Raw genomic sequence first — 69,414 nt, forward strand, 5'->3', positions numbered from 1 at the left:
CAGGGGGTGGCAATTCAGGGAGCCATGGGCCTGAGAAGGTGTCGTTTTGCCTTCCCTGCAGATTAGGAGAACGTTGGAGGGCAATCTCCACTGGAGGCAGGGGGCAGGCATCAATTATCCATCCTAGGCCAGGGCCAGGGGAGAGGGCCCTGGGGAGGGGACAGGGGTGGTAGCCCTTAAAAGCCCTGGGACGTTAGGAGTGCAGCCCTTAGATCTCATGGCTAGCTGCCCATCGCAGAGGCAATGGAATCAGACAGAGACAGTAGCGTGTTGCTCAAGGTCACACAGCGCAACAGAAAGACTTGTTGAGCCTGTCTGTGCCGGATGCTGTCCAAAGCGCTTCATTAAATCCTCACCACCAAACCCACGTGGCGATGACTATTATTAACCCCATTTTACAGATAAAGAGACAAAGGCACAGAGAGGTCAACAGCCAGGAAGTCCCACAGCTGGGATGTGAACCCAGTCACCCTGGCTGGCCCCTGCAGGGTAGTGGTGCTAAGGAGCTCTCAGACCCAGGCTTCCCCTGGCCACAGGGGCTGACAGTGCCTCTCTCCCTCCATTCCCCTCTCTGCAGGGATGCCGGTTTGTTTGGTGCCCCCGGCAGGGTTGGGAGGTGAGACTTAAGTATAAATAAATAAATAGGGAGCAGATGGTGGTGGGGGGGGGTAGGCCAGGGAGGGGCAGGGCCAGGGCCTCCTATTTGTCCCTGGGAAAACATTGCAGGCCGGAGCAAATGGATTCCAGACTCGGGGCCCAGGAGCTGCCAGGCCTGCTCCGCTGTCTGCTGGTGCGGACGTGGCCCAGCCCTTGGAGAAGTGGTGCACTGGGGCCCCGAGTCCTAGGTTCTGCCTGTCTCTCACTTCCTTCTCTCCTTCCGGTAAAGCAGCCTTGAGCAAGTCGCTTTACCGCTGTGTGCCTCCCTTTCCCCACCCGTCGAATGAGAGGAAAAAGAGTGAGTGGAAGGCCATGGTCAAGGGCCGCCTCCTCAGGGAAGCCTTCCCTCCAGCCTTTGTTAGAGAACTGCTCAGTGTATCGAGGAGGACATGGTCATTTGTGTCTTTCATTTCACAGCAACCCATTCAACAGAGATCTGCTCAGAGCCCATTCTGTGCCAGGCACTCTGCCGCCTCAAGTCTGGCACAGTAACCAGAGTGCGGTGTTTCTCTGTCACTGCAGCAGCTGGTCCAGAGTGACTATTAGTAAACACTTGTCACGTGAATGAATGGGCCGGTAGGCGGATGTTAGAGGACGTGAGGTGCTGCTATTTGAACCCGAACCATCGGGGTGAGGGGAGAAGGGGACAAAAGCTAATGTGGGTGAATAGCGACAAGGAACAGGCAGCCGTCTACATTCATGGGTCCTGCATCCACAGATTTAACCAAATGCAGATTATAAAAACTCCCAACCCTGGCTAGTGTGGCTCCGTGGCTTGAGTACCGGCCTGTGGATCAAAGGGTTGGTGGTTCATTCCCAGTCAGGGCACATGCCTGGGTTTTGGGCCAGGTCCCCGGTGGGGGCCATGTGAGAGGCAACCACACATTGGTGTTTCTCTCCCTCTCTTTCTCCCTTCCTTCCCCTCTAAAAATCAATAAATAAAATCTTAAAGAAAAAACTTTGGAAAGTTGATCCCTAAACAGTACAGTATAGGAACTATTTATATAGCATTGACATTGTGTTAGGTGTCATAAGCAACCTAGAGGTGATTGAAAGTATATGGGAGGGTATATGTAGGTTGTATGCAAATACGACACCATGCTATTTAAGGGACTTGAGCATCAGAGGATTGTGGTACACTCGGGGGTCCTGGAACAAATCGCGGATGCTGAGGGAGGACTGTATTAAACAGCAATAAGTCCAAAGTGAGAAAGTCATTGTTTTCCAATATTTCCCAGTCCTTCTGATAGGCCAAGGAGAAAGTCCCCAAGGATGCCTGTGACCCCTTCCTAATACCAGTGGGGTTCTCTTTCTCTTTCTTTCCCCTTTTAAAACAGTTTATGTTTCGATTACAGTTTACATTCAATATTACTTTGGATGAGTTTCAGCTGTACAGCGTAGTGGTTCGACAATCATATACTTTACAAAGTGTCCCCCCAATATTGAATCAATTTCCTTCTTTAAAAAGTTGAATTTATTGGGCTGACGTTTGTTTGCAAAACCACACGGGTTTCAAGTGTACAACTCAAGAAAACATCATCCTCAGAGGGCAGCACGTGCCCATCCCCCCAGGCAAAATCTCTTTTCATTCCCATTTTTGCCCCTTGCCCCACCCGCCTTCCATCTGGCTGTCACCACACTGCTGTCTGTCTATGTGATGTGTATATACACTTTTTGGCTAATCCCTTCTTTCATCCAGCCCCAACCACCCTCCCCTCTGACAGTTGTCAGTCTGTTCCATGTGTCCACACCTCTGTGTCTATTTTGTTAATCAGTTGACTCTGTTTATTAGATTCCACATATAAGAGAGATCATATGGTATTTGTATTTCTCTGACTGGCTTATTTCACTTAGCATAATACTCTCTAGGTCCATCCATGTTGTCACAAAAGGTAAGAGTTTCTTTTTTACAGCTGTGTAGTATTCCATTGTGTAAACATCACAGTTTTCATCCACTCATCTGCTGATGGGCGCTGATCTGAAGAGAGCTGGTTTTGGACTCAGAGCTCCTACAGACAATGGTATCCAGATTGAATTTGAGGATGTTATTTTGTTTCCACTTTATTTGTGTTGGTCAATCACTTTTTAGTTGAGGTAAGGAATTCTGATTTTTCTTGTATGTTCAGACATTGCTGGTGGGAGGCAAACTGGTCTTGGAGAAACTCTGGAGGTGTGTTTGGCACTTCCTCATGCAGTGGTTGTTGGCACCAGGGCAGCAACGGGGGCCCGACTGGAAAAGGGGCAGGAGGAAGTTCATGGCGGTGATGGATGCTCTGTGTGTAAACTGAGGTGGTGGTTACGTGTGTGTGTGTGTGTGTGTTGTCAAAATGTGCTGCGCTGTACACTTTCAGTGGGCATACTTTATTGTATGTAAATTAAACTTCAGTAAAGTTCATGCAAAAAGCATGTATTTAAATCTGCCTCTCAAGGCTGACTTAAGATGTTATACACATGTGTACTATGTGCTTAACATATTAAGTACAGATGCTGTGTGGGTGTGACTGGAACCATGAGCCTGTCCATGACATGGAGAATTTGGGAAGCACCGAGTCCGTAAATAAATGGACAGGTAGGAGGCAGAGTGAATGAACAAATGGGTGATTGAGCAAGTCAGTGCATCTCTACCCCACCCATGGTAACCGGTCTGTTCTAGACAGCCCCAGCACATTGGGTGGCCCTGATCGGGGGTCGTCTCAGCTTCCATGACACCTGTGATGGGGTCCTCACTCCCTCAAGACATAGTCCTCTCCATTGCCTGCTCACTAGCACTGTGTGAAAGACTTTTCCTCATATTAAGTTGGTCTTCCTGGCGACCCCCTGCCCTTTGTGGCTCCACAGGCATCTCTGCTTCCCCAGCTGGAGACAGCCCTTCTGGGGGCCCTTCCCCCCAGAGCTTAGCTGCTCTGTCTGCCAGCTCCTGCTTGCCCAGGCCTTACATCATGCTGAGGCAGCAGGACAAAGACAAGTACACAGGCAGATAAGCAGTATAGTTACAAGCCATGAAGGAGAAAACAGGGTAAGAACAGTGGGAAGACCATGGGAGGGGTGAAGAGGCAGGAGAAGCCTACGGAGCTGACATTGAACTGAGTCCTGAAGGAGCCGGAAGAAGCAGAGGAAGGGCATTCTGGCAGAGGCAAGAGCACGTGCAAAGGCCCTGAGGTCAGAGAGCATCTGAGAACTGTGAGGCAGCCATCCTGGCTAGAGTGGGAAGAGCTGGGGAAGAGCAGGCCATTCAGGGCATTGATGGTGAGGAGCCTGGCACTGCTTTCTTTAAATATAAAGTATTATTATTTATTTTTAATCCTCACCCAGGAATATATTTATCGATTTTAGAGAGAGAGGGAAGGAGAGAGAGAATGAGAGAGAAAAACATCAATTGACTGCTTCCCATACACACCCTGACTGGAGATTGAACCTGCAACCTAGGTATGTGCCCTGACCAGGGATCAAACCCCCGACCCTTTCAATGTACAGGATGATGCTCCAACCAACGGAGCCACCCAGCCAGGGCTGGAATCATTTTCTAAATTTGATCCTTAAACACTTTTAAGCAAGGGGTGATATGATATGACTTTAGTAGAAACTCAGCAAATACTTAACGGAATTAAAGTGAATTGAAGGCCCTTCTTGTTCCGACAGTTTGGCACGTCCAAAGTGAAAGTGATAGGCTTGACTGGGTTTGGATTCTGGGTCTGCTTCATGCCTGCTGTGTGACTGCGGGTGAGAGATTTCGCCTTCCTGAGCCTCGGTTTCTGCATCTGCAAAGTGGGGGTAAGAACCTCCTGGGGTTGTTGTAAGGATCAAATGACTTTATGTTTGGAAAGCATTTACATACTCTCATAACTGCTTTGTGTTGGTTCAATACAGTATGAAAGGGCGAGGATGCAGAGAACCAGTCGGTCCTAAGCCCTGTAAGGGGAGAGTCCCGAACTGGCGGGGGTGGGTTTCTCACACTCGCTAAATACAAGGAGAGAGCCCCGTCAGCCAGATCTGGAGGAAATTCAGAACAGTGTTATGCTTACATTGTTTATATCGTCAGCCACACTTATTTATGTCACATGATACTAATTTTCCACTTAGGCCGCCTATCTCGTTTCCTTAAAAAAATGTTAATTTATGTAAAACCAAAGCAGATAGATTTAATGATTCAAAACCCATGGTCCCTGAAGTGGATGCCAAGCCGTCCTGTACCAAAAAGTGTCCCAAACTGTGAAGGAGGCTCGTGATGGGATTTTTAGAAACCTTTTTCGAAGCTCACTTCCTTTTCCGGCTCTTGAGGAACTGGGGCCCTCCTACGAAGGTTCTGGTGGACCCCCGAATCTGGGGGCCATTGGGGTCCTCCCTCTATATCGCCACCCAGACCCAGTTTCATCCACTGGAACATCCCGGAGCTCCCTCTTCAAATGATATCTGGGTTCTGATCGCTTCTCAGCACTCTGGCCCAATCCACCAACCGTCAGCTGGGGCCCCGTGCCAGTGACAGCCTCTCCCTTCACCCCCTTCCTATCCCTCTCCACTCAGCAGCCTCACATGTCTCCCGGGCCACTTGGAGGAAGAGGGGACGTCCTCACCACCTACGAGGCCCCTGCCAAGGACACGATGCCCACCTGTCCCGCCTGGTCCCCTGCCCGCCCCAGCCCTTGCCCCACCACGCTGGCCTCTTTGCTGTTTCTGGGACACTGCAAGCGGGCTCCCACCTCAGGGCTCTTGCATGTGCTGTTCCTTCTGCTCAAAACACACTTCCTTCTGAAATCAGGCCTCCTTTCCTCTCTGTCAAGGTCAATGCTCCCTCCTCAGAGAGGTCCAACCACCTTAAAGAAACCAATATTTCCTAGGTCATTCTTTCTCTTTCACCTGCTTTTCCCTCATAGCACATATCATGGGATATTGCATTTTATACTTTATTCATATTTTGTGTGTGTGTTCCTTGCTCGCCTCACTGAGAAGAAGAAGGAGTTTCCATCTGTCCTGTACCCTGATGGCCCCAATGCCTGGTACCAATTTGCAGAGTGAACATCCAGGGAGGTGTGTGAAGGGCGGGAGGGGTAGACACTCCTGCCAGTCCTCTCTGTGGCCCCTTGGTCCCCTCTCTGGGCGTGGCTTCTCTCTCCTCCTACCCCACCCCATCAACCCTTATGGGCACAATGGGCTAGTGAAGCCTGTCTCTCAGGGAGAGGTTTCAAGCTTCGGGCAGACCCTCCCCCTCCTCTGTCCCCCCTTGCAGGTCTGGTGGGAGCCTTGGCGGCAGAGCCTGGCTGTGCATGGGGAGTTCTCAACAGACCAGGGCCCTGGGGGCAGACCCATGCTGGGTGTCCCGGAGTCTTCACCCGGAAAGACCTGAGACTAACGGGAGTGACCAGCCCTTGGGAAGTCACTATGCTTGTCTCTACTTACAGACAAGGAAACTGAGGCTGTACAGGTGACAGAGGTGACAGAGCTGACAGAGGTGAATCTGTCTCCGGGACAGCTGAAGCCACAATGCTTTCCTCGGTAAAATGAGGACAACCCCTCCCTCCTAAGGTGGTCCTGAGGATTAAATGAGTTCAATAAAGTCTTTGAGAAGCACTTAGTAGGGCCTGGCACACAGTGGGTGCTCAGGAAATGTTGGGTACTATAGCTGTTGCTCCGAGTGGTGCACTTACTTACAAAGGTCCCCCCCCCCGCCCCCCCGCCGGCCAGTAGGTGGTAAAGCCAAGATTCCAACCCAGCTCTGGACCCAAGCACCTAACTGCCCCTCACTTCCACAAGATAACAATAATAGTACCAACAATAACAACAAGGACAACGGTAACTGTAACAGCGCTGCCCGCAACAGTATTTTCCACCCCATTTAGTAGCTCTCGGGGTTAGCACGAGGTTACCAGGTGGCCGCACCTGCCCTGCGCCGCAGCCGGGACCACAAGCACGGTTCCCCGGGCCCTGCGGCTTCCTCGGCGGGGACAGGTGGGCAGCCCGCACCTCCTCCTGTTGGGGCGCCCCAGTCTCGCCGCCCTGGGGGCCAAGCGGGGGCCCGAGGGGCGCGGACAGCCCCCCGGGGCAGGCGAGCGTGGCTCCGGGCTCTGGAAGGCGCTGCGCGGCCTGGAAGACATTACACGGCTGTCGGCCGAGGGGCGTCGCTCGGAGTTCCGGAGGGGGTCCCGGCGGCGGCCGCGCCGGGCGAGGGGACGGCCCCGCCACAAAGCGCGCTTTGTTCTGCGCTCCCCCCGGGAGCTGGAACCAATGGATTGGCGGCAGCTGAGGTCATCCGTCAGGCAGAGCCGGGGGTCAGGCCCGCGGAAGGGGCCGCGAGGGCGGGCGGTCGGTGTGTGCGGGCCTATTAACCAGGCTGCCCTCGCCGGGGGCTCTGCGGCAGGTCGCTGCTGCTCCAGAGGCCTCGTTTCATCCATCTGTCCCGCAGGAAAGGTCATTTCTGTCCACCTCTCTAGACTACTGTGCCAAGGACGAAGGGATGACGATGGTGGCGGTGGCGGTGGCAGTGGGGAGAGAACCTCTGCAGTGAGCGCTCCCCGCCTTCCTGCTCTGTGGAAGTGCTGGGTCGGGATTGGGACCCCCGAGGCTGGCAGCAAACACAGCACTCTTGTCTGGTCCAGGGAGTCAGAGCCTGGGCCTGGTCCCCTGCTTTGACCCCGGACGCCAGATTGGTCTGCCTTTTGCCGGGGTTGCTCGTTGGAGCTGCCAAACCTGAGTCCTGGGACCCCTTGAAGACCATCTAGGTGGGGAGTCTGTTCCAGCTAGAACCCCTTCCCCTGCTGCCCGCCTAGATGCTTCTTCTGACTGGAGGTACATCCGGTCTGAATACTTTCCTCCACCTCCCACAAGACTAGATTCCACTTACTCCTTCATTCACAATCCTCAGTCTGTGCCTGGGTGTTCCCATCCATGTCATGAGACGATTAGGCTTCTAAATACTCCCCACAGGGTCCCAGGTGGGGGCACGGCAATCAAGGAGCCCCAGCAATTGCCCAAAATATTTGTGCGTGTATATTTTTGGAGAAAGGGCTTATGGCTTTCTTGGGATTCTCAGCTGTCTTCATGACCCAAAAATGGTTAAGGAGAAGCACTGGTTGGGTGTAGAGAGGGCAAGAAGCCCCCCACACTCTGCCACTCTGGACAACAATGTGCCAGTACCTTAGAAGTTGCAGATTGAACCCTGGGCTGGCGTGGCTCAGCGGACTGAGTGCTGGCCTGCGAACCAAAATGTCACCAGTTCGATTCCCAGTCAGGGCACATGCCTGGGTTGCGGACCAGGCCCCCAGTAGGGGACACATGAGAGGCAACCACACATTGATGTTTCTCTCCCTCCCCTCCTCTCTCTCTGAAAAGAAAATTAAAAAAAGATAAGTTACAAATTGAGCTGTGTATTTGGCCAGGCTGTCCTAGGTGCACAGTTCAGAGAACTGAATCCTAGGTGCACAGTTCAGAGAACACAGAGAGTGATGGGTGAAGGTGTCATGGCAGCAAAATAACCACGAACCCTCAAATGTCCATCAACAGGAGAGTGACTAATAAATGGTTATATTCAGACCATGGAACAACATGCAGCAAGGAAAAGAATAAGCTCAACCTGTATGGAACTCATTCATTCAACAGGTATTTATCGAACACTTTCTACATACCATTCATTGGTACTGGGCCTGGAGTGATAAACAAGACAGACCAAGTCCTGTCTCAAGAAGTTAGATTTTAGTGGGCGAGAGAGTTGTCAGCAGACATAGAAGATGATTTCGTGAAGTGTGATCAAGGCCAGGAAGAAAGTCTAGCTGAGTAAGGTGACTCATGGGGATGGGGCTGTTTTAGACAGTGAGGTCAAGGGAGGGCCCTCTGAGGAAGTGGCCGGAATGAGAGACTTTGGGAGAACAGAGGCGTTCATGAGGCAGATGGCCAGGGCACAGTGACAGGGAAGAAATGCAGTCTGCAAAATAATATATAAAAGGAAAGCATTCTTTACTTGCCCACACTAACACTACCAGAAAAACTTCTGGAAGGAGATTTGCCAAATGAGTGAAGGTGATTGTCCCAACCAGGGAGGCAAAGGGACAACTAAGACTAGGACTCATGGTGAACTTCAGCTTGCCTCTAATATTTTAATTTTAAATGTTTAATTACTTAGCATTGTACTGTTGTAATGTTTTAAAGGTGAATATTCACATATAACTTGTAAAATTCAAAAAGCATATAAATCTACCACGGTGGAGAGGGTTGGTTGCCGGGAAGTGAGGGGACGAGGGGGTCCCTACACATTGCCTTGCACTGGACCCAAGCTCCTGGGGGCAGTGGTTTGTTTGGGGAGGGGACACACCGTTGGATCAGGGGAGCCAGCAAGAGACATGTGGCTCAGCCTAGAGGATCAGGACGCTGTTTGGAGGAGGTGCCGGCTTTGCCGAGCCTGAGACTGGCTGGCTCAGCACCCTCAGACTACAAGAGAGGCCTGGAGAAGTCACGACGTGTCCACCGGCACAGCGCGAGAGTGGTTATAACACGGAGAACTTGAGACTATAAACTCCCAGTTCAGTCTCCTCATGCCTGGACTCCCTGCTTCTCTGGCTAACTGATGGGTCCTCTCTCAGCCCGGCCCCTCTACCCACCCGCTTCCCATGGCCCCAGGGGCTATAGGTCCAGCCCCTCTTCAGCAGGCCGGGTAGCATCGCCACCTGCTGGCTAAAGAAGGAAACGCAGCTCTCAGCCTCCACTGAGAGCAACTAGGTTTCACCTTTCAAAACGCCCCTCCTCTTCCTTCTGAATGACCAACATCTCTCAGTCCAATGCTCTTCTGCACCCCCCAGACAGTGTCTAGCAGGGCCCCTAGTGTTGCCTTCTGGAGTCTTATCTGCAAGAAGGAAAAACCCTTTCAGGAAGGGGCAACCATTGAGTTGCTAGCCAATCATGAGCTGGTGGCACCTCCGGACAGCATAATCTACAAACCCTGTCCTCAGATTCCTCACCCCTGCTACCAACCTTGGGGATAGACAGTCTATTCGGCAGCTTGGAAAAAGCCCCCAGGGAGGGTTTGTCTGATGTCACAGTGGAACGTGTACGAGCTGGCCCTAGAACACAGATCTGCTGGGGGCCAGCCTAGTGAGGCTGGTGACGCAGTCTAGATCAGTAAGTCCCAGCTTATGGCTCCTGGCCAGCAGCAGCAACGGTGTCTGGGAACTTGTTAGAAAAGCAAATTCTCTTCCCCCACGGGTGTGGCTCAGGGTTGGTTGGGCGTCGTCCCACAAAGCTACAGGTCACCGGTTTGATTCTGGGTTAGGGCATGTCTTGGGGGCTGGAGGGTATATGAGGCAACCGATCAATGTGTCTCTCCATCTTTCTCCACCCTCTCTCTAAAACTAAATAAATAAAATCTCTTTTTAAAGCAATTTCTCAGGTCCCACCCAGACCTGCTGAACTAGAAACTCTGGGGGTCCCGGGGCCCAGCCACCCATTTTAAGAAACCAGTCTGAGAACCTGAACCACTGGTCTAAAGCAATCACACCCCTCTTTTTACTAAACAATCTTTTATTGCGGAATGATTTTCAATGCACAGAAAAGCTGCCGAGATGGTCCGGAGAATTCCCAGCCTGACCCCACGTCAACACCTTAGGTGGAACTAAGTCGTCAAAGCCAAGAGATTATCATTTTGGTCGTGTCACTGAAATCCAGGCCTATTCCAAGTTCCAGTTTTTCCACGAATGTCCTTTTTTGGTTCTAAGGACCCAATCCAGGATATCACACTGCATTGAGGACTGCATTCCTTTTAAATTCTATTGGTCACCTCAGCCAGCTTTCCCTGGGACAGAGAATGGCTGGGAGAGCTGCTGTCTTCATTGCTGAACCGCGGAGACCAAGGCTTGCAAATGCCAAGTGACCAAGATCCCTTACCAGGGCAGGGCAAACAAGGCCCGCCCCACTCTGTGCCCTTCCTCTAAGTCTCCCCCCCCCCCCGCCGCCCCGGGGACTCCTGGACCCTTTGGAATGTCCCACCTGACCTACCCCATCTCACCAGTGCAGATAATGAGGTGCTCCTCCTGGAGTGGGCCCAGCCCTGGGAGAAACCCACCCCTTGGCCAATCAACTCTTCCCCTAGATTTGAGGCTGGAACAATGTCTGGTGACTTCAGCCTGGGCAGAGAGAGGCCTGCCCTGTGCAAGAGCGAGAGAAACACTGCTATTTGCCTATGCAAATAATGTAGGAAAGATGAAAAAGGCCACATTATTTTCAGTTTCTCTAAGAGGAATAGTCTTGTTTCCCCACCCCCTGGATCTGGACCAGCCTTTTGATGTGCTCTGACCAAAAGAACTTAGCAGAAGTGACGATATAGCAATTCTGGGCCTAGAACTCAAGAAGCTCACGGCTTCTACTCTCGTCCTCTTGGAATCCTGAGGCCGTCATGTGACTAAGCCTGAGCTAGCTTGCTGGAGAAGCCACGTGGAGAACTAGTCATCCAGCCAACAGCCCGCCAACTGCCAGACGAGTGAGTTAGAACATCCTGGACACATCTGAGGTGACAGCTGATTGCATGCAGTTCCAGGAGTCCACCTTGGGTGACATCAGAAACTGTCTAGATGAACCCAGCAGTCCAAACTGCCAACCCACAGAACTGTGGGCAAATAAATGACTTGTTTTGAGCTGCTAAGTTTGGGGATGGTATGTTACACAGCAAAGGCTAACTGATAACAATTATTCATTTCTCTCTCGGTAGTGGGATTCCAATTTTGTTTCTGGAGGCAGTGCGCCAGTCCCAGGAGTTGGGATACAACTGGTCCACTCAACTGTGACAATTCTGTTCCCTGCTGTCTTAGCTTTCTTTGCATGGAGGGGAGACAATGGTGGCTGGTTTGGGCCAAGGAAACCTAAGTGGAAATAGGCAGGGGAGAGAGCAGGAAAAAGCCCTCTGAGAAAGGTTTGACTTTATGGTAGAAGTTGACAGGTCCAGCTGGCTCAGCCCTTCCCTCTCCCCTACCACTTGCTTCCTGGAACATGGCCATGATTCTTGGAGGTACAGCAGCCATCTTGTGACCATGAAGCAACGAGTAATGAGGGAAAGCCTGAAAGGACCACAGAGACGTGCGCCGCACCTTCGCCGAGTTGTTAAGCCAATGTTGGTAGTTGCCTGCCTCTAGAATTGACTCTGTACGGAAACACAAATTTCTCCTTGTTAAACTAGGTTTTCCTTTGCTTAGAGCTCAACGTGTTCCACATAACTGGATATACAAAGACTGGATATACAAAAATGCGGAAGGATCCCTGCCCTTGGTACTCTGGAGCCTGCAGCTTGTGGTTCTCCAAACCCATCTCCCTTCTCATTTCATCCTCTCAATAACCCCTCAAAAGCGAAGACACGACCCATTTTCACAGGGGTGGGAACTGGGCCTCCCACACTGTTCAGCAGTGAGTCCAAGGTCTTGCAGCTAGCAAAGAGGGCGCTTGGTGCCAGACCCTCCACCTTCCAGGCACAAAGAGAACGCCCCCTGCTACATCTTTTGCATGGCCCCGCCCACTGGAGGCCAGGTGTGTCTTTTGGGCTTTCCGGAGTGTTGGCAGGCGGCAAGGAGCCTGCTATTGCAAGTCTGGTGTGGAAGCACCCAGGTACACCCTTAGGTCCGAGATGGTGGACTGAACAAGCTTGGCAGGGATGGTCTCTCGCTGCAGCTGCTGGTAGGCTGCGTAACGGTGACAGCCCCCGAAGGAGTAGAAGTAGTCACCACCCTGGGCTCCTTTGATCCAGAGGACATCGATGGGGGGCACGCTGTCTGGGTCCTCCTGGAGAGAAGAGGGTGCAGGGTACGTGAGTACGGAACAATGCCTGACAGTTCGCACCGCAGACTTTGCTAGCCTGTGTTGAGCTCCCACAGGGGAGCACAGTGGCTCATGCCAGCTCGTGGGAACCACTGTCAGATATTCAGGAATTCTGTGAGTTGGTTGACATCGCCTTGGTAGCTTGAAATTCAGCCATGGTGAGAGTATTTACACCAGGGAAATGGGAAGGCGCTACAAATCTGGGCTTTTCCTCCCTGGAAACCAGCTCATTAAACATTTATCAACATACCACATGCGTAGATATCTGCACACATGTACACACACACCATACATCTCTCTGGCACCATCCTAGACTCCGGGCATACGGTACAGCCAGGATGAGACAGACAGAGCCCCTGCCTTCCTGGGCTTCAGTCTAGCGGGCCAAATGGAAGGAAGAAGTGAGTGTTAAAGAGAGAAATGCTAGGAAGACAATGACGCGGGTTGCCATGCCACGGGTGGGGGTCCACAGGCCTCTCCGAGGTGACAATGGAGCAGAGAACTGAACACAGAGAAGCCCACTTGGAAGGACAGAGTCGGAGTAGTTTAGAATAAGGGCCTGACACTCATGTTCAAATCTCAGCTCTGCTACTTAACAGCTAGGCGACCTTGGACAATTAATCTCTTTGTGCCTAAGTTGCCCCATCTATCGATGGCACAAGCAAAGTGCTCGAGGACAGATGTGAGGGAAGATCATTCCGGGCAGAGGGGACAACAAGGGCAAAAGGCCCGAGGCAGGAACAAGTTGACTGTAGTGGAGGTGTCGAAAAAATGCCAGCCGACCAGAGGGCACTCAAGGGGGACTGCGGAGAAGAAGTCAGAAACGTCGGCAGGAGCCAGCCCACTCGGGCTTGTTTCTAAGAGCCATGGCTGGGCCCTGGAGCATTTTAAACAGGGGAGGGTGACAGGATCTAATGAACATTTTGTGAAGTTGTCACAGGAAAGCAGGCTCCGTGGGGTGGACAAGGGCAAAAGCAGGCAGGGCAGAGATGAGGCCTCAGCAGGTGTTCAGTGGAAGACACTGGCCTGGGGGAGGGGTGGTGGGAAAAGGGAGAGGCGGACAAGTTTGGGGCATGTTTAGGGGGCAGACCTCACTCGACTGGGGGAAGGGGTGAATGTGAGGAGAAGAGAAGGAGAATCTAAGTTGACTACCTACTATGGGCCTACAGCCTGCTGGAGAGTGGGTGGTCCTCTAAGTAGGGAAAACCAGAGGCAGGGCTGGGTGGGGGTCACCGCATGCACGCCGGGGAGACCTCAAGTGGGAGCTGCTTGGAAGTCCTCCCTCCACTGGCCCATGGGCTCTCCTTTATTATGCTGCTTTGATGGATCCATTTATCCACGTATTCCAGAAATGATTATTAAGCAGTTATGAGCAGTCAGGAGCCAGGGCTCCGGAACCAGGCAAACCTGAGTTTGAATCTCAACTCCTCCAAAGAGCAGCAGGGAGACCCTGAGCATCATCCCTAACTGGTACCATGGGAATAAGATGCCCTATAGGGCTGCTGGTGAAGGGTTCAGAAGCTGGTGCAGGGAGGCCCAGAGTGCGGCCTGCCAGGCAGTAGAGCACTGACTAGGGGCATCTGTGCTGGGTGCTGGTGGCGTGGTGGGCGGTGGATGGACAGAATAACAGCTCCCCAAAACAGCCACATCCTGCTCCCTGGAGCCTGTGAATATGCTACTTACACGGCATAGGGGACTTGGCAGATGCAATTAAGGATCTTGACAAGGGAGATGCTGCTGGCTTTGAAGACAGAGCAGAGATGCTGTGAGCCAAGGCATGTGGTGGCTTCTAGAAGCTGGGTAAGGCAAGGAAACGGATTCTCCCCAAGAGACTCTGGAAAGGAATGCACCCCTGCTGACAACTTGATGTCAGCGTGGTGAGACCCAGTTTGCACTTCCGACTAGAGAATAACAAGATGTATTGTTTTAAGCCACTAAGTTTCTGGTACTTTGTTACAATAGGCATAGAAAACTAACTGGCTCCCATCCACATAGAGCGTGTAGTTCTAGCATGGAAGGCAGGTGTTTTAACAACTCATTAAAACCCAGAGTGACCAGAACTATGCTGGTGGGCGTGTGGGAGGCTAGGAGCCCACAGAAGGCCCCTAACCCAGGATGGGCCGTCAGGGAAGACACTGACCCTGAGACAGGAAGACCGAGGGGTTTGAACTAATAAAGAAGGGATGGAAGAGTGTTCCCGACAGGGTAAGAAGCCCCTGCCAAGGCCCAGGGTGGGAGACAGCGTGCAAGACCAGATCCTCCACGGACAGCCAGGCACTGTGCTAGTGCTGAGGAAACAGCCAGGATACGACTTCACATGAGGTGGGGCAGACAAGGAAACACCAACAGATAAATGTGTCATGTAATTCCATGTGGACACAAGTGCTTCATGGGGAGATACCTCAGGTTAAGAGGACAGAGAGAGAGGCCAGGGCTCCATGAGGCCCGATGGACAGGGAGGCGGAGAGCGAACCAAGTGCGGGCACAGGCCCCGTGGCCGCCTGGGGAAGCAGTTCCAGGCAGTGGAACCGCAGAGCAAACCCTAGGACTGAGAAGCATTGGGGGGAGCTGTAGAGGTGTTTGGCACAGCCTTGGGTCTCATATGGTCACTTTCCAAGGGTCTGAGGGAAGGGGACAAGATGCCTCGCAGGCCTAACCTGACACATCGGGCCCCTCCCCAAGTCCCTGCCAGGATCCCCACCTGCATTCTCGAACATCTTCCTTCATTGATGGGGCTGAGCCCATCCTCGCCCTGTTCCAATTCAAACAAGGCCCTCCCAGCGGACAGGACCTGCCGGTTTCTTTGCCACTCCCATGCACAGCCAGAGGTGACAGCACAGCTTATCTCCAGGTAGTATGGTGGCCATGATGCTGGGCACTGGGGCCAGGTTGTGCCACTTTCTAAGTGACCTTGAAAAAGTTGCTTAAATCCTCCCATGCCTCAGTTTCCTCTTCTGTAAGAGAGGAGCAATAGTAGTATCTACCTCATAGTGTTGGCATGAAGAAACCAAGGCACTTAAAACTGCTACTGGGCGTTGCAAGTGCTATCTTTATGTTAGCGATCCTTATTTTAACTATCCGGTCAATCCCCTGCTTGCTCAAGTGAGGCAAAAGAGGCCCAGAGAGGCCCAGCCACTTGCTCAAGGTCACACAGCAAATAGAGTGCTCCGGCGGAGCCAGGAACCAGCCCCCTCTAGCGTCCCGTGCGACCTGCCTCCTCCGGCACCCTCCCTCCGACGGGCGTCCCCGGGGCCTCACCCGGATTGTGTCCACGAGGCTTTGCACTTTGGCTGGGTCCAGCACAGACGGCAGCGGCCGGATCAGCACGCTCAGTGGCACGTTGTGCACCGCGGCGATGCAGCCCGAGTGGATGCTGCCACCCTGCGCGCCACCGCTGGGCCCGGGTCCCTCGGGTGCCCCCCGGCCCACCTCGGCCCTACTCAGTGCTCCTCCTGCGCGTAGTCCCATTGCGCCGCCGCCGATGGCCGTGCCGCCTCCTCCCTCACCCTCCCTGCCGGGACTTTAACCCGGCCGGGACGTACCATTTCTCGAAGGCCGGCGGGGGCCCGGGTCAGGGTGCCTTTCTCCCTATACCCGGCGGTGGTCCGGTCCCATCCAGGCACCCCACAACCCGACGTCGGCTCGGCTTGCTGGGCGCTGCGGAAGCCGTGCGGGGCTCGGGCTCTCCGCTGGGGGGCGCCTCGTCCTCTCCCCTCTGCCGCGTGGAGTCCCGGGAGTGGAAGCGCCCGGACCGGCTGACTCAGGGTGAGTCTGCAAGTCGTGGGCCTAGAGAGCGCGGGTGACTCACAGTCCGGGGTGACTCAGGCCCGCGGGGTCGGGGCGGGGACAGGGGGCGGTGACCGAATCTGTGGAGCGAGGATGAGTCGGCAAAACCCACAGTACTTGGCCGCGGGGCAGTCAAAACTCTTCGGATAATAGCCCTGGAGGTGATAATAATAAGGACAACAGTGACTGTATGGATCTGCTGCTGAGTCAGACACTGTCCTAAACACTTAGGATGTGTATCAACGTAGTTAAACCTTGAAACAACCCTGCAAGGTAGGTAGGATTATTGTCCCCTCTTTGCAGATGAGGAAACTGAGGCACAGTGATTTGCCCAAGTTCATGGAGCTAGGAAGTGGCTGAAGCAGGGTTCAAATCCAGACAGGCTGGCTCCAGGGTGCACCCCCTACCCCACCCCTGGTTGCCTCCGTTCAGCAAAAGTAACGGTCACAAGGAGCCTTCTGATGTTGTGCTGAAAGTGTGTGGGCACTGCCCTGAAGTTCCACACTGTCTCATTAAATCCCGACATCACCCCTGGTGGTTGTGGAACTGCGTGGCTAAGGTACAGCAGCTGAAAATGAAAGTCCGTTCATCTGAGCCCAGAGCCTGGGGCCACTTAACCACAGACAACCTGCTTACAGATGGGGACCTTGAGCCTTCAGAGATGGTGGCAATGACTTGGATCCAGTCGTGCTGCCAGCCCCATTCTTCTGTGTTTAGAGCCCCCTGTTCTCTTGGCCCAACGTTCAGCACCCAGTGTCCTCTGGGGCCAGGGAGAGGTAGGCAGAGGGTCCGGGTTTAAATCCCAGGTTTTTATCAGCATCTGTGTGGACATGGGGGCTTTGGCACAGGTTGGCCTGGGTTCATGTCTCATCTGGTTGGTCCCTAGCTGTGTGGTCAGAGGCAAGTTGCTTAAAGTCTCTGACCCTCAGCAGTCTCTTCTGTAAGTAGTTGTGGGGAAATTTGGGGGACACTCAGAGATAATGGCTGATGGAGGGCAGGGCAGGGGCAGTAAATGAGTGCTTAGCGGTTGGCCAAGTACATAGTGGTTTTATCATGAACACCCAGAATGCTTAAGGAGAGGTTATTTTTGACTGAGGATGTCAGGAAAGGTTCCCTGGAGGGAGGCATCCAGACGGGGAAAATGGCGTGGCCCTGGAGCAGGAGGGGGAAGAAGCAGGTGATGGTTTAGGGTGTGGGCTCGGGAATCCCTCGAATGGCGTGGATTTGAGTCCCGGCTCTACCACCGCCCGCCAGCTGTGGTATCTGAGGGCAGGGGCGGTTATTCAACTTCTCTGTGCCTCAGTTTCTTCCCTGACTTTCCAGGCAGAGTAAGTGAGAAGAACATGGTGTAAGTGTTTTAAAAGGTTCCTGGCGCTAGAAAGTACTGGATGAAAGGCAGATATGAAGGACATTCCAGACACAGGGTCAGCTTGAGCAAAAGCAGGGAAGGTGGGACAATTCCAGATCTGGCTGAAGACAGGCGTGTCTGGCTCGGTGGTCCTCCCCACCCTGACGGGCACCTGCATGGGCAGTGCACAGTCACCCTCTCAGCTGGAGAAAACCAGGAATGGTACCCACTGCCGGGGGGGGGGGGGGAGGCGGGGCAGGGGCTGCCACGCGAGCCAGTTACTGACGCTTTCTGAACCCCGTACAGAATGGAGCAACGCTGCCCATTGCTCAGAATTAGGAATGTGAATTGAGAAGATGTACGTAATAAGTGCCCAGCGTGTGACATCCATTTTACTTTTGAAGATGGCTTATGCTGGGTTCTCAGTCTCTTGCAAGCCTTAGAATGCTGAGGCCCTTAAAATGTAACCCCTGTGAGCAACTTACTCATACTTTGTTTCTGGAAGTAGAACTGATACCCACACCTCAGCCCCAGAATTATGGAGAGTTAGAGAATTTCATCAAGAGGGAAGTTGTCGCTTCTAGAACCACTTTCTCGTGACTTCCTCAATAAGAAGAGGCAGGAGAACAGCATCTGGAATGGAAAAAAGGGGGATTTGACCTGAATCTCTCACTGTGGTATGCCCAGTGAGGCCCCCCACTCTTGATATCAAATTCCATATGGTAAGATGCCTGTGGCTCAGCTCAAAATGGCTTAAATGTTAATTAAAATTTGTTTGTTTCCAAATATGTTTGGAGGTAGGTGTATCCATGGTTGGTAAAGTAGTTGATCACTGTCATCAAAGACCAAGGTTCTTTCCATCTTTTTGTACCGTCAGTCCCCATTTTCTGGTTTTTCTCCTCAGACCCGCCCCTTTTGGTCCCAAGATGGCTGCTGTGGCTCCAAACATCACATCACCATAAAACAACTTTTAAAGGTAGAAGTTAAGATATCCCTTTGGGCCTCCTTTCTTAACAGTGAAGAAACCTTTACTAACCACTGATTACCCTTTTACCCCCTTGCCCAGGAGCCTTTTTCTCATAACTCATTGCCGAGAATTATATCATGTCTGTGCCTAAACCAATCCCTGGCAAGGGAAGTAGAGTTACCAAGGTAGGCTTAGCTTAACTCTCATTCACCTATGGGCTTAAGAGGGTCTACCTTCTACCGGAGTTCATGGTCCTTGATCTCTGAACACAGCCGGCAAGGCCTGGTAGCTGCAACCTGAACCTGTGCAGAACCTCCTTTCCCCACTCTCAAGACTGTGTGGTTGGTGGGCCAGACCCCACTGTTGGGGGTGGGGGTGGGGCGTGGCGGCAAAAAGAAAGGAGGACCTGACCAGGCCTGCCCAATAGCGATTGCATTGTATTGGCCCACCTGTCCCTAAATCAGTGAGACTGGGACTCCAGCGTCTTGTCGGGTTTAATATAGGGCACCTTCCTCGGGGGCTAATGTAAGTCTGGAACTGGAAGCTGGAGAAGATTTGAGACATACACAATATCCTTTTGTTTTAGTTTGGATTCTCTCAGAAGGAGACCCCGAGATAAAAACGTGTGTGAAGGTCGTTTCTTTGGGAGATGTGCTAGTTATTATCTCCATAAAACAAACCACTCCAGAATGCAGTGGCCCAAAACAACTGTTTTATTATCACCACGAATTCTGGGTCACGAAATCAGACAGGGCTCAGTGGGGGCTGCTCGTCTGTTCTCTGCAATATCTGGGCCATCAGCTGGGAGGTGACGGGCCAGCTGGGGCTGGAATCACGCGGAGGTGACTTCATCTACACGGCTGGCAGATGGTACTGCCTGCCAGCCGGAACACCCCCGCGTGACCTCTCCGCGTGGCCTGGGCTTCCTCATATCATGGCGCCAGCTTCCCAGAGCTGCCGCCCCAGGAAAACCTGGCAGAAGCTTCATGGGCTTTTCCAGTCTGGTCTTGGAAGCCATACAGAATCATTCTCGCAGCATTTCTATTTGCAGGTGCTGGCACAACCCCATCCTCTTCCCCCGGGCTCAAGGGACAGGACAGAGACTCCACCCCTTGATGGTAGAGTGGCAAGGTCCTGAAAGAGCCTGTGGGTGGGAAGTACTGTCGTGACCGTCTTAGAAGACACATCTGCTATAGGGGACGATCCCAGGAGTGACGAGGGGAGAGGGAGGTGGCAATAAAGGGCACAGGGAGGAGCAGGTCAGCTTGGTGGCCGGGAACTGGGACTCATTCCTCCTGGGGACGCTGAGAAGAACATCACACATCTCATATCAGTCGGCACTGTCCCCCTGAGGAGCAAGGGGTAGGGGTGGGGCTGGGCCTTTTTTGTTCACTGACTCCTGTCCTTTATCGGTTGTGGGTGGCCTGAGGATGTTCAATCTTTGCCATCTCTGGCTGCCTGGCACTCAAACTTAGCAAGCATCTGAGGACTTGGAGGATGAAGCTGCCATTTACAGTGGCCTCAGAGGTGGCCAAAGGGAATAAAGGGCAAGACATCAGGACCTTTCTTTTCTGTCCAAAGCCGGATCCATGTTTATTGTTTGCAACCGAAGGCCCTGAGCACCTGTTCTCCCCCTCCTGCTCCTGCGCTCCCTGCCCACCCCCTCCTCTTTCATTGCTGACACAGAATCTGGTCCCTCAAGCGTGCATTTGGGTATGTGAAAGACTTCCGAGTGTCTGGGAGACAAAAGGATTTCTGTGCCACAAAAGGAACATTAAAATCTTATATTCCCCTACTGCTAAAATGCTCTAGTCCGTTTCTACAGCTTGGCTTACAGGGTTCTGCCCTGTTGCTGGGTGCCATTCTTTCTGGGTTTTTTTTTCTCCCATCTCCTCTTTGTCACCTCTACCAACCTGTAAGTTCCTGTACTTATTTTAGGCAGAAAGTGTGTCTCTTTCTTCTGCAGCTTCAGTGCCTGCTAGCCATCTCCTTGAGGGTCTTGAGGCCACTTTGTGCTTACACTACTTCTCCTCATAGTCACAAAATGACTGCCAGTTCCAACTGGGCCAACCTCCTTCTTTGTTCATGTCTTGGTTTAGGCTGCTATACCAAAATCCCATAGATAGGTTGGTTAATCAACACTTATTTCTCACAGTTCTGGGGGCTGAAAGTTTGAGGTCAGAATGCCAGCAGATTGGGTGTCTGGTGAGGTCTCACTTTCTGGTTCTTTTTGCTGTGTTTTCACATGGTGGAAGGGGTGGGGGAGAGGTCTCCGGGGTCTCTTCTTATAAGGGCACTAACCCCATTCATGAGGGCTCCACCTTCATCACCCAAAACACCTCTCCAAAGCTCTACCTCCAAACACCATTGTGTCGGAGGGTTAGGATTTCAACATATGAATTTTATTGGAACACAAACGTTCAGTCTATGGCAATTTGCATCCAAGGGAAAAGAAAGAGAACCTGTCCCCAGCAATGATGGAATTAAAAATCTTTTCTCCTCTGTCTGATTGGGCTAGCTTGAGTCACATGACCACCTGGGACTAACATTCTCTGGGGACTAGCTCTGTGCTCCGCTGCTTAAATACAGGCGCTGGGACCTGTCAGCCCACTGGGATTGGCGTGGAGGAGGCCCGTCAGCCACAACACAGGAGCCAGCCTCTTCTGAGGCACCTGGATGGGCTAAATGATGGGCGGGTGTCAGAAAGGGTGGTAAGGAAAGGGTGGAGCCAGGGCCTGAGTGTCAAGGACAGGTCCCCTTGGCCCACCTTTGATTTCAGCCTGCGTGGTGGTGGGAAGGTTTATGCAAGCCAGGGCTCGCCTATGGCTGCCCATTGCCCCCACCCAAGTCTCCTGTGTCCCCACCTTTCCCATCCCCGCGGGAGCTCTGCCCACACGCTGGCGCATCCCAGAGGTGCCAGCGTGTTCCCCAATGGAGGCAGGAGCTGATGAGGAAAGGCCAGTCTCCATCGTCACAGGTGGGCGTTCCAGACTGTTCGGACCCTCCTGGACCCCTCCCAGAGACCATAGTGCCCAGGCCGGTGTTGCAGCAGCAGGGTCACTAATACACCCTCTGTCTCTTTCCCGCCCCCTCACTCCTGCTTCCCGGGACCACCTCCCAAGTAGACACCCGCACTCAAGTCTTGGGCAGCTATTGGGGAACCAAAATTAGGGCGAAGGGGGAATGGCGCAGGTCACCCCAATGGTTCTGTACCTTGCCTGGGTTAACATCACACGCATCTTTCTAGATGTGTGACCTTGGGCTGGTCCCCTGTCTGTGCCCCAGTCTCCTCACCTGCAAACAGGCCGTAACATGGCACCTCGTTTGTGGGGTTGTTGGGAGGATGAAAAGGAAGTCCCTACAACAGTGCCCAATGCATTGTAAGTGCTCAGTGAGTGTGAGCGGTTTGATTACTTTTCAGGGGTGTCCAGCCTTTTGGCCACACTGGAACAAGAAGAGTTGTCTTGGGTCACACATTAAATACATTGTGACACGTGATCACAAATACATCGCATAATGTTTTAAGTAAATTCGCGATTTTGCGTTGGGCCGCACTCACAGCCTTCCTGGGCTGCATGCGGCCCGTGGGCCGCAGGTTGGACACCGCTGTATGAATAGGTCTTTCGTGTCTGCCCTTCTAGACCAGTCTCGATGTATCAGCCAAGACTCTGGTTTGCGAGTGAAGAAAGCCAATGTGCATTAGTTTAATGGAAGTGGGAACCCTCGGCTACTCCCTTTCCTGGGGGGTGAAGCAGGGCCTCAGGGCTGGGGTGGGCCCTTTCGGTCACTAGGGGCGTGGGCCCTTTCAGTCTGTGCGCTCCATCATTTTAGAGTGGGGTTCCCATTCTCAGGGCTGCCTGCTGGTTCAGGAGCACCGCTGCCGCGCCAGCCTGGAAGGAGGCGGAGAAGCGGAGAGGCAAAAGGACAGATGACCTCCTCCTTTTTAGAATGCTGCCTCTCAAGTTTCGTGGAATACTTTCTCTTGCAAGTTGTTGGCCAGAATTTGGTCACTTAGCCACTCCTGGCTGCAAGGGCAGCTGGGATATGTAGTCTTCAGTCAATGAAGCACATGCTAGGCTAAAATTGGGGTTGTTTTACTAAGGAAGGAGACAGCGGAGATGGATAAGTAGCTATCAGTCTAAGCCACAGCTCTCAAGTTACGAGTCTAATGACTCAGAGAAAGGGAGACAGAAAATTTCCGAGTTCTAGTCAGATGACCACATCTGAACCAACCAGCCGTGACCATTAGGGACAGACACTTTTTTAAAAAAAAGCACAAGCAACCATAGTTGATTATCACTTAAATATATGTTGTTTACTAAAAAATAATCACTGGTCATCTGCTCTTGCCTGGGCTGCTGTGCTAGACCCAGGGCATTTAATGATGAGCAAAAAGACATTTCAGTTTCTGCCTTATGAAACTTACAGTCTAGTGGGGGAGACAGAGGCGACCAAACGATCATGCCGATCGATGGAAAGGTGTACATGGATGTAGGTGTTGAGAACAAAAGCGTGTAGTTCCCAAGGAAGGATGGCGACAATGGCACTGCAGATGGAGCATGTTATTAGCGGAGAGAACAGCATGTGCAATGGCCCTGTGGCAGGAGGGAGCAACCTTGCTGAAAAGAGGCAGCAGGAACTCAAAGAGCAGAGGGCACTGGTCGAAGATGCAGCTGGAGCGATGGAAGGAGCCAGACCAGGTCGGGCTTCGAAGCTGCCCTAAGCAAGTTGCACTTCTCCCACACACTGTGCGAAGTCATGGGAGTATTTTGAGCCAAAGAATAGAGACAGAAGTCACGTGATAAGATCTGCATTTTAAAAAAGATTCCCTGTGGCTGCTGTGGAGGGAGGATGGAAGGTGTGGGAGGCGAAATGGGCCCAGGGAGGACAATGAGAAGGCCGGTCCATTTGTCCAGGTGAGAGATGATGGCAGGTGTGGACTGGGCTGGAGACTGAGAAGACAGAGAGGAAAAATCAACAGAACCTGGGGATGGATTGGATGGGAGGGGAGGGGAGACAGGGCTGGGAGAGAGGACTTCTGGGCTTCGTGGCTGAAAGGCTAGGTGGCTGCTTGTGCCGTTCACGGAGGTGGGAAACCGTGGAGGAAAACCAGGTTGGGGCTGGCTCCAGACTGGGGCTGGCCTGTGGTGCCTCTGGGACATTCCTGTGGAGGTGGCCGGCAGGCAGATACGGATTTGCAGCTCAGAGAGGAGGCTGGAATTGAAAGCCTAAATTTGTGAGTCATCTGCCTGTGGCTGGAAATGGAAGTCGTGGTGTCATGAGATTACGTCATTCGTAATCATGAGATTACTAATGTACAGTGAGAAGAGGAGTCTAGGAGAGGGCCAGGAGCACAAACTGGAACCCAAGGAGGAACGGGAAGTAGGTTCCTTTCTCCAGTACAGGCTGAGTGGGGCAGCCAGGCAGGTAGGAGGAGAACCGGAGTGTTGCTTCCTGGAGACCTTTGAGAGAATTGTGGAAAGCGAGCTGGACTGGTATTCCGGTTGAGGTGATCCAGGCTGCAGGCAATAGCACCCTGGTTCAGCCGACTTACACAATGCAGACATTTGGGTCACTCACCACAAAGTCCAGAGGCAGCGCACACTGAGTGGGTTTCAGGGTGGCCTTTCCCACGACTCCCGGAGGTCATCGGGACGAGCGCTTTTCCCATCTCTCTGCTCTGCCATCCAGGTTGTGAGCTTCATGCTACCAACCAAGGCTGGTTCCCTTCATGGTCACGGGATGACATGCTTCTTTGTTTATGCAGGGGGAAAGAGACCTCATTCGCCTCCTTTCTCTTAAGAGAGGGGAAGAAGCAAAATTCCCCGTAAGCTTCCAGCAAACTTCTCCTTAAGTCTAATTAGTTAAAATTGAGTCACATCCCCATTTCCCGACCCATAGGGGATGAGACTACTCTTGGACCAGTTACGAACACCCCTTAAGCTGATGACCCCAAATTGCGTGGCTTCCAGTCAAGGAGGGAAGGATGGGATGGATGATGGACCTACACCTGGGCCGATACGGTCCATTCCCATCTCCCTGTAGGGTGCCTTCCATATTGTGTGTTGGAGAATTAAAACTACATTTCTCAGACTTCCTTGCAGCAGGGAGACTGACAGTGAATTAGGTCCTGCCAGTTAGAATTGTTTCTGTGGGGTTTGGATGGCGAAGCGAGCAGGGCCATTTCCTTACTGCCTTTGTGTCTTACCACTGGCAAGATGGTGGTGGAGGCGCTAAGTTCCCCTGTAACACTGTTCCAGGGTGAGCCACACCAGGGTGGTAGGAGCCGGGAGAAGTTACAGAGGCAGCGGCAGGGGCTTCTGGATCCCTGGGTCACACCTGCTGGGCGGTTCTTGAACTTGGACTGCAGCCTCCTGACCACCCCCGTGTGCTTGTGGAAGGGGCAGCGGCTCCCTTCCTGGGCCAGCTCTGTGGGGCGCGCTGGGGCCCAGCTGAGGGCCTTCAGCCCTTGCAACAATCTTTGTCCGCAGCCAGTTCCCTGTGTTAACTACTTTTCACTTCAGGGAGATTTAATACAGGAATGAGACATTGTAAAATGCTGCCAGAGACTGGGTTCCGTTTCCTGGATTGGAAAAAAAATGGAATTAATGCACCAGCCACTCAGGTGTGGTGCACAGTTGCCACAGAAGACTGCGTGTGGATGGCCAGGGAAAGCAGCAGGTGCTTCGCCCCCTCACAGTCCTGGTGGAAACTTTGTGGGGGTTCCCACGCTGCTGTCATTGCTGCAGACGCCCAGCTCAGGGTGCAGCTGCCTGTGCAGAGTGTGTGAATGGAAAGGCAGGAAGGCACCAGGGTCTAGAGGTGCGCAGGACGAGGCCCCCAAAGTTGAGTACACTGCGGACACTACGGAAACTGGAAAGGCAGCCCGAGAGGAGATGGGGTGCCAACCTCCAGCCCCTGTCCCCCCCGGCCCGGCATCCACCTCTCGAAGTGCGCAGGCTCCACTGCTCAGTGCCTCTGTCTGAGGGGCTGGGGTTTAGTGGCCTGGGGTTGGTGGCTCCTGGTTTTGAGTAAGGCAAGGGCGGATTTGTGTTTTGAGAGATCATCAAGACCGCTAGTACAGAAGGGGGACTGGTCGTGGCTTCCTGAACACTTAAGGACAGGTAGCCCGTGGCCTCTAGCTGCAGTTCATCGTTTTTGGACAACTTTCAGCCAAAGTCAGCTTTTTTTGCACGCATGCCTTTGCTGCTAGTGTGACCAGGAGGTCTCTGGCCAGAGCAGGAAGGCACGTGGTGGGGAAGAGTGCAGGGGCTGTAAGCTGGCTGTTCAGGGACAAATGTGGCTCCCAGTCTGGGGGGCTGAGGGGGGAGGGGGCCGGGGGGCGTGATTAGAATTACGGTCCTTTGAGCACTACATTCTTTCCCGGTAATCACAGGCTCCACATTCCTCAGTGTATTAGGGCGGCCTGCTGTGTTCACTTAGGTTATTAATTCGGCTCTTGAACTCCTTGAGGTGTGGACCCAGTATTTGAGGACTGTTTAGGACTGAGGATGCCTGGGATCCATAGACGTCACGGGACCCCCTGGACGTGTGCGACCCCTGGTGGCAGCTACAGGCTGGTCAGGCTACGCGGAGGGAAATGGAGTAAGAAAAAACCCCTCTTCCTGTCAGCACATTCCCGACCCCACCCCGGTCCCTGCCCCAGTCACAAGGTCTAGAGGCGCTGATGAGTGGCCAAAGTCCCTTTAATATCCCTGAATTGCGTTACAAGTAATACTGCTGGAAATGAGGGAGGCATGGGGGGTCTGGGTCAGGAGACGGGGAGGAGGAGGGAGGGGGAGCGCCAAGCGCTCATACAAAATATGGCCAAAAGGCTAGCATGCATGGAAAATTATTGCTGTCGGAAGTTCCTATTTACAGGGTCAACACCCTCCGTAATTGCTTCTGCGACGCCTTTTCCTCCCCCCATCCCTGCCGCCTTCTTTCCGGGGTGGGCCTGGAACCAGGAAGCCCTAGAGAAGTGGCCCTACTCCAGGGTTCCCTCCAGTGTCCACCCTCCTTTGTGGTTAGGGGCAGAGGGGGAGGGTCGGAGACTCCAGGACTCCTGTCCCCGAGGTGGGCGCCTAGCGATGGGGCAGAGGCGTGTGCTTAAAGCCGAGAGGGCCGGCCCCGTAAGCGCGGAGGTGTGTGCTTCGGTCCTCGCCCGGGCATGCCAAAGCGCGGCTGGGGAGGTAGTGGCGGCCATCGGGGGGCGACTGGCAGCCCCGGCCCCTCTGCCCGGGAGAGTTGCATAGACGTGGCCGGGAGGGAGCGCTCCTCCCGGGGAGCGAAGCGGGAGGGAGGCCCCAGCGGGGTCCGGGGCTCAGTCGGTCCCTGGAACCTGGGGTCCCTCGAGACGAGGAATCAACAGGAAACAAAAGAGGAGGCCCCTCTCCCCGGTCTCTCTGGAGTGGGAGTGGGAGGCTCAGGAGGGCGGGGACCTGCCCCAGGCCTGGACCTCCTGACACCTCCCCCACCCCCCAGCTGAGGGTCAGCGGGCCAGCCTCCCGTTTTTGTGCCTCCTTCCCCAGCGAGTTCAGGCTCTGATGAGGGTGGGGCTGCGCTCACACTCCCCAAGACGGCGTGGGGTGTGGTGGGGTGGACAGCCCCCTATGGCCTTTGCTGTCCCTCTCCCTGTCTGGCTCCCTGACCTCCCAGTCCAGCTGGGGAAGCCAGACTGTCCCTGGGTGAGGACAAGAGACTAAATATAATAATAAATAGATAAATAAATAAATACACAAATAAATAACTGGGGGGGGGAGGCCCAGACAGACGGGGCAAGGGCATTTGTGAGGTGCCCCAGACCTCCCTGCAACAAATAAGGAGGGGTACCTGCAGTCCTAGGGAGGGAAAGTGCTCAGAGAACCGGGATTGGGCAGCTTGAGTCTGGAAACCCAGGGAGAGGCTGTCGGGGTGGAAGAGGGGCTTCTTTAGGGGATGAGGCCCGAACTGCCCCTGAAGTCTGCCCCAGGTCAGGAGAACTCTGAGGGGTGAGAGATGCCGGAGGGAAGAGGGGGTCTGGGGAGAGCGGAAGGTGGCTGGGAAAGACCCCCGGGATGGAAGAGGGTGGGTGGGCGATGGCTGTGTGTGAACGTCTGGCCTAAGGCCCGGGTGTGGCGGGGGTGAGGGCTGACACATACAAAGAGACTCCCCAAAGAGGCCAGAGGGATGGCCGGTCGCTGGAATGTGGCTTAGAGGCTGCAGGCCCTGCGTCTGAGTGTGGGCGGGAAAACAAAGGCAGGCGGCAGGCGTGACAGTCGAGGGTAAGTTTGAGCCTTAGCCTGGGGCCTCCAGAGGAGGAGAGGCCACGGCGCCTCCGCTGAGAAGTGAGAGGGGAGGTCTGAAGGCTGGACGGGGAAAGGCGCAGGGTCTGGGTGGGAGAGAATTCCGGCTCTGAGCCCCAGAAGGGGCGCGGACCTGGTGCCTGAGTTGGGAACCTTGAGGGGGCGGACAGGGGGTCAAGGTCCGAGTGTTGGGAGCCGGAAGGGAAGAACTGGTCGGGACGCTCTGGGGAGGACAGTGCCAGGAAAGTTCCGGGCTGGGAGAGGGGGTGCCACGAGGGTCGTGGACAGGGAAACGCAGCTGGGGGCTGGAGACGGCACAGGTAGGGGGCCCGGGGCGCGTGGAGAGCCAGTTCCGGGCGCGGCGGTGACGGGGGAGGCTCAGCTGGCGGGGCCGGCGGGGGGCGGCGGGGGCGGCTCGGCTCCCTTGACGCAGGCGGCCTCGCAGTGCTTGTGGAGGTAGGACTTGAGCGCGAAGCTCTTGTCGCACTGGCGGCAGCGGTAATGCTTGAAGGCCGAGTGCGTCTGCATGTGAGCGCGCAGGTTGGAGCGGTCGGCGAAGGCCTTGCCGCAGTGCGCGCAGCCAAAGGGCTTCTCGCCCGTGTGCGAGCGCATGTGGCCCTGCAGCAGCCAGGGCCGCGAGAAGGCCTTGCCGCACACGCCGCACTTGTGGCGCAGGTTGTGTGTGAGCACGTGCATGGCCAGCGCGGGCATGGACACGTACGCCTTGCCGCAGGTCGGGCACTTGCGCGCCTGCTGGCTGTCCAGGCTGCGGTGCGTCTGCTTGTGGCGGCTCAGGTTCGAGGACGTGGCATAGGTCTTGCCGCACTCGGCGCACGCGTGTCGGTGCCCACCGCCCGCAGGCGCCCCCGCGCGCCCCGTGCGACCCCCGGCGCTCGCGGCGTCTCCCGCACCCCCGGCGTCCCCGCCGCCCCCACCCCGCCGCCGCCGAGAGCGCCCGTCCGAGATGAAGAAGGCGTCCATGGAATAGCTGTCGGTCACGGCCGCCTCCCCGCGAAAGTAGCGCGCCGACAGGCTGGACTGCGGGCTTTCGGGGTCGCTGTACTCTTCTGGCGCCGCCGGCGGGTACGGAGGCTCGGCGGGCGCCAGCTCCAGGCCTGGCTTCTGGTCCACATCGTAGCTGCTGGGAGGAAGGCAGTGCGGGGCGTAACCTGGAGGGGCGAGAAGGGAGAGGAAGGAAGGTGAGCTGTGGAAGAGGGCTTCTCTCTTGGGGCAGATCGCTCCCCAGGCCCTCCAGCTCCTGGAAGATGATGGCTGCTGGTAAGGCTGTGGTCGCTGTCGGGCATCTTTGTTACCAGCTCTAGGTGTCAGGATGCGTGGGTTCACATCCTTTCTGCGTGGACTGCAGTCAAAGTAATCCCCACCCCACCCTCCTGGAGCAGGGCCCCCGCCCTGTTCTACCGGATTTGTTTTCCCTAGCTTGCTAAGTGCTTACAGTCATACCGTGAAGGTCTTATTTTATTGCACCCACTTTACAGATGGAGAGACTGAGGCACATAGAGTCTCAGCTCACGGCTAGTAAAGGATGGAGCCAGGACTCAGACATGGGCAGCCTGACGCCAAAACTCATGCCTTCCCTGTTCTGTCATCGTTCTGCCTGTTTCCTCATCTACAAAATAGAGCTTATAATCGGGCACTCCTTCCCAGGGTTTTGGAAATACTCGGTGAAGTGATGAGTAGTGCCGCGTATTAAGCTTTTATTGTGCTCCAGGTTCTCCCTCAACGCTCTCCCCATGTTAGCTCATTTAATGGTTACAGGCCCTACCAAGTAGGTTTTATTATAATCCCCGTTTCCCATGTAAGGAAATTGAGAAAGAGAGAAGGGAGCACACAGTAATTGCTATATAAATATTAGCTATCATAATTGTGCATTTTACTTGCTTGAAATAGTGATTTCACTGAAGACTATTTAATTGTCTGCCACCCTCAACAGACCCAGCTTCCCTGGGTGGAGCTGTGTGCCCAGCCTGTGCCTGGCTCAGAAGAAACATACGGTGGGTAGATGTTGCCTGAATGGATCGCAAACCTGGTAGGCAACACCTTCCCCCCAGCCACCCAGGGTGGCTGGGGGGGTTCGGGTCAAGAGAGTGTCGTATAATAGGTGTTCCAGGAAGGGGACTTCCTTGCATTGTACTCACTCTGGAACCTGCCTTGCTCCCTGCTCCACTAGACGCCCTCTGATGTCTGCCTGTGAGAATTCCCCTCCGCCTCCTCTTCCCTCCTTTCTGGGGTTGGACCAGAGATCCTGTCCATGTTGGGTTTGAGTGACTGGGGAGTGTGCAGGTTGGGGCTCTCCCAGGGGGTTCCACAGCGGTTTCCCAAGGGCGTGGGCCACCCCAATTTGTCTCTGCCTCTCAGGGCCTAGCATGGTCTTAGCATTCTCCCTGAAGACCCTGGGACCCGGGCTCCAGGGCCCCCAGGAGAGTTTCTGGCATACGAACACAAGCTGATCAACCTAATACTGAAGTAACCAAGTGTTTCCATTGTCCCCGGACTCCAGACAGCAGTAGAGTTTGGGCCCCCTTTGCCTGTCCTCTGGCATTTAGTGTGGTCACAGGGAGAATCTGTGCAGACTGTCTGCCAACCCTGAAGCCAGGATACACCCTTATTTTTACCTCTACCCTTTCCGCTGCTTGCACAGGACCCTCCGCACACGGATGTGATTGGGGATGGTCTGGGTGGAGGCCTCAGTAGGGAGGGGCTCTGGGGTCAGATGCCGACAGGGCCCTGGCGGTACCAGTTTTTTAATTGGGGGAGGCTTGCACAGCCTCTCAGCAACTGTCCCCCGCCACCCCCCTGCCCCACCTGCCTTCAGTCCGGAGAGTCTCCCACCTCCCACTCCAGGAGTCAGGCCTACACCCCCTACACCCCAACGTTCAGGGCATATTGTGTCAGACTGAGTTAAATATCTGTTGTTTAATATCCGAGTTAATTACCCAGACCCCCTCCTTCTCCTTCAGTATTTCTTCCCATTGTAATTGCTGATGGTAATACTCATAGCTTATATGTATTAAGCACTTACGATGTGCCAGGCTCTGGGCTGAGTGCTTCACTTCCATCACCTGCCTCATTGAACCATCACAAAAATTCTTATGTTACAGAGAAGGAAACTGAGGTACAGAGTGGTGGCGATACTTACTCAGGGGATGGAGCAAGGAGTAGGACTCACTGCATTGCTCCCCAGTTTCCTAACACGGGGAGGGCCCCCAGGAAGGGACGGAGGCTGGGTTGTTCACTACCTATAACCAGGGGCCAGGCTAGTGGGCATTCAGTGTTTGTGAAATGGGTGATAAAGATTTTCCAGGCCAGCCCAGCTGGGTCTGCTACAGGCTATCCTGCCTGCCTGGTTTGGGAATGACTTGATTCCCTACACAGATTCTAGCTGGGTGTCCTTGAGCAAGTCATGCATCTTTCTGTGCCTCAGGTCCTTTCACTGGTTATGGGAATAGAATGCAGTCTTTGTAGGCGTGGCTGAGTATGCAACCAGGGCCTCGCACGCTCTGTCGTGAAGGAAGGATGGCATGCGGGTTAGGCACACACTTCAGAGCCGGGCTGCCTGGGTTGAGTTCCAGCTTTACTATTCCCAGCCGTGTGATGTTGGACCAACTCCCCGATCTCCCTTTGCTCCTTTTTTCCTAGCTGTAAAGCGAGGGATAATAAAGGTATTCAGTTCACACAGTCGTAGTAAGGAGCCCACGAATGAACAGTAAGTGAAAAGTAAATAATAACCAATACTGTTACCACACTTATGTGTTAGACGCTCGTTTAGGGGCCTCACACACAGGGATGCATTTTACCCGCGTGACTCTAAGGTTGCCACCATGTTATAGATGAAGGAACTGAGGCACAAGGGAGTTCAGGAACATGCCCAGGGCCGCACAGCTAGTAACTTCGACTCAGGATTCCAACCCAGTGCCTGGCACATTGTAAACCCACAATAGGTGTTGGCTGTTATTGTTAAGTAATAATAACGAGCCCCCCAGAGGGGTTTTTTGTGCTGCAGTTTTCTTGGCGTCTGCCTGGACACATGTTCCTGCTCCTTTCTGTTTCCTCACCCAGGACATGTAATTTCTACTTCATGTTCTTATTCAGGAAAGGGCTGGTTGGTAATATAGTTCAATGAACCAGGGAGTCCTCACCCAAACCAGGCTCTCTACCCACAGCGCCCTCTGGTGGTGGCTGGCAGCACCTGTCTCTGGGAGTTTATATAGAAATAAGAGTACCTTCCAGAAAGGTTGCTCATCTAAGAACAGATGTGGAATTGCCTTTGGGACAGGAACTTGTGGGGCCACACCTGATGCCCAGCAGCTGTGGAGTTTGGCATGGGCTGTGGATGGAGTGGGGCTGTTAGAAGGAGGTGGTCTAACTTGCTTTGTGAGCTTGGCCAGGTCGTTTCGCCTCTCTGGACTTGGTCTCTGTGGGTGAAGGGTGACTGAGATGCCCTGAAGACCCCTTCTGCCTGGTGCTGAATAGCTTCTTCAGTGATGCCTATGGTCTTGTCCCTCACCCCCCACCCCATCAGCTCCACCCCATTCTGCTCAGATCCACTGACTTCTCCTTAGCTCTGTGACCTCTGGCAAGTTCTTTAACCTTTTTATGTCACCCCTGTATAAGGAAACTTGTAATAGGAGTGAATGGATTAATGCATGTAAAGTCCTCAGTACAATGCCTGGCCTACAATAGCCTCTCAAGCTGTTATTATCATTATTATTATCCCTTAATTTCCCGGTGACATCCTTCCAATCAGCCAGAGAGCAGGACACACATGAGTGTCTTGAGCACGCCCAAGGTCGCTGGGCGGCCTTGCCCAAAGCACCTTACCTGTCGGGGCCTCAACTCTGGGGAATTCTTTAGGACACTATAAGCCATGCTTTAACTCTGTACATGGAACCCAGATGGATTTTGGGTGCCTCCCTCTGCACCACAGGCGACTATAGAAGGCTGTGCTGCTGTCCCTTAGGTGATGGAGTGGAACAGGGCTCTTTTGTTTGGGTCCCCATAGAGGCTGGGAAGCCCAGAGACCCAGAGAGAGGATACCTGGCCTCCATCCTGGCCCTTGTACTCATACCCTAGATCTTTGACCTCCACTAGGTCACGAAGCTTCTCTGGGCTCAAACGCCCCCATTTTAGGGTAGGAACCAGAGCCATCCCTGCTGGGTGGGGTGGTGGGGAAATGTGGTGTACATGTCACTTGAGAATGACTTCTGGTTTTCCCTAAGGGTCTTGATAGTTCAGATTGGAGGTCCAGAGTCTATTTTTCAAAAGTCCTGCACCCAGAGGAGTGGTGAGAGGGGGATTTCATCAGAGTTAAGGTGCTGGATCCTCTCAGACGCTGTCTCCTCCTGCTCTCTGACCCGTGGGGGTGAGTGTGGGCGAGTCTTGCAGCACTATGGCCAGGATCGATAGTGCTCCAGCTCCCTGTGCGCCCTTCCCAGCACCGGGGCCGAGCGCCGCACTAATAAGCCCAGAGGCCCAGAGAGGAGAGAGGACTTGCCCAAGGTTACCAGAGGAGGTGTTGGGCTTGAAACCCTCCAAAGCCTGTGTTGTTGTTGTTGTTGTTTTTTTTTTTCAAAACACCTGAGCAGACATGGAGACCGCCTGGGGGAGGAAAGATTTTTCTAATCAGCGGGGTGGTGGATTTCTTCAAATAATATCCACCAGCTGGCCTGCATCTATGGGGATGATGGGGTATTCGGGGTAGGGAGAAGCTGTTGTTCCAGAAGATGCTGTAGCCCTTGTGAATTTTTGTAAATAATTAATAAAAGCGATGATTGACACTTATGAGCACTTACTGTATACAAGGTCCCCCATTCAGAGCTTTAATTAGCTTGTGTCTTAGGGATCACGATGGGCACTTTTTCTGGGGTTCTGGTTCTGCAGACACTGAGGCCCAGAGAGGGGCCCTGGCCCCCCTCCATCACAAAGCAGATTGACGTCAGAGCTCCTGCCTCCCAGCCCAGAGCTTTTTTTCAGTCCCTCCTGGATTCCCAGGGTCCTGAACTTCCACCAGGGAGTTCCTGGCCTTAATCCCACTTGCCCGACTCAAGATGGGCAGAAACAGAGAGGGCTGGGTGGTGGGCCAGCTTCCCAGGCGGCCCAGTTTCCTGAGCAGGGCCTAGCCCCACTTGGTGGGGGGGGCTGGAGGGGCTGCTGCCTGGGTATATTTAGAGCTGCTTCTTGCTGTGCCAGGGCCTCGGGCCTCGGGAATCAGCTCCAGCCAGCTGAGCAGAAAGCCAGGTCTGTCAGCAGCAAAGCGGGTTAAAAATAGTTTCTCCTGTCTGCTCACAGAGCTGGGCAAAGGGGCTGGGACCTCCCCCTCCCCTTATTATAGCATCTTTGTGAGTGGTTCCCTGGGCACTGGACCAGAAATGACACCCACCTCCTCCAAGGGCCTGGCAGCTGGTATGCTTGCCCACTGGGGAGGGGTCCCTGAGTCCAGATGAGCAGAGGCAGAGTGACATTTGGTCCAACCTGACCAGGGCTGTAGGGTGAGGTGCTCGTGACCCTTGACCCAGACACAGGGAGTGTCCAAAGGATTTCAGGGCCCACTCCCACCTTCTGAAATCCCCCACATTCTGGTTTTTCCTGGCTGTGACCCAGTTCCTATGGCCCACAGGGAGGTCCACAGCTCTGCAGGAATCAATAGGAAAGATTTTTCCGAGGGGTCTGGAGGTCTCCTCCTGCCCCTTCAGGGGGTCTTTCATAGGCCATTTCTGGGCCTCCTACTGGAGATCAGGTGCTGTGCACGGTGGGCGCCGACTCTCCAGGCTCTCTTCCTGCCCTACCTGCTCTCTGCCCCAGACAGGTGCAGTCAGAGCTCATTTCAGCCTCTCTTCCTTCCCAGAAGAAGGAAGTCACTTCCTTCCCAGAGTCACTCCAGGGGAGACCACAGCTGGGACTCGGAGGCCAGGAGCTCAGGGGCCTCATCTCTCAGTGTCTAACCACGCCCACCAGAGGCCTGCAGGCTGTGGGCACCCCTACAGTGTGGGTAAGTACCCGCCTGGGAGGTGTGACAGGGTCCACCACTGGTGCCCTTGTGACCTCGGGCAAGGCATGGGCCCTCCCTGGCCCTCAGTGTGCCCCTGTAGGTCAGAGGTAATGCCCCCATGTGCGCATTGCCTCTGGCACGGTGTGTGAGCGTGCACGTGTGTGCTCGCATGGGGGGGTCTTTGGGATACATCAATCGCTGGGCCGTGACATAGGGACTGGATGTCCTCTCTTGCCCTCTCTCAGGAACCACAGGCCAAGGCTGTCCAAAGAGTGGAGGCTCTGCTTGGACCCCTTGTGTACCCCTTATGATCCCAGGCTTTAGGGGGGACCATGGTCCCCAAATTTCATATTCCACACGGGCCTTGTTGTTCCATGCTCCCGCTGACTAATTCTTAGGAAAATCAGGTCTTTGGATCCCTAGAAAGTCAGTGCTGAAAGAGATCAAGTTCAACTGCTTGATTTAATGAGAGGGAAACTGAGGCTGGCGTAGGAAAGATTAGTCCAAAGCCACAAAGAAAGTCTAGCCAGACTTGAGAATGGATCTGGACATGACCTTGGACTAAACAGTGAACCTGGACCCTGAACATTGACCTGGACCTGATTCCGGATGTTGAAACTTGAACTTTGACATGGATTTGTTCTGAGTCTTGGACTGGACCTATAATTTCAGACATTGACCCTGACCTAGACCGTAGACCTAGTCCTAGACCTGGGGTGGGGTATGGATGTTGGATGTGGATGTGGGACCTGGATCTCAGCTCTGGACCTCGGTGTTGGACCAGACGGTGGACTGGACATTGGACCTGGATCTCCAACATGTCTCTAATCTGGACCTTGGACCCAGATCAAGACCAAGATGCCAGGGAAAGTCATGGTTAAGGAAGACTCAGATAGGCCTGCTGTGTGTCATTGGGCACTTCCCCAACCTTCTCTGTGCCCCCCCCACCACAGAATTGGGGCAGCCCTTTTGTATCCCTGCTCCCCAGGTGGACTTTCTGAGGTGTGGGGCGGATGGGTTGAGGCCTTCCAGTCGGGCTCCCAGGCCTGGCCCAGAGCGACTCCCTGGCGCCGTCAGAGGGGTGAGGGGAAGTGGGCACTGGTGTGATGTGTCGACCAGATAAGCCCTAGGGCAGACGTAGGAGTGCTTCCTCGGCCTGCCAGGGGGGAGACTTGATGTGGCGGTGGAGGGCAGACAACTGCGTTATTGGATTGGCATTGATCCCTCATCTGCCTGGGTCGAATGCACTCTGAAGGAGCAGGAGGGCAGGACCAGCAAGGGGTGCAGAGGCAGGGGGACCTGGGGCCCAGCTGGGGTTCACAGATAAGGTACGAAGGAGGTAGCCACTGAACTGGGGCCCAGAGAGACCACCGCTGTGCAGAGGGTGGGCAGCAGTCTTCTCTGGGACGGTGAGGGTCCACGGTATTCCCCCCACCCCCGGAAGGGAGCCCAGGCCTGTGAAGGGGGGCACTTGGTGGAATTGGAGGGCTAGTCGCTGAAAGGGTTAGGAGGATGTGAGCTGGCATCTCACCCACAGACTGAATCTGTGCTCAGAGTCACCCAGGAGAGAGGAGGGGACGGGAGGCTCCAAGGAGGCAGAAAACAGTGGAGGAGGGAGGGGGCAGGGGGAGGAGAAAGAGGCATCGTATTGGAGAGGATCGTGAAATTAGATCTCATCTTCCTTCTTTGGGGAGCTCTGCAGAGCTTTCCCTGTTTCTGGGGCTGCCCCTCCCCTATTTATGGGCTCTGTGGTTTGGGGGGAGCCCGGAGACCAGACACACCTGCTGCACCCTCTGCCCAGCCCATGGAAGCTGAAAAGGAGCAGTGCAGGGAAGCGAAGAAGAAGAAGAAGAGCGTTACTCTGTGTGTGTGTGTGTGTGTAGGAGTCCTCCAGGAATTCTCCAGCACTCCCAGGCATTCCCTGAGCTGGGGGCACACCTCTTTTGTGTGGGGTCTCGCATCTTCATCAGTTAGGAGCCTTTGATTCCCTTGACCTGCACCTGTACAGGCTGCCCCCTGCCCCCCCACCCCCCGCCCCACACACTCCCCTCCCACCATCCTTCTGACCCCGCAGCCCTTGCTGCAGGAACCGCTGGTAAGAGGATCTTTCTAATAACTGGAACTATCTCCAGCCCCAGGCCCTCCCCCTCTCCCTCCATCCTCCTCCCTCCCTCCTCTCCTCCCTCACTCTCCTCACCTCCCCCCTCCTCTCTTTCTCCTTGTTTACCCAGCACACTTACACATGCTGGGAGAGAAAAAAAACGTCAGCTCAGCAATTTTTCACACTTCCCTCAAACGCTCAGCAAGGTTATTTCCGGCAGAGCAGACAACGGACTACTGGGAGCTGGCAGGCTCTCCGAGGACCCCAGCACCCCTGCCAACCCTGGAGTGAGGGAGCCCCAAACTGCCCAGTCCAGCCACACCCCAGGGATGAGAGAGGCCCCTGAAAACAGGATAAGGCAGACCCTGTGTGTCCTGGTCATTCCCAGCTTGAAGGGTCACTGCTTGGTCTCTGGCACCGACTGTCTACTGCAGACACCACGAAGGCAGCCCGGCCAGGGCGCCTGTCTTCACCGCGGGGCAGCCTGCAAAGACTGAGGCCAAGAAAAATGCTGGGTCTCAGTCACCCTCTGCCACCCTCAGCCAGGCATTGGTTGGTAAATAGAGCCCTACAAAAACCCTGATAATGGCCCCCATGCATTCTTTTAGACCCTCGTGCAGGCATCTCCAGGGCCTCCCACATCACACTTGACCTTCAGAGAAACGGAGATTGTCAGAGTTGGAAGGATACTCAGTTCATGCTATGCAAACTCTTTTACGGCTGGGGAGACAGAGGACCAGAGAATGGAAGGCACTTGCCCAAGGTCACACAGCAAGCCGGAGATCTAGAGCCTAGGCCTCCCAGAGTTCCAGGCCAGGGGTCAGACTACTGGGACAGCTTTGGGATTCCCATTGTGGTCAGGGAGCTGGTCTGGAGCCCTTTGGGGAAAGGGCCAAAGATAAGGGTGGTTCTAGGGTGTCAAGTCTGGTAGAACCTCCACAGGAACAGCTCTGCTGATGGCTTTGCCTAATCCTGCCCCCACCATTCACTCAGGGGCTCCTTCTGAAGCCTTTTTGGACTGAATTCAAGGAGAGGCGCTCCTGCCTTCCTCCCGAGGAGCAGCCCGCAGTTTCGGCTGTGCGTGGGGAAAGTCTCTGGGCTTCTCTGGGTTTCCTCAGCTGGCCTGGGGCAAAACTGTGGGTGCCTCGAGGTGGGTGGGAGCCCCAGGCTTCTCTGTCAGTCCCCCAAGGGATCCCCATTGCAGCGTGGCACGCATTTCCGTTTCTGCCCAGCCCCCAGCATGCACTCCCCAGCCCTGGCACAGCCCCAGGTCCACCCTCTGTCCTGCCAGCACTCAGCCCAGCCCAGCCATGTCCCTGAGCTGCTGTCCTGGACCCCAAGAAGACTTGGGATCAAGGAAAGAGGACAACATGTGGGCAACAAGAAAGGGGGTTGGTTTTCTCTGCCAGGTGGGGGAGCCAGGGGCTGAGGGGCCACAGCTGGATTCCTGATCACTCCCTAATTTCCTTGACCTTGATGAGGTCACAGAGCCCTTTGCCCAGCGCCCTCTTGCTACCTGGCTTGGCAGAGTGATGGAATGTGGGTGAAGTGCTTGGAAATCCCCAAAGCAGGAGCGCCCACTCTCCAGGGCTCCTGCCTTTGCCAGGCCAGTTTCTCCTTCATCCTCAGCCCTTTCTCCTCTCCTCTCTTCTCTTCTCTCTCTCTCTCTCTCACTCACACACACACACACACACACACACGCACGCACCCCCCAAAGCTGATGCCACATGTGATGTCACATCTCTTATTGCCAAAGGAATGCCTCCTCTCCGGACACCTGCCCTGGTGGGGGCCAACCGAGAACGGTTTTGTGATGCCTTTGATGGGTCCACAGAAGCAGTCATCTGGTTCTTCCCACACCCTCCAGAGATCACCCTGTTCTGGGTCTGAATGACCTCTCTTGTCCCCCAAACCCTTGTCCCTGCAGGAACTTGCTCTGAGAAGAGATGGAGTGTGTCGGGGGTGGGGGACTTAGAAGGAGCAGCAGGGCTTGTTCTGGAGGCCGGCGAGAAGCTGGAGTGGGGAGGGATTGCAGCCCAGGGGACCAGGAGTCACTTTTGGGGAACCCCTCCTAGAAATTTCCTGCTCTTCATGGTCCCCAGGACAGGCCCAGCCTTTGGCAGGCATGTGGCTGAGGGTAACAAAAGAGTTGCCGAGAGAGGGGCCCTGAGAACACTTGTCTGGCATCGCCAGGGGGAGCAGGTTGAAGGGAAGGAGGGCGTCCCAGCTACCCCCTGGGAGCAGCCCCATCTCCCCAGAGATGGGTAGTGTAGGTCCGTTCACCTTCCCCACCAGGGGAGCACACTTAGGTAGCCAGGGGGAGGGGACCCTCGGACCGCCTTGTGCATTAGCCTCCCCAGCATTAGCCCTTCACCGGCTCCCCTCTATCTTCTTTCTCTCACCACACCTCACTCTAGCCCCGTTCTGGGGCCACAACTTTCAGAGTCCGATCTGGCGCGTGGCTTCGGAATGGGCCGACCCTGCGACTTTCCCTTTGTAGGGACCTAGTCCCTGCCCCGCCCGCCGGGCCCTCCGGAAGCCCGGGGGGCGCACGCCGCCAGGGAAGTCTCCTCTCGGGGCTCTCCGCCGGCGCACCCCTCCTCGTAGCCCGAGTTGGTGAGGGCCCGAACCCCCTCCCCTCCACCCCCGCGCCGGTCCCACTCACCGTTGTCCCCCGGCGGCCCTCGGGCGCCAGGCAGCACGTAGGCGGTCTCCAAAGGGTGATAAGTGGGGGCTGGCACCCCGCTGCACTGGAAGCCATCCCCTTTGATCTTCTTTACCAGGAAGGAGCGCGGCATGTTGCGACTGGCGGGGGGCTCGGCGGCGGCACTTGCGTGGGGCCCCGGTGGGGGGAGGCGGCCAGCGGGGCGCGATTGGCTGTCTGCGCGGGGTTTCAGCACTGGACAGCTCCCAGCGGGCGGGCGGGCGGACGGACAGCAGCGCCGAGCCGGCCCCAGTGGCAGCCGCCCGGCTCGGGCTTGGCGGCGGCGGCGGCGGCGCGCAGACAGGCGATCGCTGGAGCTGTGCTCAGCACTCCGGCTGCCGGCTTTATATGGGACGCGAGCTGGAGGAGATCAGGTGGTCCCCTAGCAATGGAACTGTTCAGCGCTCTAATCCATCAAATGTCCCCCAGGACAATCGCTCCGCACACGTTCCCCTGAACCGGCGGCGGTGGGGGCAGGCCAGGCGCAGGGAGCAGCGGGCAGGCAGGAGGGGAGAAAGTGAGGGTGAGGAAGGCGCGGAGACAGACACAGAGAGAGAGGAGTGTGTATGGGGTGGGGGGAGAGAGAGAGGATAGAGGGGAGATCCACGGAGAAAGACAGAAAGAGACATGCAGAGAAAGAGAGACGCACACTGAAGAGGTAGAAATAGAAACAGAGAGACCAAGATAAGGACAAAAAGACAAGAGAAACAGGAGAAGGACAGAGATGGAGAGAAGTAGCAACACACACTCACACACCCACGGGAGGCAGAGAGAGATCCAGGCACACAGAAAGAAAGCCCTCCAGCGACGCAAAGAAAGGAAAAGTGCGAGCGAGGGGGAGAAGCCCAGGGGAGGGGAGAGAGAGCCGTCCAGGCTGGTGGGGTTCAGGCACATGGGGACACAGAGAAGGGGTGCAGAGAAAAAAAGTGTGAGTCGCCAGTGGTGACCTTCCTGCCTCCAGTCCTCTCCCTCGCCCTCAATTCTGAAGTGGCCAATGTGGACACTCGGCTTTGAGTAGAGGAAGTCGTCCCCTGACTCCAGCTCAGCTTCCCACTGGGAAGCCTCCTATTGGGTTTGGGGTTCAACTTTCTTTTCCCAGACTGGTGGGGGGGAGCCACTCCTCCATGCCGACGCCTGCCCCGCTCAGCCGGTCCTGTTCCGGTGCCTAGCTCAGGCGAGCGCTGCCAGAGGAAGTGAAAATCGCCCAGTAATTAATTTCCCTGCTGCTGGGGGGGGGGGGGGTTTGACACATCCGAGGCTGTGTCTTTCCCTGAAGCGGGGAGCAGACAATAGAGACACGTGGACTGGGAAGGGAGAGGGCCGGAGGGAGGGGGAGCGGGGCTCCTGCTGGAACTCTTCGCAGGTCAGCCTCTTTGTCCTCCTGGAGAATCCGAGCAGACCGCCCCCCCCCCAACCCAGCCCCATCGGGCCAAAACCTGAGGGAGCTCCCACATCTTGGCAGGACTGAGGAGCAGGAGAACTCAGCCCCTGGCCCAGAAGCTGCTGGGCAGAGTGCCACGGTGGGGGGCTGGCCTCAGCAGGATGGGATGGCCAGTACACAGGAGTCCCAGAATCAGACTCTAGGAATGCCAAGATCTCATTGGTCAACAGTGTTCTGTTTACGGGATGCAAGGCTGAGGAAGCAAGGATGTGCTTTTGGGGACTGGGTCATCCAATAGCAGTTGGGGGACTCAGACACAGAGAGGGCCTGGAGGTGCCCATGGTCCCACAATGAGTCAGCAGAAATTCCCAGAGACCCCTGTGGACTGTGGGCATCACTGAGTTAGGGGCTCACACAGTCTTTGAAGGATGGTCGAGAAAGCTCAGGATAAAATGGGGGTCCCTGACCTTGCCGAGACCCTGTGTGATCCAGGGGACCCTGCCTGTTTTCCCAGCCATCTTGCCTCCTATGTTGTCGGCCAGGCCTTTTTTAACCTTGGTCAGTGAGGGTGGAGGTGATCACGCCCCCTGACTCAGAGCGCACTTCTGTTCCCTGCTCCAGCCACGTGGTCTTCCTTCTGGTCCCTTGGGTTTTCTCCTCTCTCCTTTGCCTCTTGGCCTCTGTTCTGTTCAGATTGCCCTTCCCCCCACTTCCCCCCAGCACACCCTGACATGTCCTCAGGATGTAGCCGAGGTATCACTTCCTCCGGGAGGGGCGTTGACTACCACCCTGTGGATGAGGCCAGCCTGCCCCTCAGCCCCTGAGCTTCGAGGGGACAGGGGCGCTGCCCCGTGTTGGTTCAGCACATCCTTGCAGTGTGTAGTAGGGCATCTCGGTTCCCCTGCATGCTAGCCCTGGGACCTTGGACAAATTGCTCAACTGCCCCGTGCCTCAGTTTCCCCATTTCTAAAACATTACTAATGTCGCTCCCTCAGGGGTTGCTGGGAGTACTACAGAATTGCTCTGTATAAAATTCTTGGCACAGTGCCTGGCATACAGTAGGTGCTCAATTCATGTGGGTTCTATATGTGCAGTTGTGCCTGGAGCACCTGGGATTCATCTCTCACATGTTTGTGGGGGAATGTGGAATGAGTGGGCACTTGGACCGTCCTTGTCCCTGCTCTCTTGGAGAGTGACATTCAGTGGTCACTGAACAAGGGAACACTGAAGCCAACAGTCTCCTTTCAAATAGCTGTTTGGTGCTGTTACAAATATGAAACCGGTGGGGGATGGAAGGTGGCAGCACCTTTGTACAGGGTGACCAGGGTGTCCTGGAGGAGGTGACGTCTGAGCAGAGACTTGAGTGTTGAGATGGAGCCAGCCATGGGGGGAGGCGAGGAAAGAGTGTTCCAGGCAGAGGCTCCGCGAATCCAAAGGCTCTAAGACAGGAATGGACTTGGGCCATAGAGCAAGTTGTTGATAGTTATTCGTGGTGCACTCACATTTTAGAGTTTGGGATCTGGGGTCTCTGTCCTCAGGGGGTGCCTCAGTTGGGTGAGTCAGAGAAGTGGGGGCCTGTGAGCTTGCCTCCGCCTGCCTGATGGTTCTCCCGGGCCAGCCCTCATCCAAAGAGATGGTAAGGCAGAGCCCAGAGAGCTTTACAAGGTATGGAGGGTCTGTGGTGACTTGGGGACAAAGCTGGAGCAGGACTTTCCCTCACCAGGTCTTCTCACCGGGCAGGATGGAGAAGGAACCCACCCCTGCACTGATAGGCAGAGGCCCCAGAAGTGATGGATCCAGGTCTGCCCTGCAGTGCCGGGTTGAGGGTGAGATCCTAGGTCTCTGCCCTCCCGTTGGAAGGTGGCGTGGGCAGCTTTAGCAGATAAGAAGAAATCTTCAGCGTAGAAGGTGAGGTTCAAAAATACCTACGGAGTGGGAGGAGGCCGTCAGCCTGGACGGAATGCACAGTGGCCGGCGCAGTTTCATCACTAGGACATGGAGAAGGGCATTGTGTTCCCAAGCCTTCTCTAACACCGGCTTCCTGGTTCCAGAACGTTTACTGTTAGGCCTTTATTTCTCCAAGTCACAACAAATAAAGTCCCCAAGCTGGAGGAGATGGGGGAGGGGGTTGTGAAGAAGACCTCCGCGGGATGGAATAGCCTGCAGCCATGAAAAATTATATGTGGGGGAAAGCTCCTGGAATCACGTGAAGTGGGGACTGCAGGTTCCAGAAATCGCTCACAGCACGTTAACAATCATGAACCAAAATAAAAAATAAACATGCGCGGAAAAGCGGAAGGAGGGTGGTAGGACTGCAGGGCTTCCGCCCCGCCCTTCTTTTTGTGTTTTCCAAAAAGACCATAACATGTTTTGGTTCATCAAGAATTTGTCTTGAGCACCCGCCAACTACTCCCTTACTTCTTAAGAGAAGAAAGGATAAAGTTTTGTAAAACATGTCAGGGTGCTGGTTCTTCTGACTTTGGGGCCGACAGCGCTGTTGGCGGCACATTTCCCCGACAGCAACGGTGATGATTGTTACGTCAACAGCAGCGTTACCGAGCAGCTCCGCGTGCCTGGCACTGTGCTGAACATTCGGCCTGCACAGAGGCGGCTTCGCCAGGGGTTTCGGACAGAGGGGTTTGGAAACGGCCGTGTTCACTTCCAGGCCCTGCTCTGCCATTTCCCAGCTGTGGTTCTCGGCGCCCCCATTTTCTCATCTGGAAAACGGGGGTGTTTAGGGGGCCTGTCTCACAACATCGCAGTGGCGATTAAACGCACCTGGAAAGCTTGCCTTGGCAATTGTTGACTGTTTTCATTTACATATCTTCTCTTATCTGAGCCCCGCAGTGGCCTCACGGGAGAAGGCCCATTATTGGCCCATCCAATAGATGGAGGTAAAATGGCGGTTTCCAGGCTTTGTAGTCGCTGTTCTGGGGGAATTGGGGAGGGTCCTACTGCCGGTCTTCCCAGGACGGGGCCTGGCATAATGGGCCTAGCTGGTCCGGGCTGTTGGCTCGGCCCCCCTCACGCTACCTTGTTTGCTCCCGTAGCTTCCAGATTTTAACCCACTCTGCCCATCCAGAAGAGTAGCTACTAGTGTGTGAATTTCAGTGTCCCGTGACCCCGGGCGGCGGCAGAGCCTCTCCCTCTGCATGTCTGCAAAGAGGGCCCGAGGTGCCGCGTTTGCAGGCTTCACCCGTGGTGTTCCGGAGAACTGCCCTGGCAGTCGGGAGCCTGATTCCAGCCTGGGCTCTCCTCCCTGTGCGTCTCCTTCTGGCTCCAGCTTTCTCATCTGTCCAATGGGTACTGGACGAGACAGTCCCTGAGCTGCTGTCCACGGCCGGTAATTGACTTCTGTATGAATTCCAAGGAGGAGAGTGGCTGCAAGTGCATCCTCTCCACGCTGATGGGGCTCTTTCTCTGGCGAGCGTCACTTTCTCTGCCCTGTTTCTCCAGTGTTGTCTTTCTCCCTCCTCGGAGCCGAAGGGAGGCGGGTAAGAGGCAGGGGAAACAAGCGCTTCACAGCTCTGCACACCAGGACTCACAGAGATGCCCTGCCCGAGGGAGGCGGTGGGCCTCCTGGATCTCATAAATGCTGTGTTCTCCTTTGGGTCACTTTGGTCCTCTGGGAAGCAGATGTGCCATCGGAGGTGGAAGTGCAAAAGATCTATTGCAGATAACACCTGTGAAGGGAGAGGATGGCCTTCGGCCCAGGGTGCACAGGTCACCAGGTCAGACACGGGTCGGACGCCTGTGGCAGGAGAGGTGGGAGAAAGGAAGATCGGGTAAGAGGGGCCCTTCCTCTAAGGAAGTCCGGCCAACCCGACAGGGGGCTCCAGTGCAAAGAGGAGCCCCCAGCTAAACGGGATGGCCCTGGTTCCCTGCTGTGCCCAGTCACTGGCCATCGCTGGCCTGGGACTCAGACACTGGCAGACTGGGAGGGTGCTGCCGCCAGAGGCTCTCAGTGGCTGCCGTCCGTAGGAGAGCCAAGCGGCCGGCACCTCCTCATGGCTGCCGCATGTTTTTCGTTACTTTACTCATTTAATGCACACTTACAACTCTGGGCTCTGGGCCAGGTACTGATCTGCACACTTTACACGTATTGCCTTCATTAATCCTCACGCTCACTTTTAGGCAAATAGTCTTGTTAGCCCCATTTGGCGGAGGAGGAAACTGTGCCCACAGAGGTTGACTTGTCCGAGGTTTCACAACGGATAGGTGATGAGCCACAGCCCCGGCCCAGTTTGCTCCAGGGGCCGTGCTCCGAGCTCCCCACCCCGCTGCCTCCTCTCCAGCTGCAGAGGTTCTGGCAGAGATTCCTGTGGACTTTCCCATTTTCGTTCCTCATGGGCTCAGAGCCTGACCAGACTTCTGGGAGGGGCTGACTGGGACAGTCGGGGCCATGGCAGGGTCCCAGATGCTCCTAAGGCTTCTACCCTGCTACTCAGAGCACACTTTCCTCCCCACTTTGCCTGGTTAGCCCCTCCTTCTGTTGCTCTCTTGCTTGACTCCAGGATCTAGCCCAGAACAGAGATGACACGTGGTAGCAAGAACCAGGTTTCAAAGCCCCGCGTTATCATAATGTTAGCTGACATTTATTGAGCACTTATTATATGCCAGGGGCCAGATCCAACCCTTCATGTGGAGAGGGCCTAAAACTATCCCCATTTTACAGATGCAGAAATCAAGGCTCTGAAAGACGAGGTGACTTGTCCAAGGAGACACAGCTTGGTGTCAGGATTCAAACCAGGCCATATCGCTTTGAAGCCTTGATTTTAAACCAGAGTTCCACCCTGACAGTTGTAGCTCAGTGGATTGAGCGCGAGCCTGCAAACCACACGATCGCAGTTCAATTCCCAGTCAGGGCACATGCCTGGGTTGCAGGCCAGTTCCTGGTGGGGGACTCACAAGAGGCAACCATACATTGATGTTTCTCTCCTTCTCTCCTTCCCTTCCCCTCTAAAAATAAATAAATAAAATCTTAAAAACAAAACCAGAGTCCCTCTAAGAGACTGGGCAGGTGGGAAAGAGCCCCACAAAGGGGGTCTCCCTCTCCCTCTTCTTTCCCCTGCCAGGGCTGAGTGCTCCTCACTCACTGCCCATCACCTACACAGTACTGGACAAATGGTGAGTGCTCAATAATACATCTCTCAAATAAATGAATAAACTAATAAATGAAAAACCTTGTGGCCCGCGTTCACCTTGGTCCCTTTTGGCCTGTGCTCGGGTTGATTTGTCAACCCTCAAGATCTCCCTTTGCCTTCGCAGATAGTTGAGTCCCTCTCCTGATGGCCACAGATCTTGGCATTCCCCCGTTAGCTTCTTTCCTTCAAAGTTGGAGATATTCCTGAAAATGCTAGCCTCTGTCCCTGACAAGGTCACACCTGAAGCAGCTCCCTGAAACCTCAGAAAGAACAGGTTGAAGGAATCTGATCCCCAGGCTCCCGGCAGGCTTAGGAGATTTGGCAACTGGGTGCCAGTTTGGATTGGGGGTAGAGGGCTAAGAGACCCTTACACAATAACCCCACGTTCCAGCAAGTGAGCTGGTTCGGAGTTTGGGCCTGGGCCACCTGGGGCCAAGTTTTAATCCCCGCTCTGCCCCTTCCAGCTGTGCCGCTTGGAGCAAGTCACTTTCCTCTCTGTCTCTGTTTCACCTTCGTAAACTGAGGCCAACGATAGCGCCTGCTGAAGAAGGCGGTAAGAGGCCTAGAGTGTAGTTTGCCCTCGGTAAATAGAAGCTCTACTTGAACAGCCTTTGGATACCAGCCTCATTCCTTCCCCACTTCCACTTGACAGTGGGGGAAACCGAGGCACAGAACAGGGAAGTGCCCTGTTTGGGACTTTCAAGCTCCTGCTTGCCAGATCAAGGCTGGCTCCCTCACCCCACAGCGGCCTCTCCTGTTTCCCTCTCCTCTGCACCAGCTGAGCCCAGAACCACCTCTAGCAGATGCTGAGGCGTCTGTCAGAGCTGCAGAGTTGGCATTTCCAGGCTCCCGGAACTCCCAGAACCGAGGAATCAACCCCTCTCAGCACCCCGGCTCTGCCTCCTGCCCCCTCCCTCTGCTCAGACGCCAGCTGGGACCCATCAGCTTCTAGAGAAGGCCAGGAGGTGGCCCAGGTGTATGGAGGCAGGGTGCTGTCAGTATTGACCTGTGCCTGACCCCAGGCTCGGTGGGTGAACAGACTGCTAAGGAGTCAGAACATCCACATGCCTCCCAGTGCACAGCCTCCCAGGCGTCCCTCCATCTCTCCTAGCTGCAGAGGGGCATGGGAGCAGAGAGGTTAAAAGCATGGGAGGCCCGAGTTCAAATCCCTCCTCTGCTCCTTACTAGATGCTATCTATCCTGGGCAACCCACCTATCCTTTTTGCACCTCGGTTTACGTGGCTGTCCAGCGGAGATGCTGATACTGATGGCACCTACTGCACAGAGCAGGCAGGGAATGAGTGAGGTGTCTAGGGTTGCACATAGCTGGTGCTCCGTAATACCAGCCACTGTCACCCTTGAGCCCTCCCTCTTCCTGGATGCGCCAGTTGACCTCGTGGCCTCAGGAAGCATCTCCTTGCTGACTCCTGTGGCTCTGATGGTCGGGGCCCTGCAGTGAAACCCTGCTGGCCACTGGTGCTCATAGGGGTGTGTTAAAAGGTCTGCTTGGCTGAGATGCCAGATGGACTTACAGAATCCTCACCAGCATCTTGGTGGTAGACAGCATGATTACACCCATTTTATAAAGGACATCAGGCACAAAGCCGCCAAGAGATTACCCAAGGGCACCCAGCCAGTAAGTCCGAAGATTTACTGAGCACCTAGTGTGTGCCAGGCACTGTGCTGGCACAGTGGGGACAAGGGGACAAGCACAGTGTCCCACAAGACAATGACCTGCTCTCGTGCAGCTCACATCCCACTGTGCCAACAGGTAACAAATAGGTAGATATGCCAGCTTCCTGCTTACAAAGCACTAGGAAGATAAGCGGCAAGGGACAGAGACAGGATGAGTAGGGGGTGCGTTAGACGGGGTGATCAAGGAAGACCTCTCTGAGGAGGCGGCATTTGTGCAGAGTCCAGATGCATCAGGTGCTTGGTTGGGACATGGGGGTTGTTCTAGCATTGCTGCGGCGGGCTCCGTCTGAGGTCCTGGAGATCCCAGGACCAGTAGTACCCCGGGCTTAGTGGGTCAGCCTCAGAGTGGGCAATGACTCCCCCGACCCTAGCTGGCCCACCTGTGTGGGGCAGTTCAAAGAACAGGGCAAACGTGGTAGAATCTCTGAGCCTCACGCTTCTCACTGTGTAACGGGCACTAATAAGCAAAACACGCTGCGGAGATCTGAGATGGTTAACAGAGACCATCCATGGAAAGTGCTGAGCGCAGAGCCAGGCCCACTGGGAGCACCTGATTGTGGTGGCTGTGGTGGCTGGGGACCTGGCTTACAGCTGCCCAGCACCTTCAAACACCTTTGCCTTATGAAGCCCCTCCTCCCACTGGTGGGGTTCTTACTGGCCTTCCCTGCTTCCTCTGCAGCCAGGGATGGTCATGCAGCCCAGGCTAGCGCTGCGCCGTTTTGGCTTGAGTGTGGTAGCCTGTGTCCACTGAGTGTGCAAAGGCAGCAGAGACAAAGGTCCAAGTATCCGCATAGAGTCTCGGGGTCGGCAGATGGGCTCTGGCCTTGGGGCCTCACAGGGTAGCAGTAAAGTCTCCCCCAGGCCTGGACTTTGACCCAGTTAGGGACTTTTATTTTTATTTTTTCTGGACATGAAGCCTCCAGTCCTGGTTTCTGGCTCTCTTAGAGATTCCTCAACACTCAGCACAGCGTGCTGCTGTGCATCCTGGGTGAGTCAGCCACTGCGCTGTCTTCTGGACACCCCCCTGGAATATTCTTCCCCGGGCAGAGTAGAACCTACAGGCTCCACCCTTCTGCCCAGGATGGCCCTTTGGGGACACCGTGCAGACAGTTGTTTCCACTGTCTCGCCCCAGGGACAGGGCCTGGGCCCACACATGTTTGTGCTCTCGGCTTCCTGGAGAGGGAGGCTCAGAGGGGAGTCTCAGTGGGTGTTCACGATGTGAATGAATATGCGACCCAGGGTATGGTTTTCACATATCTGCCCATCCTGGTTGCTTCCCTGAACCATGTTCCAGTTTTTCGATGTTTTTCTGGAAGTGTAGGACCCAGAACTGAACACAGAAATATATGAGCAGAGCTGAGCAGAAAGGGACTGTCACCTCCCTCATTCTAGATATCGGGCTTCTAATAACATGACCAGACATTTCAAACGCTTGCTGGAGACTGCCCTGATTACATACATTTAAGCTAAAACTGAGTGTTCTGTCTTTAGGTTCCTTCCCACGTTGTTGCTAAACCTCATTTTACCACACTTTTCCCGTATCTCATTCTCGGTATGGCACTGCCCCCACCCCCGCCCTACCCAGGGAAATGGCAGATTGATTATAGCTTGATGGCCCACTTTGATGGGCTGGTCTCAGTTGCCTGGAGCGCGGTGTGGAGATGGATTCTGGGGCGGAGCTTGGGCTCAGTGGGAAAGACGGCTGTAACGGACTATCGATGGCTGCCGGGGAGCAGGAAGGGAACGCTAGCATGTTCTTGATATACTTGTCATTCCGTGTCACAGGTGCGCCTAGCCTGGGGCCCATGGAAAGCGTTCAGGGGGGTCCGTCATTCACTTGCATAGGAGAAGTAAGATGCCTTCAGTTTCACTAGCCCATGCCTGACATTTAACATTCCTCCAGTGATGAGCACAGGCAGCAGAGCGCAGTGGCCTTAGCAGGACCTGTGACTTTGTCGCTAACAGTGATCACAGGTATTTTCTTATCATCTTACAGATGTTCCAGATACCATGCACACTTCTGAAATTACAATCGTTATTTGCTAAATCTTGTGTTGTAAAAGAAAGGCGCACGCGTGTTACTGTAACGTAAGTTTATTTTTAATATTTGGCAACTGTTCCAATGTAATTGGCTTCCTGTGTCATACTGTGCATTTTATCTTATTAATTTAAAAACATTCCGAGAAAAGGTCCATAGGCTTCACCAGATGTCAAAGTGTTCCGTGGACTCCGGCCTGGTCCGGTGTGAGGGGCTCCCGCCCTGCATTTCCAACTTCCCTCCCTGACTGTGTGGGTCCAGGAGGGGAGCGGGAAGGTTAGATGAAGTCTTCCAGGCCAAGAGAAGCCGACCACCTGGCCCACTCCTGGGCTGGCTTCCCTGAGGTCGCGCGGGAGGAGATGGACCGTGGAAGCCTTTAAGTAGGTGGAGAGGAGGCTGTGCAGGCTGTGTCAAGGCCAAGGCTGGGTTCTGTCGTGAAGAAGCTGTTGTTACCCAGGTGATACAAGGGAAGGAGGCTGGGCCCGGTCCTCCTAGAGGTTGGAGGGAAGTTTTAGCTGCAGGGAGACCTCAGATCAACCACCCTCCTGAGCTCAGAGGCCCTGCGCTGCAGGAGCCTGTTGCACGGGAAGGAAGAGGCCCATGGGAAAAGGAGGCCTTGAACCCCTTCATCCCGTGTGTGCAGCTTACCAGTTGTCACCTCATTCATTCACGTACTCATTCATTCACTCATATTTATTTAGTGCCTGGGAAGTGGCCACTAGGCAAAGGAAGTGTAAGACTCATTCGCTCCTTCAAAAGACAAAGCAAAGAGACAATGATAACAAAAAGGCTCAATGCTTTCTTTGGGCGGGGGAGACCATGAGGTCCCTAGCCCAGCCCAGAGGAATCAGGAAGTGCTCCCCAGAGGCGGTGACTTTACAAATGAGCAGGAATTAACCAGGCTCTTGGGTGCTTGGGGAGAGTGTTCAGGAAGCAGAGATAGAAGCATGTGCAAAGGAGCTGGGGAAGAAAGAAGACATGGGATTCACAAAACCTTTGATTAGAGGATGGAGGTGGTGAGAGATGGCTGGTGGGGTGACACAGGAAGCCTGGAAGCCATGTTTGGACAGTTCCCTGGCTGTGGTGAGGAAGGGTGTGGGCCCCTGCTGCCCCATCTGTCAGTGGCACTGAGCTGTGCCTGCAGTGGCCGGGGGAAGTTCAAGGTCACGGTCTGGGGTAGGGGAGGTGGAGACCATTTCTTCAGGGCTGGCAGAGGCCAACTGGGAAGCTGGGCCCCACGCCTGCCTCTCCCGACAGTGCCATGAAGGCCCTTCTGCTTCGAAGGCTTGAGTGGGCCCTGCTCCTTTATTTATGGGCTGTGTGAGCAATTTGCTCCTTGCCGGCCGGCTGGCTGGGTGTGTGATGCAGAGATTACTCACGCCCCAGTTGTGGTCCGGCCTCTGCAGGCTGCGGGGTAATGAGTGAGGTAATTAAGTGTAAAAGACAGGAGTGGGCAGGGGAGGGCTTGGTGGGGGGGGTGAGCAGTCACTAGTTCTTTTCAGGAGCAGGGGAGTGAGATAATGTGGGATAATAGCCCAGCCAGGCCCTGCCCAGGCAGCCTGGCCTGTGCCGAGAGGTGCCCCCCAAATGGCCAAGACAATTCAGCCTTTTCAGGGGAAATGGTGGGGCTCAGGCAGGGCCTGGTTCCTGGGGACAGCTGTATGGAAATGACAGCTCCTCTTCTTGGTCCTGTCCTGTGCTGGCTGAGGGTGGGGAACAGGCGCCTTTGCATGGGGGCGAGGCTGAGAAGTGGATAGGACCATGGAAGTGCGACAGGCAAGATGCGGGGTCCACGAGGGGTTGGGAGACTGAGCTGTGTGTGGGGGGGGAGAAGAAGTGGGTTGAGAGCGGTGGGTGCGATTGTTGGTGGCTCCAGAGCCTGCCTCACTGGGTGGGGACTGTGGCGTGGCCACTGGCTAGCCATGTGACATCGGCCTAGTTGTGCTCCCTCTCTGGGACTCTGGGAGGCTGTCCAAACAGTCCCTACCTCACAGGGGAGTTTGGAGGACTGGCAAGATGATGCACGACTCCTAGCACAGCGTGAGTGCTGCGTGTTCGAGACAGTCAAGTTCAGGAGCAGAGAGCATCAGTCATTCATTCATTTATTGAACACATTTTATTGAGTGCCTTCCAACCATAGTCTAATGGTTTCTGGTGCTGGGGAAATAGCAGGGAATAGATCGTACGGGCATACATATGCATGGAGGAAGAGAGCTCTTTCCAACAGAAGACCGTCCAATAACAGAGCTAGAAAGAAGGATGGAAATATGGTAATAACTGATTCTGGCGAGAAGCATCACTGGATGCTAAACAAAAGCCATTGTATGAAAATTTGTTGGGGACAGGATATTAACAGTTTTAAAGTCTCTCACCACAGGTAGTATATTAATTACAAAGGGAAGGAGGGTAAATTTCTAGAGGAGAAGCAGGGCAGATACGACCTGGAATGAAGCGGTACAAGGCAGTGTCACCTGTTCCGGGCTCGCACCTCCTGGTTGGCTGCATGAGGCACCGAGTCCCTCCTGCGGTGTCCCTGCCGAGGAGGCAAAGCCTGAGTCCAATCATCAGGCCCCATCAGATAAACTCCCACGGAAGAACCTTCCACAGAATAACTGGCCCATAATCTCAGTAAGTGTCAAGATAATGAAAGGCAAGGGAAAAACCCAGGGACTGTTCCAGATGAAAGGAGACAAAAGAGATAAGACCGATAGATACAAGGAGTATTTCTGGATGGCTCTTTTGGCTTATTTTAAAAGACGTGATTGTGGGGACAACTGACAACATTTGAGTGGCTTCTGAAGACTCGGTGACCTATCAATGTCAGCGCTCTGATTTGGGTGATTTTATTGTGGTTATTACGTGGGAGAATTTTCTTGTTTGTAGAACATACAGACTGAAGTATTGGGGGCAGGTCATGGGAAATTGGATCAGCGATTTACAAAGGGTTCAGGAGAAAAAAATCTGTACACAAAGAGAGAATGATACAGGGAATGTATTTAAATGTGAACCTTTGGGGATTCTGGATGAAGGATATATGGGAATCCTTTGTACAATGTTTGTAATTCCTCAAAATACAGTTTAAAAGTTATTCAGATGAAATGAAAACCATATAATGTCAGGTAGTGGTAAGTGATACATAGAAAAATAAAGTGGGCTGGGGAATGACCTGGAGGGGTGGTGCCTTTGTAGAAGGTGTGGTCGGGCAGGCCTCTCTGGGAAGGGACATTTGAGCAGAAACCTGGGTGAAGGGAGGGAGTGGCCCTCTGCTTATGTGGGGGGAAAGCCTTCTTCCGGGCTGAGGGACAGAGGAAAGGCCCAGAGTGGAGCTGGCTTAGCACGTGCACTAGTTTCTATTACTGCGTAATAAATTACCGCAGACTTAGTGTCTTAACACAACACCCTTCTGGCTTGCAGTTCCGTAAGCCTGGCGCCATGACCTCTGCTCTGTAACAACTTCGTCACACGAGTAAGTGCCATCACAGTCACAGTTCAGGGGAGTATGCTGGGCAGGTACACCCGGGGGCCCTGGAAATCCTGGGGGGCCATCTTAGGGTTTTCTACCTGCGACAGTGGGGGGCTCTGAAGAATGTGGGAGCCGGTGTGCCTGGAGAAGAATGAGCAAGGAGGTGAGGGGTAGGAGAGAGCAGGGTGTCTTAGGTGGAGATACATAACCCAATGGGAGACCGAGGTTCAGAAAGTGACCTCATGCATTTTGGCTCCTGAGTAAGGGGAGGATCCATGCCAATTTCCCAGGGACTCAGTTGAATTAAAGAACAATCTCAGGGCAGGATCCTCTAGATGGTATAAGTTGACGGCATGCCTGCCTGAGAGAGTGGCCCCCTTGGGGAACCCGGGGGCTGCTGGGCACAATTTAATTGTCAACAAAGTAGCATCAGGCCAACCAGTGACCAACAACCTGTTCAACTCTCAGAGTAGTTGTATGTGTTCTATCTAACAGGACTGCATCTTGTTCCCATTTTTGAGGGACTGTATGTTCCACCGTACCACGTGCCGGGCGCAAACTAAAAAGGGGATGCTGGGAAAAGTCTCCCTCACTGCTGACCACCCCTACCCTTCTCCCTTCCCCCGAGGCCAATTTCCTGGGCTCAGTATTTCGTGCTCATCCAAGTGAATATGTGTGCACACACTCAGCTCCCCCGCCATCTCACTTTGCACCATAGTGGGGCTCTGCGTGCTTTTCCCCCTTGGCAGTGTATCTTGGAGACACTCTGGATCGGCTCCTGCGGAGCTGACGTTCTTTCGTACTGCCGCAGAGCAGTGGTATTCGGATGAACTGTCGTTCCTGAACTGGCCCTGCCCGCAGCCCTGCCCCCTCTTCTCCTCATACCCTGAGCATTCTCGGCCTCCTCCTGGCCCCCAGGATCGTCCCTGCAGCTTAGCTCATCCTGCTACTTCCACTGAAATGGNGCCATCTCACTTTGCACCATAGTGGGGCTCTGCGTGCTTTTCCCCCTTGGCAGTGTATCTTGGAGACACTCTGGATCGGCTCCTGCGGAGCTGACGTTCTTTCGTACTGCCGCAGAGCAGTGGTATTCGGATGAACTGTCGTTCCTGAACTGGCCCTGCCCGCAGCCCTGCCCCCTCTTCTCCTCATACCCTGAGCATTCTCGGCCTCCCCCTGGCCCCCAGGATAGTCCCTGCAGCTTAGCTCATCCTGCTACTTCCACTGCAATGGTGAGCGTGGGATTTGGCTTGCCCAGTGGCTGCACAGTGGGGCTGGGTCACACTACAGGAGAGTTAAAGTCCCAGCCCTGGGGAAAAAAGAGTGTCCTGTGAAAATCCGTAGACACAGCAGAAGACAGGTGAATGTATCAGGTGCCCAAGGGCAGGGCGGGGGTGGGGGGGCGAGGCAAGGGCTCAGTCCTGCCAGTAGGAACGCTCTTTACCTAGGTCTCCTGTGCATATGCACGAGTTTCTCCACAACGTCTCCAGGAAGTGGAGAGTAAATATAAAATAATGCCCAGTTGTTCTCCAAAGTGTTTGTCCAAGGTGACCTCCCTGTCACCAGTGTCACAGAGTCCGTCTTGTTCCACAGAAGTAATTACATTTGAATTTGTTCAGCTTTTAAGTTTTGCCAATCTAGTCAACAGGAAATGAGCTTTGGATTTGGATTCTCTAATTACTAGGAGGGTGAGCATTTATCCCTGTTTATTGGCTGTTCGGGTTTGCTATTCTCTGTTTAAATCTTCAGACTATTTTTCTTTTTGATTGTTTGTCTTTGTTTTATTGATTTGCAGGAGCTCCTTATACATTTTGGATACTAATCTTCATCAGTCAGAGTGTTGGAAACATTTCCCAGCTCGTGGCTTATCTTTTTATTTATTTTTTATAGTGAACTTTTGAGCAGTCTTAATTCTAAGGTAGATTAATTTATTAGTATTTGCCTTTATGGTTTGGGCTTTTTGTTTCTTGTTCCAGAAATTCTCTGCACCCCAGATCCATCCCAGTCTTTCACAGATAAGGTCTGGCAGAAGCGGGGTGCGTGGATGTTTCGCATGAGATGGACAGCAATTTGGACATTTCACCCAAAATGTCGTATGGTGTGCTCGAGGGTGATATTGTTACATCCAGAATCACACACTTATGATTTTGTAATAAGAGATTTTTATGTAATGAAAAAGGAGCACTATTCATGCTGGACTCCGTAAATATATACATAATGGGACACATTCTACATTCTATTTTGTAGCTCCTTTTCTTCTTAACAAGGTAACACGAGCGTTTCCCTGCATCAGAATGTTCTGCAGCATCGTTGGTAAGTGGTTGCATGGTCTTCCATTGTATGGAACATCCTGTTTACTGAATCCCCTGTGGATGGACGTTTAGGTGTTCGACTCTTCACTATTATCAGCAATGCTGCCCAGAACATCCTGTAGCTATTGTGGTCCACACCCGTGATGATTTCTTTTAGGTAAAGTCTTAGAGAAATTGCCTGTTCAGTGAAAGGTTTCTGATATGTTTTACCAAATTTGCAGGGGTCTCGCTTTTGATACTTTTCCCGAAAACCACAGGCCATTGTGTGAACTTGCCCTTCCCAAGTGTCTGGGATCAGCAAGGTAGACGGATGGCGCTGGGGTCCTGGAGACCACGTTCTGCATGGGAGCAGCGGGCAGGCGTGTTCGGTTGTGCGTGCGCGTGCGGTGACGGCCACTCTGCGGGATGAAGACCCTCCCTACCCACTTCCCTCCAGCGCCCCTACAGGTAAGATGCCTTTATTAGGAGGTGTTGAGAGGAAAGAGCCAGGAAATGCCTGGTGAGGCCAGTATGGGTGATGATTCTCGGCTCATGAACTGTATTTTGAAGGCCGTAAGTGGCTGCCTCAGCCAGGCCCTCTGTGTTGAGGGCTGGAACTGGGGCTGCTTACAACTGCTGCCCCCAGGACTGGGCGCATAAGGTTCTCATGAAACGTTTGTCCAACGAACGAAGGAATTTTAAAAAGTCTCCCAGAGAGCCGTCGGGCTGAGAACTTGAAAACTTTGCTAGGGATATCAGACTTTTAAAACCCTTCGGCATTTATTTTAGCGAATATCAACATATATCCTCTTTTTAAAATAGTAATTGATAGTAATTTTAATTTATGGCAGTGGTATAAAGTTTCCCATTAGCATGAATTGGCTTTGTTTTTTTAATGAGGCAATTTAAAGAAAATATTAATTTTAGTGAAATACCGACAGAATGCAAATGGGAGTGGGAGGGGAGGCAGTATGATTCTGTAGAAACTTCGAAAAACCTTGCCTCTTGGAGACCTCCTCCTTGGAAGAAGCCTAGGACCCAGCTGGGTCGGGTCAGAGGAAAGCAGGGCCTGGGGATTCTCGGTGGGGGGCTCTGGGACATGCTGTCAGGAGAGGTGTATAGAGCTCTTTGTGGTACTGAAATCATAGTTAGGGGCTAAAAACTGTTTTCCTCTTTATGTCACTTGACACAGCAACTTTACAAAGCTTAAGGCAATGAGGAGCGCACCCCATCACTTTACAGAGGGAAACTGAGGCATAAAGCGAAGCAGTGATTTGCCGGTAGTCGTGGGGTGAGTGTAGAGGGGGAGGGCGTGGCCCAGTGGTGGGTGTGGCATTTGCGGAGGGGTGTGTCCAGACTGGGACTCCTGGCACCATGACACCACAGCCCTTTCAGGGTGACACCAGCAGCCAAATCCATTAGTGTTTATTGAGTACTGACTGTGTGCTAGCTGCCTGCTGAGCCAATGTGGCTCCTGATGAGGTCTTCGCACTAGCCCTATAGTGGGGCATCCGTCATTATCTCCTGAAAGTGTCCAGGGAGGGGTTATTGATTCACGGTGCCTGCCCTTATAGAAACTGGAGTTCCAATAAGGGAGAGGGGAGACAGAAAATAACCATGGGAAGACATAAATAAATGAGATAATTTCATATAGCGATAAATGCCATGAAGAGAACCCACAGGGTAGTACGGTAAGGTCTCTGACAGGAGGGAAGGGACTGCCCCATGTGAGCTAGGGGACGCTCCTCTGAGCAGGTGCCATCAGGGCTGGAGCCAGAAATGTATTGGATTTGAACCTGCACCATTTGAGAGCTCTGCTCGTGACCCCAAACCTGCCCCATCTCTGTCTTGTGTAGGTTCCAGACGCTTCTGCCAGAGATGCCTTGCTCCTTCATTAAGAATCCTGGAGTCGCAGCTGAAGGGTGGCGATGTCTGGGACTGAGGACTGGAAGGATGCATAAGACCTGTGAGTCAGAAGAGTCTTACCCTCGGGGCTGCCCTGCCCACCTCCAGGGGCTCCGAGTTCTCGGCCTAAGCAGAAGAGTATGCCACACTTGGAGGTCTCTCCAGGTGGTTCCCCTGGCCTGGAAGGGAGACTGGGCCTGCCAAGGGCTGTGGCTCGCGGCTGTGCAAGTTGTTCTGGGCTCAGGGGTGCCTGGCCAGGGGGTAAGAGGCTGCCTTGCATCCTCCTGGGGGGCTGCCTTGCTCCAGGAGGAAGGGGTGCCTATTTCTAATTCACACAAAGGAGTTCTCTGGGCCAGTGGCTGTCCTGAGCCTGGTGGAGGACCATGGTAGAGATTAGCCCCCAGGTCACCTGCCCTTTCTCTAGCCTGCTTCCTGGCTTTGTCCCTGTCAGCCCGGGAAGGTGGGAGGGTGGAGCATCATCATTATAGGAGGATTTTGGCCCTCTGTGGTAGCAAGGGGGACTTTGCAGGCCAATGACAGGCCTTATGGGGAGCAGCAGAGAGGAAGGGCTGGACTCCCTGGGGCCTTTGTGGAGCTGACAGGCTGAGGAGTGGGCGGGGCCAGGGGTGGGGGTAGCTCAGAAACGCCTTATCTCCTCTGGGCCAGTGTCAGCTGAAGTCCCCAGCCTGCAGCACAGGCTGGAGCTGCCAGCCTGAGACTGGGGACTGCAGCGAATTTGCATTTATATTGGAGACTTCTGTTTCCAGGGCCTTCGGGGAGGGGGGCGGCCACCGTGGTCAGCTGAGCGAGATGCAGGAGAGGAGGGGCCTGCAGCCCTGTCCTGCCAGGGCCACGGGAAGTGGCCGGTGGGCTGGGCCTGCCTGGCTGAGGAACAGTGGCACAGAAGGTTCTCTGGGCACCAGGCCGGCCCTGACAGCCTGCCTGTCCACCCTCCCAGCCGCTTGCCAACATCAGCTGAGAGTTGGCTCTGCCCCACTGGCCTAGGAGAAAGGTCAGAGGCCTGTGCCAGCAAAGGACTGGGCAAGGCAGGAACCCTCCTGTGACTGAGTGCAACTGTGTGTCGTCGGTCTTAACCTTCCCCTCAATCCGGAAAGGTGTTTCAGCCAAGAAAACCAGGGCTCAGAGAGGCTTAGCTGGGAGTCCAAGGTGATCCGTCTTGTAATCCAGTGCCCCACGGAGCTGCCTCCCAGTGACACTGAGCTGATGCATGTGCTCCAGCAGACACCCTCTCACTCTGGGCACAGAGGAGTTGACACCCCTGTGAGGTCTAAGAGTCAAAGGAGCACATCACAGACTCATCACATGACATGGTTGGGCCTCGTTTCATGATGGCTTAGAGAGCATGTTTCATTTTATGAAGTCCATGGCCATGATCAGGTTTCTCCTGTGCTTGGGGAATGCAGCTTCTCCCTGTGAGACTTCATAATGGGGAAGGGATGGAAGGAAGGCAGAAGGAAGGGAAAGGGAGTGGTAGAGAGTAACAGAAGAAAAGTCAAGGGCAGAGGGTGCCAGGGAGAACTGCCATGCCAGCCCTGCGAGTGTGCTTGCCGGTTCCCCTGTGGACCTGGAGCTGTTGGGAGTGCCCTCCATGACCCTTCCGGGCTGTTACATGGATTGGTGCTCCTCCCTCTGTGCTGCTGCTCCTCCCCCTGCAGCTGAGGCCTCCAGCTCGCTGGTAACAGGCTGCTAGCCCTGCTCCCCGTGGGGAGCAGGGACCGCCTGGTGGGGGCTCCAAGGAACAGAGGTCAGGCCCCTCTGTGATCCTGGAGCTCAGTTCAAGGTGACTGGTGACCAGGCTTTGTCTCCATCCCTCAGTGCTTAGCTGCCTCTGGAGGCGGGGTTGGGGGGGCACTCAGCCTCGCTCTGTGGGTTCTCCTCACTCCCTCCCTCCCCCCATCCCACCAGACGGAGGGCTTGGCCCCATTCCCCCAGCCTGTGACTGTGGGCTTGCAGCTGACACACCTCCTGGTCCTGGCTCTCCATCCTGCAGCACAAGCCCTCCCTGTCTGTCACCAAACAGTCAGGACGTCCTGTTCCACCTGGCAGGCTGGCTATTGCCCAGCAGAGTCTTAGGCAGTGAGGACCAGTTCTGAAACCCACTGCTTAGGTTCTAATCCTGGCTGTGCCTCTTCTTCGCTGTGTGGCCTAGGGCAAGATCCTGTCCCTCTCTGAGCCTCTGGCTCCCCATCAATAAATGGGCACAATGATAAGGGCCTGCCTCTTGGATTACTGTGTGGATTATATAAGATCCTGCATAGAAAGTGCCTGGCTTGGTGCCTGGCATCTAGTAAGCACTCAAGACACATTAGCTTTTATTATCCAAGCTCTGTCTTTCAGTGCCTCTTAGAGGGTAGTAGGGATGTCAGGTCACAGAGACCTGCTCCCCCGTGTGCCTCCTCCATTAACCCCTTTGTGGCCAGCGTCGCCTCGCATGTCTGTTTCAGCAGCTGCAGGGGTGAACCCAGTTACCATTGCACTATTGCTGCTTCTCCCAGCTAACACTTCATGACTGTTTGTGATGAACCAGGTGTTGTTCAAGCTGTTTGCAAGTATGGCTCCCAACTCCACAGCGCTCCTCCCGTCAAGAGGTGGGGTTTGTGTCGCCTTTGGTGATTGCTTCCAGGAATAAAATGAGGCAGAAATGACATCATGTAACTTCTGAGAATAGGTTAGAAGTAGCCAAGCCACTTGTGCTTGGGTCTCCGGGGCCACTCACTCTTGGAATCCGGCTGTCATGCTGTGAGGAAGCTCAGGGTCTAAGGACAGGCCACACCGATGCGTTTTGGCCGACAGGCTCAGCTGAACCCGTCTTGCCTGCCCGACGAGCAAGGGAAGACGTCTCTAGATGATTCCAACCCCCAGCCTTAACTCTTTTCAACGGAGGCCCCAAACAGCGTAGAACAGAAGGAAGCCATTGCCAATGTGCTCTGTCTGAATTCCCGGCCCATAGGAATCTGCGAGCATATGAAACTCGTTAAAAGCTCTGTGTTTGGGGTGGTTTGTTATGTAGCAGTGAATAAGTGGAACCTCCACGTGGGCTCCTTGAAGCTTCATGACAACAGTGAGTAGTTGTTACTATCATCCCCGTTTCACAGATGAGGAAATGAAGACCCAAAATGCTCCAGTGAGTTGCCCGAAGTCACGGAGCTCATAAGAGCTGGAATCGGCGCTCGAGGGTGAGCTCACAGCTGAGTACTGAAGAACCAGCCCCACCCCACAGGACCTGGTGGAGTGGAGAGGGGTCTGAGTGTTTGTTTGAGGGCCCTGGGGCGGGGGGCTGCAGAAAGGCACTGGCATGGGATCGGTGAGATCAGCAGCTCTCTTGAGTGCCACGTGGAGGGTGGGTGCGGAGGGCCTGGAGGTGGCCCATGAGATGGACAGTGCCATCCTGCCATTGTCCACCACCCTCTCTGCTCTGCCTCTCAGAGCTGCAAAGGCAGCAGCAGGAGCCCTGGTCTCAGGCCCCCGTGTGCTTTGCACCTGTCACAGCTTGGCCCAGCCAGGGATGCCAGCCAATTGGACCAACCTGGGCTGTGCCCTCAGATGGGCAGAGCTGGGTGGTGAAGGCCAGCAGCTCCAGGGCCAGTGTGAGCAGGAAGAAGTCCCAGGAGAGTCCTCTGCCCTCACACCTCAAGGTGGGCCACAGAGCCCCAGGGTCATCTGAACCAACCGCACCTCTTTGTTCTGGAGTTGGCTGTGAGTGGCAGCAAGCCCAAAAGAAGAATGACTTACATGAGACAAATACTGATTCTTCTTTGTTATAATCAGTCTGGATGCAGGCAGTCCTGGGCCAGCAAGGCGGCTCCTTGATCCCCAGGGTCCCAGGTTTCTTCTGTCTCGCTGTTCCGTCCTCTTCAACACCTCATGGTCCAGAATGGCTGCTCACCTTCCAGCCATCATGTCCACATTCCATCCAGAGGGAAGGAGGAAGTGGCAAAGAATGTCCCCTCTCTTTAAGGACTTCTCCTAGAAACTGCGCTCTACTTAACCTCCTCTTGGCCAGAATGGAGACACGTGGCCACATAACTTGGAGAGGCCAGGGAACGTGGTTTCTGTTCTGGGTGTCCATGCTCCCAGCTATGTCTGGGTCTTCTAATACTGAGGGGAAGGGAGATAATGGACATAGGAAACCACCAGCAATGCTAACCACACCTGGCAACTTGGCAGCCAGATTATTTTGAAACTCAGATCAGATCGTTTTACTTCCCTGCTTAAAACCGTTTTTGTAGTTCCGCTTGCTCTCCTGATAAAAGGCTGCATCCTCATCTGGCCCTGGGGGCTGCCTGACCTCACCATGGCCCGCCTCTCCAGCCACATCCTCCCCAGCCCACCTTGACACTGAACTCAAACCAGGCCCACCCACCCTCGCCCTGGGTTTCTGCTGTGCTCTGATTGTTTGGAAAACCCATCATCAGTTAGGATCAGCCACAGAGGCAGTTAACGACTATTTAGTCCTGTGGTCATAAAGCCCCTACTATGTGTCAGGTACATACATACATTTTCTCATTTGAATCCTCAATAGTCCCTTGAGGTCCGAGTGGCCGGGAGCCCCTTTCACAGAAACACAGAGCATGCTGTGCGGTGACTGCCTTGCCCCACTGCCCCACTGCTTTGCTGACGAGAACGACACCTAATGGGTCTGGCGTGTCGCGTCTGTGCAACGGTTTCCCTTCGAGTGTCTCATGGAGTCCTCGCAGCTTCTGCGGCCCATTTGCAAACGAAGAAATGGGGAGTCGGGGAGGAACAGAGTGGTATCTGCTTCCCGACTGGAGTCCAGGCTTGCCTGCCCTTTGCCTCCGGCGGCTGCCCCATGTGCCTCCCCCCCCCCCCCCCCCCGGGGAATGAGTGAGGATGGGCCACACTGGGGCTCCACGGTCCAGGTGCCAGCAATTCCAAAGTCCAGTTTTCATGTGAGGAAGCTGAAGTGCCTTCCCTCCGGGAACTTGCCCAGGGTCCTACACACCATCAGGGACACTGCTGGAAAGGGACCCCAGTCTCCTGACTACCAGTGTGGAGATGTTGCACACTTGTCTCCTTTATGCAGCAAATATTTATCGAGTACCTACTGTGTGCCAGGCCCTGTGCTAGCCTCTGGGATCGCAGCGGGGGAATGTGGAGCTGACATTTTAGAGCTGAGGAGGGGAGGGGAGAGACAGACATTAGGCAAAGAAATCATCTATAGGTGCTGTCTTCCTTTGTTTCTTTCCTCCAACAAGTATTTATTGAGAACTATATTTCTATAAGACAGACACGGTCCTGACTCCTGCGGTAGAGGCAGGCATTGAATGAGGAGACACATAAATAAACAAGATAAATTCAGAAGGGGAGGGGATGGGGGTTAACTTTAGATGGGGTGTTCAGGGAGGGCCTCTCCGAGGAAGTGACTGGACCTGAGACCTGAAGGGTGTGAAGGGGCCAAGCAGGGTGTTCCCAGTGGAGGGAACAGTAAGTGCGAGGGCGCAGAGGCAGGACTGAGCCTGGGACGTGGAAGCTGGGAGCTGAGAGGCCACAGTGGCTGGAGCAGGGTGAGAGGGAGCAGTTCAGTGGGGAAGGTTGGCAGGAGGGAGGGGCCTTGGGAAAGGCCGGGGTGCCATTGAGGGGCACTAAATAGAGAGAAGAGATGACAAGCTGCTTCCACCCGCACACACCATGGGGCATCCCTCTGGGAGGCCAGTCATCCCTGCATCTGGGGGTTTCCCAGCCAGACCCCCGAGGGGCTGGGGCCAAGCACCTGCTGGCCTGGCACTGCCTGCCTCGGTGCAGATAAAGCCCCCAGCCCCCCTGCAGTGGAGCCCCCTCAGCAGTGCCTCCACCTGCACAGCGGCGCAGGGCATTGTGTGCTGGCTCTGACCCGCACACCTGGTGTTCGCACCAGCCTGCTGCCTGTCCTGATTTAGGAGGTTGTTCTGGCTGGTTCTGGGGCCTGTTTCCTGAAGTCCACCAGCTGGGATTAGGCTGGCCTAGAAGGAGGAAGCAGGCTGTAGTGGTGGCCAGGGAAGAAGGCATCCCCCTGGCAAGCCCAGACTTCCCTTCTGTAACCCTCCTTCCCCAAGGGGCAAAGAGCATGCATGGTCCCCGGGTAGAAAGCAAAGTTCAAGTGCCAGATTAGCTGCTGTGCTTAGCATCCCTCCCTCTGTGGGTCTCAGTTTCCTTATGTGTACCAGGGGGTTGACCTGCTAAACTCACGGTATGGACTCTATAGCCAGACCATCTGAACTTTCATTTTGCCATGTAGTGGCTGTTGGAAGCTAGCTGGGTTATTTCCGGTGCCTCCGTTTACCATTTATAATATGGGAGGTATAATAATGACGCCTATTTCAAGGGTTGTGTGAAGATTGAGTACGCGTACCAGGTGCTTAGAACAGCGCCCATCCCATTGTAAGTGCGCTAATTTAACTCTGATTGTTACTATCTTTAGAGAACAATCTTTGTTCTCTCTATATTCTCTAAAACAAAAGACAGTGGGGGTAACTGGGTCCATTTGTTTGCAAACTTTTTGGTCTTTGTTTTTAACAGAGAAGCTTTGCATTGCTCAAGAGAAATTTTACTCAGAATCCCAGCTGTTAGGAGGGGATGGAAGGGGGGGCGCCTGCCCCACCTGCTCTCCTGTCTTCATGTCAGTAGCCCCAAGGGGCCTCCTGGGGCATAATATGAAAACTCCTGTTCAGTTTGTCTCCTTTGGCTCACAGTCAAGGAAACTGAGACTCAGAGAGGGACAGGGAACAGGCACCATAAGGAGTGAGTAGCTCAGCCTAGCCTAGAACCTGGATCTCCTGGTTTTCTCAACGCAAGACAATGGGCAGGGCTGGGAGAAAAGCAAGGACCAGGAGCCGCTTAGGGGGACTGGGTGCATTGTGGTGTCAAGTCATTAGCATGCAAATGGATGCAAACGAATGCAAAACAGCATGTTTTATGCTAATTTGCAGAGTCGAGAGCGACGACATTTTTGGTAATAGGGCAGCAGTCCTGGTCCCTGGGCATTGCCGAACACGCGTCCTTTTTTTCTCTCTTTCTTTCATTATTATGATTGGGCCCATAAATCTTGGTTTGGCTGTGATCCCACCCCTTCTCTCAAGCCTGGCTCTTGTCACTTTCAAGTTCCTGGTCCTCTCTGGGCTCCGGGACAGACCTGGGCAGTGGATTAGAGAACCAGGCAGGAGCCACTAGTCAGTGCCAGGGGGTGAGCCTGTCCTGGAAGCTGCTTCTTGGGAAATGGGCCTTGGCTGGCGTCGGATGGGGTTGGGGACTGGGGCTGGGGACTGGGGCAGGTGCTGCTATGTCAGCGGGCCTGTGGGCATCTGGGACATGACTGCCAGGCCTCCCAAAACCTGTCCCTAACCCCAGGCTTGGCTTCCTCTGAGCTCCCAGGGCCACTGTGGGTTCTGGTCTTTTGGGGGCTGCCTTGCTTCTCAGGATGAGCTGCTCAGGGAGGGCAGGACCCCCTCCTTTCCGTGTCAGGACGCCCAGTGCCTGGGACACAGTTTGGGATGTGTTTGGTGTTGGAAGACTGAATGAGTACATGGAGATCTGGCAATGTACCTGCAGGTGGGTACACCGTCTCCGAAGCCACGTGGCTTGAATTCAGATCCTAACCAAGTTACTTTCCAAGGTTGGGGGAGGGAGACGAAGTCTCATAGCTGACGTGAACCCAGCACCCACCACGCTCCACATGCCTGCTTCCTGTAGCGTTTCTGCTCTCACCGACAATACTACCTTGTAAGGCATCGTGATGGCTTCTTCCACTTCAGGGACGAGATGTGAAATGACTTGCCCAAGGTAATGCCCTCAGGGGGATGACGGAGCGGCACTTCTGTTTACCGAGGGTGAGCGAGCTCCTCACTGGACAGTGACTGTAAGCCTTGAGGTAAAGCTGCTGTTTCAGGGTACCCGGGCCTCTACCTGTGCTACCAGCCGACCTTTCCGCTGTGTTAACCTTGATCTGAGCCCAGGGCTCCTGGGACAACAGCCTCGGTGAAGAACTCCCCCAACCTTTTGTTTTCTGGATGCCTCTACTATTCTGTCTTCAGGGAAATGGCCCACCCCAAGCAACCGCCTTCCCGCGAGACTTAGATACTGTTTCTTGTGACTCCCATGTAAGTCTCCGGGAAGACTCCCTCGCTTGCCTGTGCCCTTTCCCCTTCTGCCTGAACCTGCTGATCAGGCCAGACAAACCGTCCCTCTTCCTATTCTTTGTCAGTGGTTGGCTGGCTGAGACTACAATTGTTTGGCCCACCTGAAACTAGACACTGAGGATAAACATTTTCTGTTCCCCTGACTGATGAGACCTTCCCTGATTGCAAGACGCTGAATTCCCCCACCTTAACCTGTCCGCACTTTGCCGTGAAAGTCTGAGGCAAATCTGCCCCCCCCCCACTACGATCTGGGGATCCAGGGCGCTGCCCTTATCGCAAATAAAATCATCTCCCCGATGTGTGCCGTCCACCCTGCCGTTTTCCACTTGGGGCCCCGGGGCCGCGTGAGGCTCCAAGTGCGACCTTGGAGCACTGCCTGAGCACCTCTATGCCTCGGTACCTCCTTTGCAAAGCGAGATGCTCACTGGCCCTACCTCCTTAGGTTGCGACCAGAGGAGATCACGCCAGAAAACGCTTGGCTCAGAGCCCGACCCGGAGCGAGCGCTCCAGAAATGTCAACCATTGTGCGTGCAGGAGAGGAGTGGAGAGGAACCTGGACGGGACCCGCGGGGGAGCTCGGCGGCGCGAAGTTGGGGGTGCTTATACGTCTGGAGACCTCCGCCCCTTCCGGTGTTTGGGGGTGCCCCGTGTCCCCACATCACCGTCCTCGGATCGCTAGGTGGGGCGGGGGGCACACTCCCTACTCCTCCCTTCCCCGCCGCCTGCCTTTGATTGTGGCGAGCAGCGAGTCGAGGAGTAAATTAACTTTTTGCACACTTCATTATGCGCCGCCCCGCGTCCCCCGGGGCCGCGGCCCCGCCCCCGCCCCGCGCCGACAACTTGATTGGGCAATTAATCTTCGCGCCCCCCACCCCCCCCGTCCAGCCCGGGGCTTTTGTGCGCCGGATCGCCGGCCGCGGGCGCTGGCCCGGCCGAGCGGTCTGCTAACGCTGATAAGGCGCCCAGCGCCGCCCGGCCCCCGCCTTTGTCAGGGCGCCGCGAGGCCCGGTCGCCGCGCTGCCGTCTCGCACCCATCAGCGCGCCCCCGCCCCTCCGGCTCGGTCCATCTGTTTGAGCTCACAATCCTCCAGCGGCTGGGCTGGGGGAGGGGGCTCGCTGTTGGGCAGGGAGCCAGCACCCCCTCCAACCCCGCGCCCCATGTGTGAGGAGTGCACCCCCCTCCGACACACACACGTGCGCGCGCGCGGGTTGCCCAATTAAACAGCGCGGTAGTAATTAAGAAGGGTGGGAGCTCGAAGCACTGCAGCAGCGGTCTGAGGAATGGGGAGGGGGGTTCCCCGCAGTGTCCAAAAAAGAGGGGACCCTGCCACCCATCCGGTACCCCAGGTGTGTAACGCCTGGCTCCCGGGTTGGGGGTCTACGGGCTCCAATGGCTGCGGTGATGGGGAGTGGGGAGGGCGGAGGGAGAGAGAACCCCTGGGAATTGGCCTGATAATTCGTGCCTCTTTGTGCAGTTTTCTGGTTGGTTTTTTTTTTGGTTGTTGTTGTTTTGGTTTTGTTTTTTTTTTCACCAGCAGTTGACCCAGCCTCAAAAAGGCAGCCTGTGGTTCCAGTAACTTTGAGGACCTGGGTCCTGAATGGAGGGTCAGTCCGGGGCTATTGTAGAGGCCGATGGCAGGGTGTCCGAAGGAGGCTCAGAAAGGGCCCCGCACTCACCGTGCGAGGTGGTTTGTAGGGCGACAGGCCTGCACCCCGGGCTGTGGAAGGGATGGGCGAAGACTGTCCTGGTGCAGCCCTGGGGTGTGCAAGCCAGTAACGGTTTTGGTGTTTTGTGTGGCTTTCCCAGCACGGGGCCGGGGATAAAAGCTGATGGGTTAAAGATGGTGCTGGGAACGGGCCAGGGGTAGAGTGGTGCCAGAGCAAGAGCCGAAAACTTGTGGTCGCTTGAGGCTGGTAGTGTGTGTGTGTGTGTGTGCGCGCGCGCGCACGCACGCGGTCTTTGGGAAGTGTCTGCACCAGTGTTGGAGGGGTGCGGGTTTCGGAGAGAAAACGGACAGCCTTCACTTGTTCTGGCGAGAGGGTGTGCCCCGGTGCGCACGGCATCTTTGGGTTCGGGGTAGGAGACGCCGCCGCGCCTGAGCGGTCTGCCCCCGGCGTGGACCTAACACTCACTGAAGGGGGCGTCTCCGCCCAAGTCCGGTTCTCCCGACAGCGTGCGCACGGTGGAGGCTGTTGGCTGCCCTCGCAGACTCGCACTCTGGTTTGGAAAATGGATGAGAAGATCAACTCAGAAGACACGAGGTTCAGTGGGTGATAAGGGCTGTAGATCAAAACAAAGCAGGACAACCGACTAGGTGTGTGTGACCCACTTGCTGGACACCCGGCTCACACCAGGAGGCCGCATTGCCGCAGCCATGAAGGTTACACTCCTGATCTCATGCAGCGCATCTCCCCACTCCCTGGGACTCGGCCTCCTCAGCCCGCTCTGCGGCCATGGGGTCCCGGGGATGATGGGCAGGCCTCAGGCTGCTGCAGCTTCTCCCCCTTATTCCCGTGGAGGTGGCGGTGGCTCCTTCTGCTAATGACAACCTCCAGTCTTGCATGACGGAAAGGCCTTCTGGGCCCACAGTCCAGAAGGGGCCCTGTCAGCAGGAGCTGAATTAAAATGGAGAAACACAGCTTCCCTCCCCCCTCCCCCTCCTCACTTCCCTCATTCCCACAGCCCCTGAGGCCGTGGGTGGTGAGTTCCCTTTCTTGCTGAGCTGAGTTCCTGAGCTGTGCATGGGGTGTGTGCCTCCCTGTGGGCACTAAAGTTGGGGACACCCAGGACCAGCAGGTGGGGTAACCAAGGTGCCGTCTGACCCTGAAGCCCCTCCCTGCCTAGTACCCTCCAGGTTCAGATGCCTCATCAGCTCTGGTCCTTGATTCTAATGTTCTGGCTTTAAAGAGCCCAGAATTCAACATTGTAGGCTTCCGACTTCCTGGAATATTAACATCCAGGAACATTCTAGATTGCTTTGATTTCTGCCCTTATGTTCTAGAATTCTGTGTCTTCAATGTTGACTTTATTGGGGTCCAGCTCTTGAAATGACAACAGAGAAAGACTCCATGCAGAGGCACACAATACGAATCATAACAGCAGCAATGAACAGTTTTTTAGAATCTTGTAAGTACCAGGCACTGTTCTAGGCATTATACAAATAAATTGATGAAAATAAATGAACATTTTGTTACCAGGTATTGTGAACCCACGAGAGGAGTAGGGAGCAGGCGGGTGGGGGGGTGGTGATTAAAATTGAAGGTCAAGGTAGGACGCACTGAGAAGGTGACATTTGATTTTCTATCCTTTCAATTACTGAGATTTAAAACCTCAGTCTGTAATTGTAGATTTATTTCTCCTTACAAGTCTATCAGTTTTTGCTTCATGGATTTTGAATACCTTCCTTTAGGGGAATAAACATTTTAAATTGTTGCAGGCTTGGTTATCTGACTCCATGATTCTTTGTTCTGAGATGAACTTTGTTTGCTATTAAACTAGCCACTCCTGTGCTCTTTTGATTAGTGTTAGTGTGGTCTGTCTTTTTCTATCCTTGTACTTTTGTTTCTAGATTTTATTTATTTTTTTTTAGAGAGAGGAGAAGGGAGGGAGAAAGACAGGGAGAAAGAGAGGGAGAGAAACAGATTGGTTGCCTCTCACATGCCCTCAGCTGGGGACCTGGCCCACAACCCAGGCATGTGCCCTGACTGG

General features: G+C 54.5%; 2 protein-coding genes across 3 annotated transcripts; both read right to left on the reverse strand.

The window, feature by feature from the left end:
• Positions 1–10,140: 10,140 nt before the first annotated feature.
• Positions 10,141–16,205, reverse strand: SRXN1 (sulfiredoxin 1). Of its 2 annotated transcripts, XM_037044260.1 has the most exons (3): positions 15,697–16,205; positions 14,122–14,234; positions 10,141–12,402 (listed from the first exon to the last, which is right to left on the reverse strand). In XM_037044260.1, the coding sequence occupies exons 1-3, from the start codon at positions 15,904–15,906 to the stop codon at positions 12,237–12,239; spliced, it is 489 nt and encodes a 162-aa protein (XP_036900155.1). In that variant the 5' UTR covers positions 15,907–16,205; the 3' UTR covers positions 10,141–12,236. The 2 variants fall into 2 exon arrangements, with proteins under 2 accessions (XP_036900155.1, XP_036900156.1); XM_037044261.1 differs by lacking the exon at positions 14,122–14,234 and having other exon boundaries at positions 15,697–16,191.
• A 10,775-nt stretch (positions 16,206–26,980) lies between these two features.
• SCRT2 (scratch family transcriptional repressor 2) lies at positions 26,981–40,175 on the reverse strand. The gene is made up of 2 exons (XM_037044262.1): positions 39,596–40,175; positions 26,981–28,992 (listed from the first exon to the last, which is right to left on the reverse strand). The coding sequence occupies exons 1-2, from the start codon at positions 39,726–39,728 to the stop codon at positions 28,202–28,204; spliced, it is 924 nt and encodes a 307-aa protein (XP_036900157.1). The 5' UTR covers positions 39,729–40,175; the 3' UTR covers positions 26,981–28,201.
• Between the last annotated feature and the right edge of the window lie 29,239 nt (positions 40,176–69,414).

This window comes from Sturnira hondurensis, unplaced genomic scaffold (assembly GCF_014824575.4).
Source record: "Sturnira hondurensis isolate 20B ecotype Veracruz unplaced genomic scaffold, ASM1482457v3 Scaffold0004136, whole genome shotgun sequence".
NCBI classification, from domain to species: domain Eukaryota; kingdom Metazoa; phylum Chordata; class Mammalia; order Chiroptera; family Phyllostomidae; genus Sturnira; species Sturnira hondurensis.

What these genes read in the sequence shown, in the direction of transcription:
- SRXN1 (XM_037044260.1), bottom strand. Translation starts at nt 15,906, where the DNA reads ATGGGACTACGCGCAGGAGGAGCACTGAGTAGGGCCGAGGTGGGCCGG. An exon ending in GCCTCGTGGACACAATCCGG is followed by an intron (nt 14,235 to 15,696) that starts GTGAGGCCCCGG and finishes TGCCTTACCCAG; the next exon opens with CTTCTAGAAGCCACCACATG. An exon ending in TGCCAAGTCCCCTATGCCGT is followed by an intron (nt 12,403 to 14,121) that starts GTAAGTAGCATA and finishes TCTTCTCTCCAG; the next exon opens with GAGGACCCAGACAGCGTGCC.
- SCRT2 (XM_037044262.1), bottom strand. Translation starts at nt 39,728, where the DNA reads ATGCCGCGCTCCTTCCTGGTAAAGAAGATCAAAGGGGATGGCTTCCAG. An exon ending in AGGGCCGCCGGGGGACAACG is followed by an intron (nt 28,993 to 39,595) that starts GTGAGTGGGACC and finishes TCGCCCCTCCAG; the next exon opens with GTTACGCCCCGCACTGCCTT.